We start from the raw sequence: 71,549 nt of genomic DNA, 5'->3' as shown, positions 1-71,549 counted from the left end.
TTAGCTGCTTAGGCCCCTATTAACCTAGACTAGGACGTTATAGTTCTAAGGATAGTCGCTATATAATACGGTAAAGGAGCTGCGCGGAGAATTAATACTAGAGGGTATCCTGTATACCGGCTTACGGGGTAGGTCTAAGTTAGGAGATAAGTACGTCTAGGCTTACTTTAGCTTAAAGGTATATAAGACCTTACCCCTTACTCGGAGTATCGCCTTAACGTTATTAATACGCTATACGTCCCGAACTTACCACCTAAGCCCTTTACCGAAGCTAATAGACCCCGACTAGAAGCGCTTCGAGCGACGGACTTAGGTAATATAATATTTATAGTCCTCGAGATTCTACTCCTCTAGGAAAATAGTAAGTTAGAAGAAGATACCTTCGCGGATTAGCTCGGCGTATACTATAAACGGTATTAGGGCTTACTGCTTACCGATATCAGATACGATAACCCTATTAAAGAGTCGGCGAAAAGGTAGACCCGTTAAGCTAACAGAGCGCTATAAGTCTATAAGCAACGCTATAACCTCGTTAGGAGAGAACCCTCTAAGAATTAAGACCCGCTCCCTAGCTATTAGGCGCTTACTTATAAACGGAATCCTATTTTCTCGCTAATAAAAGGGGTAGGAGGGGATAGTTATCGACTAGCTATTAAGCGATAAGGCGTACTTAATAGTATAGGCACCGTAGAGTCTATATCGATAGTAAAGCGTGTAGGTCGTAATACCTATATATACCTAGCACCTATTAGTATAAGGTATAGATTCCTATATAGTCTTATAAGCTCTTAATATCTCTAGATAAGCTTCGGCGGACCCCTTCTAATAAGTAAGGTTATTAGAGGTAATACTAATAAACCTCTCCTTAACTCCTATAAAGAAGCTTCTATACTTTACTATACTTTCGATACTAGTTATAAGCTTATTATATAGCTAGGAGAATACCTTCTCTAACAGGAAAGCTACACGATATATTAGCGGATTATAGGATATCGTTTAGGGTCCTACTTACTATATATTCCGGGGGGGTATATATCGACGGAGAGGGCTAAGGCTATAACGGCGGTCCGATCTAGGGCTTTTCTACTAGTAGCTCGTATAAATTCGACTACGCCGTCTTATAGGTCTTCCGGTATAAGATTCGCTAACCTAGATAGATAATAGAACTCGATAAGGACGGACGGGCTTTTAGCGTACTACCTTAACACTACTCTGAATAAGGCCTTCTAGTATATAGCCGAGAAATACACGCCTATTCTTTACCGGTCCGCGTAAGTATCGCTAGTAAGTAATAGTAAGTCGTCGTAAAAGAAGGGGGTTAAATCCCGTAAAGTATATAACTCGCTAAGATATAGGTAGTCCTGTATTAGCTTTTATATATCGGCCGCCGTATAGGCCCGGAGAGGGTCGTTTACGGGAAGGTTTATAAGTATCTTAGATATAAGAAGGGAGCGTAAAGCGTTTTAATTCGTATAAGTACCGCCCTCTTTAACGAGGAAAAGCCGTAAGTAGTATAGGAGCGTCTTAATTATAGCGGCTCGAAGCTAGGTAGCCAGGAAGTCTATAATAGGATAAATACCGCTAAGGTCTATAATAAAAAGTAAGATAATAGCGCTAAATGGAGTTAGGAGCTTATAGTATAGGCTAAAAGTAATTTAGGTAGTATACTATACCGTATACCTAAGTTTATGGACGGCCCTGTTACTAGGTCTTAGCCCGGCGCGGATATATAACGGCTCGCTAACCCGGTAAAGCTTATAGTCTATTAAAAATACTTCTATCTTCGGGATAGGCCGAAGGGCGATCCCGTCCGCTTTATCTAGAAGGTAGGAGACGGAGAGTTTCTCGGAGAGATATTTTCTCTTCGTATTACCTCCGATAGCGATCACGACCTAGACCTTACTATCTCCTAGGGCGTCTAACGCTTAATAGGGAGTAAGGTATTCTATAAGATAGGGACCGCCTATTCTAGGAGCGCCCGATACTAAGCTTAGCTAGGCTACTAGCGAAGGTATTACGAGTAACGAGAGAGGGCTAGGCGCTTATCGGCCTAGGAATAAGGAATAGGACTAGGACCGGGATATATAAGATAACCGAGCCAGCTCTCTTTAGACTTTAAATATAAATAAACTTATAGCTCTATAAAAGATAAAAGGACGTCCTTTTTCTTTTTATTCCTTTATTTTCCTTTCTCTTTATTCTTTTATTTAAAAAAGAGAGTAAGACTTTCTTCTTTTACTAGTTTACTTTATTTTAATTCTCGCCTCCGACTCGCCCGTTATAGGCGCCGGGGCGCCGCGTAGGCGCGAATACCTAGACCTTTATAATCGCTTTTAATTTTAAGTAGCCGGCCCCCTCCCCCCCCTTTTTTTTAAGCCGTATACCTATAACTTAAGAACGTCGTATTTAAGTCTTCTAAGACTTTTAGCTATAATTAGTATTACGGAAGAAATAGATAGATTATAGCGTCCTTATAGAATCGGTATATTATTACTATTATACAGGTACCCTTACCTTTACTTAGATTTTCCCCGCTTAGCGACCGCTGGCACTCCGGTAAGATTATAGACCCGAAATATATAAAATCTCTAGCCGAATACTTTAGACGGTTCGGCTATAACCCGAATATCTAGGACTACTAGATTAATACGGCTATTACTTAAGAGACCCTTAGTGCTATTATAGCGTCTCTGCCTACGTCCCTATAAAAGCTTCAAGAGATACCCTAGTATTACCTAGGTAGCCCGAGCCTAGAATAGTTCGCGTAAGCGGAAGCGACCCGGTTCTCCTATAAGATACTATAGTCAGACGGAGAGATATATCAGAACGCCCTAAAAGCCTAGGACGATAAGGACAGTACCGCTCTCTAGCGGAGCTAGGAGGCTTATGTCCGGAATAGTTCTAAGCGGAAATACTTCGCCGCGCTTCTCTAGTAAAGGGAAGTTATTAAGGCGTTAGTTAAATTAGTCTTATTCGCCGGGCTTTAGCCCGGGCTACGACTCGGAAACTAGCTAAAAATTAACGTGGTATACTATAACGAATTAGTTATTATATACCTAATAAGGATATATTAAGTATAGGATAAGATTATTAATAGCCGGGATTAGCTCCGCCGCCTAATAAATATAAAGACTATCTGGCTAGTCTAAAGTCTAGCGCTATCCGTTAGCGAGGAGGACTATAATAGTATCCGCGAGGCTATATATCTTAGATTTCTATTTACCTATATATATAATATAGCGATATAAGATATACTCGAAACGAATCTACTAAAAGTACAGGGCCTAATCCCTAGCTTTAAAACGTTTTATAACGCTATAAACTATATTTCTATTAGAGCGAATATCCTTAAAATATAGTTATAGCCGTCCTTATTAGGCGGCCGAAACGAGATAGCCGATTTAGCCGGTATAGGCGTATTAGGCGAGCTAGTTAATAAGGGACTAGCTATAAGGCTACCTAGATTATTCGACGAAGTAGGCGCTAATCGGATAACTCTTTATAAGGCTTTTTATAATATCTAGGATAGCTTATAGGCGCCCGTCCTTAAGTAGGAGGAAAGCGTTTTCGTATAACTAGCTAAGGCCCTATCGCCCTAGGTAGCCTTCTTAGCACTATTTATAACCTCTTTAAGGTACTTCCCGCGGCTCTTTACTAATACTCTATTTTAAGATATCCGGGATAAGGCTATAACCGTATATATCGATAACGCGTATATATAAAGGCTTTATTAGCGTGTTAGGATATACGGCTTTTAGAATAAGAAGATTGACTAGAAGCTAGGAGAACCGTACCGCGAAGTCGTAGATAAAATAGCTATAGGCCGTTTATTCTTCCTCCCTCTCCTTACCTAACAGGGCGGGAAACCGTCTATATAGTCCTTTATTAAGCTATAAAAGTATACTTTCTTACTAATACTAGTATAAGTCGAAGATAAGTTAGCAGGCTTAGGCTTACCGGAGCCTGTCTTTATCTTAAAAGATCTTATCCGTGCCTTTTTCGGTAAGGTTAGTTTTAAAGTCGATAATAGGATACTACTCTTTCGAATTAACGCTATAGCCGATAAATCCCTTACCGGCGCCGGTAATAGTATTATTTTTACCGAAAAGGAAGACGTTATTATAGAAACCCCGCCTATAGGGGTAATATCCTTCTCTATATCTATAATATCTTAGCTAAAGAGGGCACTTACGCGGAAAGTGATACGGAAGATAGAACGAAGCGCCGTAACCGTGGAGAGAGAGAGCTAAAGGCTAGATATATCCGGGAACGAATACGAGATAAGAGGTAGGAACGAGAACTAAGGCGAGAACGTGAACCGAGGCTGGAATAAGAACCGAGGCGGGAATAAGAACCGAGGCGGGAATAAGAACCGAGGCGGGAATAAGAACCGAGGCGGGAATAAGAACCGAGGCGGGAATAAGAACCGAGGCGAGAACGAGAGCTAAGGCGAGAATAAGAGCTAAGGAAAGAATAAGAAATAAGGCAGGTAAACGCTTATACGGTACCGTCGCCGCCTATTCGCTAGGAGAACTCTGACTATAATAAGCCCTCGCCGGAGGGTTCTCCTCGGTCTATCACTAGCGTATTTAGCTTCAAATACAGGGCGATAAGAGAGGAAGAACCGGCGCTCGAACCCGTAGCCTTTTTAAACGTAACTACCCTATAGATAGGTAGCGGAAATACTTTATAGAAATATCTAAGACTATTATTAAATAACGACGAATATATCCGGCCTACGCGGCGAATTTTTAGCTTACTAGAAAAAAAACGATATCGGATCACTAATAACGAGTATCTAAAAGAAACTATTCGGCTAAGGAATCGATAGCCCCTAAACTTAATATAGCTTAATTCCTATTCTTCGAATACTAAGAGACGCCTTATACTCCTTCTTAGCTAATAAACCGAAACTATATAGTCCTCGCCTACCTTAAATATAGCCTAACCGATACCTAATATCACGGTATCTCTAAGTATATCTAATAAGCTTCCACGGGCTAATAGCCCTTCTAGGAAATATCCCCGGCCGAATTCGGAAGAAGTAGAGGAAATCCGACTAGGTAATAACTAAGCTAGGCCGGTTATAAAACGGCCTTATCTTAGAGAATTCGAAAGTATACCTCTAATACTAGATTATCTTTCTATATATTTATTCTCTACTATATCTATTATATAGGAGCCTATATCTAATACTCCTTAGTCGCTATAATAGGAACGCTCCGAGTAAAGCACTAAAAGAAGAGTAGTATACCGTTATCTCTATATAAGGGATAACTAAAAGACGGCTCGCGTATAATAGCAGGGACTATGTATATTTCGTCTCCCTTTAAGTATTAGCTATAAAGTAAAATATTAATATTAATATTAGTTATCCTAATCTGTAATTTATAGCTCTAAGCAGTTATTTTAATCTATAATATATGACTTTAATTCGGAAACTTCTTTTCATTTTTTTAAAAAAAGAAAATCTTAATTAGGTTATTCTATCTTAATAATAAACGCCTTTTAGTATTTTACTTTCCTATAAAGTAGCTAGAGCTCCTAAGTAATAAGAACTAAATAAACCGAACTATCTTTATAGTCTATCTTATACGAATAGAAACACTAGGATACTTAACTTAGAGATATAATAAAGTTTACTAGCTAGGACTCTAAGGAATACCTCTAAAGTAATACCCCCGGGCTACTAGACCTATAGTAAGCCGGGAGTTACCTAGACGGCTATAAGCAGGAATCCTTCCTAACTATAAGTTAGTTATCCGATCTAGCTATACGTAAGAAGTTTAAACTCGATATCCTCTATACTCCTACCGAAAAGTTTAACCTAGTAGGTTAAAAGATCGATATACTATATAAGGTATAGAAGGCTCTCTTAGCTATAAAACGCAGTCTTAATAGCATAGCCGGCGAAGACGCTCTAAGCCTAGTATATATAAAAGCTTATCTATCTATAACTTACTTAGTAGGGCGACGGGTAGAGGTTAGGCTATATTAGCTAGGCGGCATCGCGACGTCTTCTAAAGGCGGGGAAAAGCGGTGCTAAGGTTCTAGTAATAGCGGACCCTATTATAAGAAGTCGGGAGGCGAACCTAAACTCTATACTACGAAGTCTTCTAAAGGCGGGCAGAAACGGCGCTAAGGTTCTAGCGACGACGAATCTTATAAGAAGAAGCGACGAAACGAACCTAAATCCTTAACGAGCGATACGCCCGAAATTAGCTAGGGGGATAAACCCGAGCTAGATAATCTCGTCCGGCGGTTTAAGGCATTACGTCCCGGCCGTCAGGCATACAAACAGAATCGTCACCCCTAAGAGCATAGCGCCGAAAATGGAGATTAAGAAGATGAAGGAGAAGGTGTAAAACCAGATGAAAAAAAGGGCGAAAAAGGAAATAAAGAAAACGCTAACGAAGATATAGACGAAGAAGACGAGTATCTAGATAGATACCCCCTTAAAGAAAGCTGCCGGTAACTTATATAAGAAGATAAAGTAACGTAAGGGCCGAGAACCAGTGTCTTTAGGAAGTATAAATATAACGCAGGTAATAGCTTAGAATAGCGTACTAAATGTAAACCTACGAAAGATAAGAGAAGGAGAGGAAGAAAGTAAGGGAAGCCCTAAGAAGAAGTAATTCAGAAAGAATAAAGGCATAATTCTAACTAAGCGTAAGTGGAAGCGTGAAGCGGAGGAAAAGAGCGAATAAGCCCTAATATAAATAAAGAAGCTAAAGTATAGGGACAATTTAGACTATAAGGCTAGAAGGAGATACTATACCGTATTATCTATCTAGCTAGCGGGAACTAATATCGGCAGTATATATAAAGTAGTGGATAGAGGTTCTACGATCTTAACTTTTTATATTCCTACTCTTTATTTAACTTTTTATAACTAGTAATAATATTAACGTATCTCTTTGCTTTATAACTTAACGATATTTAAAGTAGTGCTTTATACTTCCTAATACTCTATTCTATAGCTTAGACGGAGTACTAGTTTAAGGTCTTCTAATATAAATTCTAGAGTATACTTACTCCTAATACTTTATACTAAGCTATAATAACTAGTATATTCTATATAGCTTAGGCGATAAACACGGAGGTATATTATAATCCCTCTTTATAGTATTACTATTAGAGAGCTATCGTATCTAAGGGGGCTATTAGGGGGTAATGCTAGCTATTAATAGGTAGGTTACGGTCTAGCCCCTAACTAAGTCCGCCACTTTTAGGGGTAAGCACTCTACTACTATTTATAGTTCTTAGGATAGACGGATATTATTATAGTAGCAGACCTCCTATTAGTCTATTTAGATAACCTTAATATAAGGAAGCGGGGCGTGAGACTAGAACTATTATACTATAGGTTTACTTAAATTTATAAACTCGTGCTTAGTCCCTTATATTCTATATTACGTTCTCTAAGAGAGGGATTCGATAGTTTCCTTATAGAATAATAGGCTTCCTCCCGGATAGAAAGTTAGCTTATCCACTATTTCCCTTTATAGTCGTAGCACTTTATAACTAAAAGGCCTGTATTCGACGAATAGCTCTATTTCCTACTCCTACTATAGATAAACGGTAAACCCACTTAGCCTATTTAGGCGGACTTTAATCTATAGAGTACGCTAATTCGGTTTCTTAATATCTTTTCTGCTTATCCACTTACGGGCAGGGCGATTAGGAGAGAATAAAACCTCCTCGCCGTTAATCTTATATGCTAGCGCCGATACGAGGAGGTATATACTCTCTATTAAGTTACCCCGGTCGCTAGAGGAGCCGGATAGTCTAGAGTCGACTTTATTATAAGGGGAGCCGGATATTCTAGAGACGGCTTCGTTAAGACCAGAGACGGGCGGTGCAAAGTCGGGCGGACGGGCTTATCTACGTCTGCCCGAGGTAGTAGCCGTACGATAGCGTAAGTCAGGGAGGCGTTCTATGATAGGGCGCGGGTAATATAATATCCGAAGGCTAATAGTGCCGAAGTCTACAGCCGCCGGAGGTATCTCTTTATCCACGAGCTCCGCTAACGCCGTATCGTCTAGGGGCTCTAAATCCAATAGAATACTATAAAAGATATAGTCTATTACCGGGATCGCCGGTTCGTTAGCTATATTCGATATATAATAAACTATAAGAAGTTCTTTAGTAGTAGGCGGCTACGTCTAATTATCGTAGTCGTTAAAGGTATCGTTAAAGGTTACGGTCGGCGGCTCGACTACTACCTCTTTACCACCCTATAAAGTGCTTTAGCTTTCTAGGGTTAGTAGAGAAGGAGACCTAATAGGAGCTAACTACGTATTCGCGTCGGATTAGGGGGCGAACGGTATTAGCTAATTAAGATAGAGGCGAGCTAGATAGCCCGCGGGGGGGCCCACTACTATTTAAGGATAAATATTACCTCGAAGTAACTAGCACCTAACCTATAAATTAGCTAAGAAAACTTCGAAACTATATATAAAAGAGTCTAGGTACTAGCAGGATATATAACGTAACGAAGTGCGATTTCTAAGGCGTCTAAGGTTAGAAGCTAGATGATATCGTATCTTACCTCTAAGATTAAGTAAGCGATAAAGAATAGGTAATATATAACTAATAAAGTCTATCGTAGTAACTTAGGTGGCGTAGGGGAGGCCCCGCCTCCGGATCACTTCACCACCAGTGCCCGGGAGGAAGGTATCGTTCGGAGTACTAATTAAACAGGGAATAACGAATAACAGTATCATAGGCATAAGATAAATCAGCCCAGGAGTAAAGGGAACCTAGGGACTAACGAGTAATAGCATTATAACCCGTGCTTCCTGGGTATTCCCTAAACGGGCGACGTCTCCGGCGATATTCCGTATAAGGATATAGGTATTACCTAACACGGCGTAGGGTGTAACCAGCTAAGGATTTCCGTGTTTAATCGGGCTATACCGGGAGTTTAGTTTCGCCGTGACGAATTTATAGGATAAACGGTAAGGCGGATAACTAGTAAGCATTTCCCGCTTTTAATCCGGTCGTACTAGGTATAAATTAGTAGGCCACGAAATAATAACGTGTTATTTTTATGATTTACTAGCTTTAGAATAGATATACGCCCTAATAGCGTATCGTGCGATGCATAACGCAGAATATATAGCTATCGCGATACCGTGTACCCTCCCTTATAAGAAGCTATTCGTTCTCCTCTAGAACGATAATATCACCCATTTAATATTTTAACACCGATAAGCCGAAGAGAGGGCTACCGATCGGCGATCTAACTTCGCTTAAGGTAGTTACCTCGGCGTCTTTAACGATCTCGTAACGGTATCTCGGCCTTAAGACGATTATAAGTATTAAAATCTTTCCGCCTTAACAGGTTAGGCTACCGCCTTAGAGCTAGAGTATCCCCGGGCTATTATAGATAATAGGCTTAGTATAAAATCCCCTATTACCAGCCTGCTAGTATATTAGCTTTAACTTTACTTATCGTTAGTAATAGGTTAGCCTCTAGTAATGAGTTTTACTTACTATTTTCTTATAAACAGTATTATTTAGCGTCTGGACCGCTTAGGGCAGGACCGAAAGTCTTCGTAAGTTATCTTTATTATCCGTGCTTTCTATTTTATCGGTGATATAGATAACCTGCTTAGCTAACTCTTGGATACTACTCACGATATGGGCGGTATCTATAATACGGATAATAAATATCTTTAGGACTCGTGTTAAGTTTTCGAGGGAGATAAAGTGTATAATAAGATATAGAGAAAGCGTTCGGTTTATATAGGTATACCGAATTTTATATAGGCGGTAGTATAAGGCCCGTGGAGTTATTATCTTAGAGCCACCCTTCTATTATAAGGTTATTCTTAATAACGACGGTATGGGTGCTCTTATAACCCCGCGCCAGGTCGACACCCTGCTAGGCCACTTCCGGCAATTGTTCTCCCTTACCGCCCGCCGACTTTTGGCATAACACTTTAGCGGGGAAATAATCTTAGCATAGCGGGTAGGGTATCTTTATAAGGCCTTACGGTTTCTCGTATATCCTAAACAGCCAAGCCCTGCTGTACTAGGAATATTTGCCCTAGTAGGTGGAATCACGTGCGGGGGCCGATAAGTGGTTATATGCAAAGAATAGTCCTCGAGTCCGGGCCGGCCTATACGCTAAGCTAAGTTTGAATAGTCTTAGAATATACCCACGAGTTATTCTACGGAGTAAATAAGCACTTAAATTACTACTAAAGTGTTTACTTAAATCCTATATCAGCCTTCGTCTCTGGATCACCCTCCGATACCACCGTATTAAAGCTAGTTATTTTAATTTTATCTTCCTTAGGTTACTCGGTCGAGTCGTCCGGAGGGTTAACCAGTTCGGTTCTTACTATTAGTCTAATTCCGGTCGACTAGGTTAGAATAGACCTTACTAGAGAGCTTAGAGGAGCTAGCTTCTTATCCGTAATTCCGTCTATATCCGAGATAGCCTGCTTTTATTTAGTACTTATCGGAAGACTAGATATCGAAGGTAACTAGCTTTTTCTATATTTTAGGTTTTCCCGTAAGAATTACTATAGATATACGAAAGTTACCCCGAGCTATATTAATATAGGGTAATCTCTAAGCTAACAGGCCCTCCTCGACTTACGGATTAAAATTACCTCGGATAACCTATTATCGTAGTAGCCTTTATAGCCTCTCCCGTAAGCAGACCTTTAACGCTATAACTTTACTTCTTTATAATATAGTACGCCCGACGTCTAACGATAAGAAAGCGTTACTATCTAAAAGTGCCGCCTACCTAGCTATATAACCCCTCCTTCCGTGACTAATACAAGAACTGCCCCTCTAGCATCCAAAGACATATATCCCGTTCCTTCTAAATACCTATTACGGTCCGATCTAGCGATAGATAAGCCTTAGAGTAATAAAACACCGTAAACTTAAATCTATCGTTTCTCTACCCGTATCCGGTAACCTAGTTATAGCAGATAAGGTAAGCAGTTTATTACCCGAATAATATACTAGTAATTCTAATAAGAAGAACCCTTACGAAGCCGACCCTTAGGTTATAGTCAAATACGATAGGGTTATCGTATAGGAGGCTTACGAAGGTAGTAGGATCGATATTAGGTCTATATATAACGTAGGTAAGAATACGAAAGGCACTAATAAACCTAGCGAAGTCAGAATTCCTGCCGGGGAAATAGTAATTATATATCCTAGGGCTATATAATTCAAGATCCGAAGAGAATAGGATCCTACTTAGATAGCTATTATACTATAGGGAACACTTAAGTATAGAACTCCTAGCCCTTCTAATAACTATCTGTTAATAATTTCAGAATATAATCGCGGCTATCCATAGTTCTAATAATTTACATAATATTGTTATTTACTATATTAAGCCTATATACCTTAAAAAGACTATCGCTAAAAAAGCCTCGTATACTCTTTACACCCCCTTAGTTCTTTCTTTTCCGAATCTCCTCCCTAACAGCCGTAGACACGAATATATCCACTTTATAAGGTAAGCTAGCACTTAGGGGTAGTCGTATAACTCCGAGTCTAGTGCCTAATAGGAGCGTTTCCTGATTTCTAGCGTTAGTACTATAGAGTTTATTAAATAAATCTTTCCGGAAGCAGTGATAAACACAGGCTAAAGCCGCCTATATTACTATAGTATAGCTTTAAAAATCAGTAGCTATAAAGTATCCTAGCTATAACTTAATAATAGCGTCTTTTTTATTAGCTCGTAGATTAGTTAAGTAGTTAGTAGGATATAAGGCGCTATATACTAAATAGGTAACGGGTTAGTATTTAAGGCTATAGTCGACGGCCGTCCTAGGCCGATATTACGATACCTTAAGTCGATCATGGAAGTAATCACTTATATCTGCTTAGCTAGCTATTAACTCTAGAGGATACTCTAGTAAGTGCGAGGCTCTATCCGTATATAAAATATTATTCGTGCCCGACTAATCTGCACCTAGCACGACTTAATTAAAAGCGGGAAGTGTTCACTAGCAGTCTCTCCTGCCGTCTATATTAAGACTAACGTCCTGAATCTCGCGACCGAAATCAGTATAATCTGAAAATTCTATATATTTATCACGGCGAAACTAAATACCCGGTATAGGCCGATCGAATACGGAAATCCTTAGCTAGTTATTCTCTGCACGGTATTAGGTAACGCCTATATCCTTATACGGAATATCGCCGGAGACGTGGCTTATATAAAAAATACCTGGGAAGTACGGGTTATAATACTATTACTCGTTATTCTCTAGGTTTCCTTTACTCCTAGGCTAATCTATCTTATACTTATAATACTATTATTCGTCGTTCTCTATTTAATCGGTACTCCGAATAATACTTTCCTCTCGGGCACCGGTAATAAAGTTATATAGAGGTAGAGCCTCCCCTATTCTACCCGAGCTACTATAATAGACTTTACTAGTTACGTATTATCTTATCTTTTATCGCTTACTTAATCTTAGAGGTAAGACTGCTTTAGCGATTAAAGGAGAAGGACCTAAGAGGATATTTATAGTTATTAGCTTAGATATAATAATATAAGATAAAGCTTCTACCCCTAGGCGCCTTAGCTATTACGCTTCTTAATATTCTTTACGTTCTTTACGTTATTTATACTACTAGCACCCAGCCCTTTAGGCGTATATTTTCGACGTTTTCTTAGCTAATTTAGATATTAGGTATAATTCTCTTTAAGGTAATAGATAATAAGCTTCCTCGAAGCGTACGTCTATCGGAAACTCTAGAAATCCTCTTCGTTATTAAGGAGGTTTACTTCTAACACTTTATAGATTATCGAGTAGCTAGTAACTCTATTAGCCAGAAACGCTATAGTATTATAGCGCTCGAGGTAACTTACCTCTATTAATCTTTAAAGTAGAATATAACGAAAAATAGGATAAAAAGTAATAAAAAAGCTTAAATCTCGGGCGGAGGGCTATAATAAGGGAATAAGTCTATAAACTCGTCGTTTACGTCGGGGTCTTTTAAGCAGTTATCCTTATAAAAGCGGATACTCCTACCCTCTATAATAATATTAGTTTCTAATTAAGACGGAGTGCGAACCACTTACTAAGAAGAAATAGCTTAAATATATAATACCGGAGTCCGCGCCGGAATTAACGCTATATCTCTCCGATAAGCTATCGTACCGCCGAATAGTCTTTAGCGAGGCCCTTAGGCCCTTTGTTATACTTTCCACGATTTACTCTATAGAACTCTTATTAGGTATTATTAACTAAATGTTAGGGATAGCCTAGATATATCGCTACGTAGTATACCGCTAGGAATATAAGAGAAAGGAAACGGTAAGTCCTCTAACGAATACTTTCCGGTACTAGATAGGTGCTAATATTCCGTCTAAAGGTAGTTAAAGTAAGTTATAATTATAGAGTTAGCTCTATAGTATATATTCTAGAGTAACTATTATTATCTAGTCGGATTATCGTTAAGTAGTTAGCCACGCGAAGAATATCGTCTACCGTAGAGAAGTAATATCTTTTACTCTTCTCGCACCACTTAGCCTTTATCTTAGGTAGGCCCTTAAAGAATAATTCCGTTAATTTCCTTTATCGGTTTACTAAGGGATAGTCCGGTAATAAGGTCTACTCGGATAGGAGCTAGATCTTAAAGCGAAGACTTAGAGGCTACGAAGACCGGCTCCGGTATACCTTTACCTCCTCCTTAAGCCGCTAAATACACTAAGGTAGTAGGAGCCTAGTAGCGGTCGTATAAAGGTACCCAGCGTAGGTATAATTATCGCTAATAAATCTATCAATTTATAGGGCTAGTATCGTAAGCTACTAGGAGATTCTCTAGAGATTCCGAATTCTTCCTAAAAGAGTCCTAATCCGCGCTAAACGCGGCTTATATATATATACGCCGAAGTAAGTCTCGAGGCTACGCGTCTTATAATATTTATAAACCTACTATATTACTATTATATTAATAGAGTAGGTTATTATAGGTATTTATTATAGGGCCTAGATATAATCAGTATAAGGGCTACCTCCGGACTAATAGGAGGCCCTATATTAAGGGATTACGGGTCCGGAACTAACTAATTAGACCGGCTATAGGATACTCCTATAAAATAGTGATATAATAATCCACCTACTAAACAGTAATAGTTCTATATATATATATAAATTAAACTATAAGTCGTTATATAATCGTTAATTCCACTACTATTATTAGCGCTATTTATAATAGTATTCGCTTTATTATACGTAATATTCTGTTAGAAGAATACTAAGGCAAGTGGATACTAAGTAGTAAAAAGCATAAAATCGCTATACACGAATTCTATTATCATTTCTTACGTAGGGCTACCACTCTATGTATTTGATCCTTTTTCTCGGGTTCGTAATGCCTTTACCACCCTAGCTAAACGTACTCGGAAACGCCCTACTTCTTCACGACCTCCTAAATCCTTATAGCTTTATACTGGCTGCTTGTCACGCTATCGTATGCTGATGCTATCTAGATTGAATCCACGGAAATCGACGTAAAGATAGAGAACGACTTAGGCTTCTAAATAGAGGGAACGATGCAGAAGCGAGATAAAGCTTAGCGCCACGGAGGGTCGTTAACTCGTTATAATCCCGTCTGAATAGTCGCTTCTGTGTTCGTGACGTGGTCCAGATCACCGTCCTAATCATCCAACGTTAGGAGGCCGCGGAGGAAGACGACGCCTTGGTTACGATAGTAAGAATAAACGCTCTTTGTCTGGTACTGGAGAAGAGCTTTGTAGAGCTCGACGACCCTCTCCTCCAGCTGGCGTAAGACGGCCTGGAACTCGTTACCGGCGGCTATGGTATTGTCGTCCAGGAGATGTTCGGTTAAGGCGTAATACTAGTCCATTCTGGAGATAACGTGGACGATACCACTAAGGTTGGATTTCGCCGCCTGTGCAGGACTCCGGAGAATCTGGGCGTTTATTAGCAGACCAGAACGAGGGCAATGGGAGGACGATTACTTACGTGCAGCCCGAGGCAAACCCCTGCCTATGGAAGTGCAGCTGGTGCGGCTTGCGGGATGCTCTGGAGTACGACGTCGACTATCTTCTTAGCGGACAGGATGAAGTCGGCAACGTTGCTAACGCCGATTATTACCCTGGATGCTCTGGAGATTTTCTCCTGCCCCTTCTGAACCAACCTCCTTATATGCCTTTGTCTGTTAGTGGGATCCTTTAGCTTAGTCGAAAGGTTAGTCATAGATATCGTGGAATAGCGCCATATCTAGGTCTTAGCTTCGTCTAGTTGTAGTGCCCCGGCGGCACGGTCGTTATAACGCCGTTTATAATTCTCGCGTACGATTTACTCTCCCTAGGATCTATGCTAGCAGTAGTAGTAGCAGTAATATCATTATTTAACGACGGTAAATTTCTGAAAGGAGCAAAGGACGCCTAGTACGCCTACCTACTATTGCCATCATGAAATTACAGTGTGCCTACAGTGTGACGCAGCGAATCCGCAACCCAAACGCAAAGTAATAAAACATAATAAAGACCCAAAAGAGCGCACTGTGCTGGTGCAATATAAAGCTCTGCTTCCTTGATGCCGATCGAGATAGGCCCAGGGTTTTATACATGGTGATTTCAGAGAGCTGTGAGGCGTCGTACACCCACCAGCTGTTTTGTTGCTTTGCTGTTGCTTGCTATTGCTTATTATTCGGCGCCCTCGCCAGACCATTTCGCTAGCTCGGCTAGAAAGCCGTCAGTACCTGGGCTGAGTATGAACGATTAAGAGATATTTAGGACACCCCAGGAGCCCTGCGTTGCGCCATATTGATCACCGGGTTGTTGCAGTAAAGAAAGGGTAAGTGAATTCGAGTTGGGCGTATGGATGATAGAGAGTATATTCGGATGCGGAGAGAAAGTCGAGAGAGTATATATCGTCTGCTAAGAGGGCCTAGGGTGTTGTTGGCTGGATTGGTCGAAAGAAGGCTGAATAAGCATACTAGTGTGGAATGGTTGAGGCTGACCGTAGCTTGCAGGCTGCGTGGGATACGTCGCTAAAGGATTAGACGAGTAGGAATGAGTAGAGGTTTAAGCGGAATAGTAAAGGTGCTTATGCCGTAGTGTAGGAAGTTATTATATTAGTGATGGTTAATTTATTAAGCTATATAGATCTAGGCGAGGTTAAGGAAAAGATACTAAGCCCGACTATAATATATATCTTTAATATTCTATTAGAATAGTAGTAAAAGGGGAGGTCTACTATTACCTATTTAACTTAGTAGTAGAAATAGCCGGGTTAAGCAGGATTAAGTGCTAATAAAGTAGTATAAGACTTATTATATATTAGTAGGCAGCCTTAGGCTATTTAATAGGTTAGTAGCTATATATCTATATATCCCCTAAATAGTATTATATCTTATAAGACAGCGACCTATTATAATAATTCCTAGGTATTAAGATAATACGGGATTAGACTATATAGAAGATCTAGCTATTATAATAGGACTATATTGCGAACCTTAAACGGTTCCTATCCCTAGGAGTTAGTAATAATAAGCCGGCTTTACCGATATAGCTAAGTACCTATAATCGCCTAGGTATCTAGCGGACCGGCCTTAGCGTTAAGTAATATTTAAATAATCTTAGAATATACCTATAAGTTATTTATTATACGGAGTAAATAAGGAGTTAAATTACTACTCTCTTAGTATAATTTAATAAATAGCTTACTTAAATCCTATATTAGCCTTTATCTCTAGATTAGCCTCCGGTAGTATTAAATTAAAGCTAGTTATTTTAATTTTATCTTCCTTAAGTTACTTAGTTAAGTCGTCCGGAGGGTTAACCTATTTGGTTCTACTATTAGTCTAATTCTGGTCGACTAGGTTAAAAAGGACCTTACTAAAGAGTTTAAAGGAGCTAGCTTCTTATCCGTATTTCCGTTTATATTTAAAATAGCCTACTCTCATATTAGATAAGCGTTTTCCAATTCATCTAGTATTTACCGGAAGACTAAAAGGGTTATTACTACCTTTACCGCTACTTACGGTATCCGGAGCTAGATTCTCCGGGGGACCAAAGAAAGAACCCTGGTCGGGGTAATTATAGGCTCTAGTACGACCGGCAGGATCTAAAGCCGGATTAGCTATCTCCGAAGGAACGTTATCTAAGCCTCCTATTAGATTAGCCTAGTCGGCTCTCTTATTAGCCTAGTCTTAGTTAGCTAGCTTAAACAGGACTTACCGGGGAACTAATTTTAGAATTAGCCGTAAGAGGTTAAGGGTTACCTGCTATACCTAAACCTAAATCAGGGATCTTAGTGCTTAAGGGTTATTTAGGCTATCCGCTAGCCCGGTTATAGTAGTTCGGTATTAAGCTAGGTATTTTAAATTATAATATCTATAGTTATTATAATAGCGGTACCTATAGCGTCGGCTTAGAATATACCTTTAATACTCCCTAAATAATTAGATCCTATACTTTTAAGTGTGTTAATAGTGGCTATAGACCCCGAACTAGTTTATTCTAGTAGTAGTAATACCGGTAATAGGTGAATTCTTAATAGAAAATAGGGTATTCTTATACCCACTAACTATTAGGTTTAGGTACGCACTACTTAGATAAGTAACGAGGTTATCTAAACGCTCTAGAATAAAGTTCTATTCTATGGATACTCTGCTTTAGTCCCTAATATTCCTCTACTATTAATAGTTTAAAATATACCTTCCCCGGTATTCTCCTTACTAATTATACAGAATACGCGGGTACTTTCACGTTACTAATATACCTAGGGCGAAGCTATTAACTACTAGACGCTATAGGTTAGGTAGCTACTTAGCCGGCACCGAAACTACCTAGCTAGGCGTATATATAGGCATAGATCGTAACCTAATATATATATACGTGCCTTTATTATTAGGCGATCTCCGTAAACTAATATATATAATAAATATCTTAATATAATAGTTTACTTTTACCTCTATAATAGGATTATTAATATAAAAAGCCACGGAGTAGTTTAAAGGGGTAAACCGGAGGAATCTAATCGCCTTCTTAAATAAGAACTCTATTATTCGTATACGTAGAGAGTCCCTAATATAGTATACTTATCTAGTTATAGGTATAGGCGATCCACTTACTACTAGGTATACTAAGACGCTATAACCGTCTAAATATCTATAAAATGATATTTATAGTTATTAGAATAACTAGGGTTAAATATAACCGATAAGTTATCTTTACCCCTATACCCTATATAAGTAATATATATAAATAACACTTAGGGACCCACTACTAGCTATTAAGAATCTATAAACCTATATATAGAATACGCCTCGCCCTATAATTATACTTAATTAGGCTAGAGAGCCCTAAACTTCCCGAGGAGGGCTAGGATTTTCTTAACCGTGATTTTATTTAGGTATATTTCCTATAATTCCCCGTTTCTCCCGTCCGTGATTTTCCCGCTTCTCCTATCCGTGATTTCTCCGCTTCTCGTGTCTACGATATCCTATATCCCTTATTCACTAAGTTTTACGCGGGTTTTTATCATACCTGTAATTCCGCTCTTCGGTTTCTAGTATTTCCTACGCTAGCTCCTTAATACTTACGAATTCCCCGCCATGGACTAACTTGACCATTTCACAATAAGGCCTTAACTCAAATATGGAGCTCCGAGATTTCCGATAAGGATATTAACCGTTTTGTTACCGCGGTTGAGAACCTTCGATATCACCATAGCCTCTCCCCGCGATAAGCGAAGGGCTCTTGCAGGCGCAGGGATTTGATGTCGCTATTGACCCTACGTTAGACGTTGCTTGTTATCGCAGGTAGTGTTCCCGATCTGTGATGGTTGTCCCAGGTCCCTGCACCAGTCTCACTAGGAGGCGGTTAGAAGCCAGGGTGAACGTCTCGTGTCCACCTGGTTCTCGGTCCAGGGCAGCAGTGTATATACTTCTAAGATTCCCAGGTCGGTGAACCTGCACTTCCTGCAGGTTGCCATGGTCGCCTTATCTGCCTCGAATTCCCACGCACTCTGCCACTGATGCAGGACAGTATTAGTGGCGCCCGAGTGGCCTAGGCGGCTGCTGTATTCGCCGGTTCTTTACTTATCTAATTCGTGTACGCCTCGGTGAAGATCCTTAAAGCGATATCCTGGAGGATACTACCTGTTCCGGTTCAGCTCATCTGCTCCCTTTCTTAGCTTGTCATTGGTATCATCCTTACGTCCCTCTTTGGCCTGGCGAGGACGGGTTGTCTTGCGTATACGATAGAATTCTTTCTTGCCTAGGAACGCTTCTCCCTTATATCCGCCAAGGCTTTTCAGGTATTTTAGGAACCTGGTTATCCTTGGATATGACTAACGTGCTTTAGATCACCTTATTAGTATATCCACTTTATAGTAAACTTACCGACGACTAATAGGGGTACTCGTTTACTTTACTATCGGAATTATAATTTATAGTTATTATATATTCGTAGGAATTTAGACACTAATACACTACGGGTTTCTATTTATTTATTAGATTACGCTAGTCACTCTCTATTTCGTTTAGGTTATCTTTATTATTATTAAGCTATACCGCGGCCGAAAGAGGATTCCTTTATCGATTACCTCCGGCTTTCGACTTATTCTCTGGGTAGCGTTTAACCTCCCCGTACTCGTATTACCGATCGTGGGCGCTATACGCGGATAGTAAAGCCTAGTTCTTATTTAGTTTTTGCTTTGTGTTGCTGTTAGCCTCGAGCCTGTATCGTGGAAGTGGTTGAGGGGGCGGCTATGTGAGAAGCATTCTCTCGACAGCGAACTTAAGGTGTGACTGGGCGAGTAGCTATTTCTTTGGGATCTCCAGGTTCGTAGGAGAATATTGTATATTCGTTTCCTAACATATAATTCCCTTCTGTCACGGCGCCTTACAGGTCTTATAGGACAGCTAGCACGTTTTCATCGACAGCTAGAGAAGCAGTCCAGTACGCTCTTCCTCTTTATTATTACAGGCTTAAACTCTTTAACGTGCATATTTCCGCAAGAAGTCATAAGAGCCTCGAATAGTCAATCAGTATCCACTTCCGAGATGAGCGTCCCAACTGCAGCAATCATAGACCAGCTACCATTCGAGATTCTCACAGAGATTGTTGTTACACTAGTATTTGGTTGGTCTTCTCCGCCCTTCGCAGATCCAAGCACAGACCTCGTATTCTGTACTTAGCAATGCCAAGGGTCGCCCAGAAGGCTTCCGCAAGCTGGCAATTCGAACTCCATGCTTCTGCACTGCTATGGTTATCTTCCCTTTCAAAGTCGAGCAAGGCCGAATTTACGAGGTTCAACTTAGAAATCATGGAGTTTTTATCTTTAAGGCACGATAGTCCGGAGATATATACTATCGCAGTTACTTAGTAGGATACCCTCTTTCTAAGTGGTTAACGAGACTAGCTATTTTATAGGATATTATCCTTGAATATAAAGACGGCGCCTGGGTTGGTATTTTAAGCCCCCAGGCTATTCAGTTAGAGCTTGATGGGTAATATAAGAGCCTGAAGAAAGGAAGTTTTGAGATGATTGAGATAGGTTTCGCTAAATGTAGGTAATAGTTTAAGGCAAGGAGTGGCTAGTGTGGTGTTTAAGGGCGTATCGGGTGGAGGTCGATTTCTTTATTAGTGTAACTCAATCTTATTAAACCAAAGTTACGAAATAATAAAGCAAACCTCGTCTCTTTCTATTTCAACGTGTTTCCGAATCATAAGGCATCAGCCGCCTCGTATTTCTAAGCTACCTTATCCACCTGATTTCTAAGATAGAACAGATTATTATCTGTAATATACTATTAAAAAGAAGGTATAGCAGCGACGAGATATAATAAATAGAAGTAGCGAGATAGATAACGGCTTTACTTATACCACGCCTACTTTAGCCGAGCCAGAGACGTCTAGCTAGATAAAGGTTAGAAATCGCTAGGCTGGATAAAAAGTTAGGATATACGCTAAATTACCTTATTAATAACCTCGCGAATAGCCCTAGAAGGTCGATTAGAGGATTAATTCTCCTACCGATATAGGTGATTAGTATATCTACCGTAGCGATAATAGTAAGTTAATTATCGAGATCTCGTAACCCTTCGACCGTAATTCTTAGTGCGTAAGAATTCGTAATAATAAATAAGATAAGGAGTAAGAGCCGGGACTAGGTGATAGTAGGCTATAAACCGTATATAATAGGCGTGTGTTAGAATCTTATAATACGATATCTGAAGAAAACGCTTCGACTAGGCGGATACCCTCCGCACGGCTAGTATATTATCGCACCCACGGGCGGTAAAGGGTTATTAGGCAGGTAATTATACGCTTATATCTTCGGCTAAGGGGTCTAAGATCTCGAGTAAAGATAAAGGCTTTAAACCGCTTAACATCGATTTAGGCCCTGTAGTTACTTCTTCTTTTATAGCTATTTATAACTGCTCCTCCCTTCTCTAGGCCTTAATATACTTTGTTAAATCACGACCCTTAACCAGGTATATTGTTCGCCACGCTACCTCCGTATAAAGGTACACGCTATATCTTTTTATAATATTAAAGAGCTCCTGGCTTTTTCCCTAAGCACTTATTTCACTATCGGGATCTGGATAATATCGGTTATAAGTGTAAATATAATAAAGATAGAATCCGGGTTTATTAAAGAAACTACTACGAATAACGCTACTACTCCAGCTTACTATGCTAGTTTAATAAAACCGACCTACTACCGCCGATTTATAAGTATCGACTCTAGTTAGATAAGAGGTTATACTACCTCCGGGTCTAGAAGATATCGCACCGTCTTCTAGTTAGTAGGAACTTTTACCGCCCCTAACTTAATTCAGGGTTCCTATACTAGATACATTAATAACGTTTTTCGCTCCTTCTCTATAAACAAAGTCAGTTAAGCTCACGATATCTATAGTGCTATATAATAAACCTTTTATTATCAGCGACCTATTTAATATTGGTAATCTCTTAATTTAACGCCTTAAAACTTAACTAGTATATACTAAATACTAATACAGTGCTTACGACACCTACTAGAGTAGCTAATCCGCTAGTTTATATCTTGATAGTGTCTAGACTATCCTAGAATATAGTGTTATTATATAATACGCATTATATATTACGAGTTTAGGTAGGTAAATAGACTCTAGGATAGACTCCACTTAGATAGATATACTACTAAGATAATATATTTATTTAGAGGTAATAAAAAGTATAGTGCGTCCTAAACTCCTATTAGCTTAAATACTCCTACCTTACTACTATAAGGCTTATACCCCGCCTTTTAGCTTTATCCCTGCTTATACACGTATATATACCTGATTCTCTTACCTTTAGAGCTCTACTAATATTTACGCTATTTCTCTAATCACGCTATAGGCCACCATAAGCCTAGTTAAACTTAGCCTTAGGAAAAGCTTATTCGATGATATATAAAGCGCTAAACTAAACCATAATATAGGGGAAAAGTACGAAAGTATAATAAGGGGAAAGCATAACGGGGGGAAAGGATAATAAAGGTAGGGGTGCTTAGCTAACGGAGTCGGTATATTAGGAGTCTCCACTTTCCGCTATATTCTAGGGTATCCTAAGCTTACTCAGCAAAGTGGCGATTAGATTAGTCCACCCTTAATTAAGGGATATATTATATATTATTCCAGCACTACGTTCAAGGTAAGGAGGGAAGGTCCAGAATACAAGTTTAACAAAGAGGGCAACCTAATAACCTGCAAAGAGTAGGCCAACCAAAAGAATAGAGACTAGGGTGCTATGCGGGTGCTCCTTAACGACAAGGGTAGCTAGCGCCTTAGTGCAGATATACTATTATATCCCATCCGGCGCTATACATAATTCCATGCTCTATGCTGCCGATTATAGGCACCTGGATCAGAATCGGGATGCCTAGTACTGGCCCTGATCCTAAGATAACCCCTATATTGCAGATCGCACTTTGCCACTAGCTAGCAAAAGAGCCTGATATGAATCGGCGTAAGATAGTCGATTTTATTAGTAATATTTTTGAGAGGAAGTATCTATTACTAGTATCACTCGGGCCTTAGGTAAGCGTGATATGACTGAAGGTAATAGGTCGTGTGGCCGAAAATCAGAAGGCCGAGCTACGGCACTTCTATCAGAATAGTCTTAAGAGACTAGGGTGCTGGTCGTAATATGTAAGGTTTATCAACGAGTCTGGTATCGATAAACCCTGTATGTTTCGACGAAAGGGGTGGGCTCTAAAGGTGATACACCGGTATAGAAGGCGAGATTTCACCGCGATAATAGACTATAAATCCTTACGGCATATACATAAAAGGGCGTAAAGCAATTATACTGCTTTAACGGAATAGTAGATAAGGCTATATTTAAAGACTTTATTAGCTAATTACTACGTCACTACAGCAAATAGCCAGAACCCGAGACGGTTTTTATTATAGATAATATTACTTTTCACTACTCCGATAGAGTCCGGTAAATATATCGAGATACTAGTATAAAGTCGGACTTCCTAGCCCTATACACTCTAAGGACTAATTCTATCGCAGAGTTCGTTAGGGAAATTAAGACTTATGCTAAATCATAGCGTAAAAGCCATAGGAGTCTGATTCAGAGGGACTTTAAGAGTTATGTTAAGTCGTGTATTAAGGCCGTGGGCAGCCGATAGCGTAGTGCGGAGGGTTATTCCGAAACGCGGGGATTTACGTTAAGCAACCTCCGGAAAGGTGGCGATATATTGATAAAGAACGAATTATGCTTTAAGCTAACCTCTGTATATATTTAGGACCGAAAATAGCGTTACTCCGTAACCCGGGTACGGATAGGGGTATATACCCGGCTTCTTTAGCACCTAAGACGACGATAGGTCGTCACACCATTTCCTACGCTTTGATACGGCCGATTCTGCAATCCGCGAGTGGGCGGATTCGTCCGAGGGCACCAGATTCTACGAGTGGACCGTTTCTGCATTCAAGAAAAGGCGGGATTGAATGAAATTTGTTTTAAGGCGCTGGCTTTGCTTAGCTTCGAGAAGCTTCTCTATCATAGCCTCGACGAGATTTCTAGCAACTACCGATATGATTTTCAACAGTATTTAGGCGGTGGAACGACCGAAAACAGGCGAACCGTATGCGAACAAATAGTCATTTCGATCGGTCGCGTCGTTCGCCAAGGGTGCCATCCCAAGATCCGTGATTTCCTTGATACTGTTACCAAGGAGGGTTCGTTTTGTGAGTTAGATCCTCCTAAGCCTACCTTTATTTCATTCCAAATGTTTCTGGATAATTACTGGACGCGCAGGTTGTGTTGGGAGCTGGATCATGTAGATGCCTGGAAGAGTACATGTGACGAATGGGGGCACAATGATGTATATTAGAGCGGTGGGGATGAAGGGATGATGGGCGGGTTTTGGTTTGATGATAAAGTGTGACGCTCTGGTTTTTCTTCGCCTATTTGTTTTGTCTGTCTATGCGCCAGTATATATGTATTGCCTTCAGAATACTATTGTGATGCCTTTCTGGCACGACTGTCATCACTTGAGGATGCTGACTGACTTAAAAGATTCTGTGAACTCCCTAATTACCCAAGACGACAGAACCTTTAAACGCTCCAGTGCGCCGGCTTGGTACAATGCCATAATATATTCTGGTTTAGAGCTGAATAGAGTGTTAGAATTCGATATCATGATTATGTCGACTCTAGATAGCTCGAATCAATAAACGCTCTATTCTTGTATTATAGGTTAAAGTCGAAACTCTCTACTAAGGATAGGGCCGTCCATTATTAAAGGTAAGTAAAATAAAGGCTATAAAGCGGGAGGTACGCCACTATAGAACGCACGATAACCCTAAGATAGATAGAGTTACAGGGTATGCCCAGGGGAGAAGTGGTAAGTAGAATTATTAATATCCTAAGCACGCTTCATGTATTACCTTTAGGTATATACCGGATTTCCGTTAAATCCAAGTAGCTCCCCGATAGGGGAAGGCGCTAAGGCAGCCTACTAGTAACGATATCCTATAGCTAACCGTAGTATACCTAATCCTAGTAATAACGCAGCGCCTAAAGCCTAGGATATTATTAGTTATATTATAATTTAAGGTAAGGGAACGCTAACGAACGCTAGGATATATAAAGAAGCCGGCCACCGGGTTAGTCCGCTTAGAAGCCGTATTCACCATAATAATCACCCAACTATAGTCACGGCCTTAGGTTATCTAAGGCTCCACTGCGCTTACTAGTTAACCCGCGCCAGCATAGCCTTATATCGGGCGGTATAGGGCCCTGGAAACTCTCTTTCCTAGTCCTCGACTTACGGCGTAGCTTAGCACCGAATTAATAAGCGTATAAGGATACACGGTACGCCTACCAGGCTCCCCCTTTATAGAGTAAGGCTCGATATTTAGCTTTCCCTAAGGACTCTCTCCTCTCTTCTTATTTAGTGGATATTTAATATGCTGCCTTATATATATGGCTAGATAATTCCCGAGCTCTCCTTCGGATCTTTAACCTCTCTTTAACTCTTCTTCTAACTTCTTAAAATCTAAGTGGTAATAGTACGTGGAAAAATCGTTAATATACTAGGTATTAATCCGTCGGGTCTAAGCTAATATATATACCGCTAGGCGATAAGCGGTAATAACTTAACCAGGTCTTCTTAACCCGATATAGAATATACGGCGGATAATACTATCTACGCGCTAGTAGACTAAGACCCTAAAAATTCGGTAGATCCTCTATAAGACGCAGAACTAGAAGAAGGAGAAAAAGGAGGAGGAGAAGAAGATAAAATAGTAGATATAATCACGGCCGCCGTGGCTAATAGCGGTAGTATTCTTTAGGTAGATAAAAATAACCCGGATACTAAGTACTAAGTAGGATATTAGATTAGGCGGGGTGCGCTTAGTATAATCTATAAGGCTACTAGATTATCGGATAGTAAAAAAGTAGCCGTAAAGTTTATAAGTAACCCTTTATCTACTATAACGCTACTTTTATAGAATATCTGCTAATAAAGGCCTAGGAGCGGTATAATTCTCGCCTCATATTTCTACGTCTAGAGGCTTAAGCTTATAAGGCCCTTAATATAGGTAAGAGTCCTTTAGTCGAAGCTATATTAATAATTAGACTTATTAATACCTATAATAGATAGATTACCCGAATTTATTTACTTTAGCGGCTATATCTGCTTTAGAATTCTTATTATAAAATTACTCGGACTATTACTAAAGACTTTATTTAGCCTTTACTGATAAAGATTCTCCCTAGAGACGGTTATATAGGTGGGGATATAGATAGTAGGTAGATACTTAGGATATTATAAGACGGTAGCTAATAGGTCTAGGTATCGAAACTCGAAGAGATATATAAAAGGTACTAGATTTATCGAGATATAAAACCAGGTAATATTCTACTCCGGTAGCCTAATAAGATAACTATTATCGATTTTACTATAGCGAAAAAATATAAGGAGGTTAACTCTAGAAAATACGATCTAAAGGTTAGGATACTGGATTATATAAGCACTAACGTATACTTAGGATATAAGTTATCATGACGAGATAACCTGGAAAGCCTTTAGTATATACTCCTCCACTTTATTAGAGGGAACCTACCTTAGGAGAATATCGGAGCGAAAACCAAAGAGGAGATATATAACAAAATATACAGACATAAACAGGCAGCGAATATCGACGATCTATATAAGCGCCAACCTAGATTCTGTTAGGGCCTCCGGTATATCCGCGGCTTACGCTTCGTAGAAGATCCTAATTATAACACCCTCCGAGAGCAGCTCTCACAGTGCTTAGAGGGTAATAGAGAGCGTTAGGACGGCAGGTACGACTGGAACCAGCCAGCGCTGGCTGCAACCCCGCTGGTGCCTTTCCGGACCATTGACACAGCTGTTGCGACTGAGCAGTTGACCTCCGCGTATGTACCTTCATTGACAAGAAGCTCTACAAGAACAGAGATTCTAGAAAACATCCTCAAGGCGTCCAAGGCCTGGCTTAACCGCCCCTTTTTTACGGCGGAAGACACACCGGCCGAGAGTGGTCCTGTCTTCTATAACTCAGAAGTCCAGACCACTCTTATTGACGTCTGGAAGCTTGTAAATGTCGTTGGCTGGAGCTAACGCGCCGCAGGCACTCCCTCCCGTCAAGACGTTGATCCGCTTACGAAAGATCTGAAACACATGCAATGGCTCTCCCGTCAAGTCTCATGGGAAGTCCTTCTCAAAGGGAGCAGTAAGAAGAGGAATGAGTTGATGGAATGCTTCAGAAAGTTCATAGAGTGGGTTGAAAGCGAGCTGAAGAGCCATAATATACCCGGAGATCAGCCGGTGACAGGATAACCTCAGTCTCTTAAACGTACTTTGACAGCACTTTCTCCTGGGGACCACACGCTAGTCAAGCGCCGATTGGGCGAAAACCCGAGAGATAAGGGAAGCGACGACTAGCTTGTTGATTACTTCTGGGACTATCCTCGGAACCTTTTTCTTCTTCTAGAGGCAATACTCAAGAGCATACTAGAGGAAGCTATACTGATAGGGAACACGAATACTTGTCCTTGAGTCCGAATCGTGACGAGATGGTCTGGGGAATATACTCGCAACACCGACTTCGATGTTTTAGATTCCATTAACATAGATACAATCAGCTCCTAAGCCAACCTTCTTGACGTTTATTGCCCTGAATTCGTCAAGTAACCGAATGTGTTAGATTTGTTGAAGTAGGAGGATGATGCGAAACCGATACCCATAAAGAGTTATGCCCGAATATACTCTTGTCAGGCAACGAGGAGTATTTTGTGCTTCTCCAAACCTGACTCTAATGATATGAGGCAAATTCGCAAACCTCAGAACTTTTAAATCTTTGCTTGCAACAGGCAATATGCTTCACGATTCCTTTATTCGTAACCCGGAAGGTGACCTCTAGCCAGCACTTATTCCCGAAGTCTATCGCGTACATTTCGGTCTAACTGTCGAATAACTTTTATCTCCAGTGTATTTTCGCAATATCGTGGAAATCTATATGCCTCAGTTGATTAATGGCTTCAACTATTCCGATGGTACGCATTCTATCTAATGAGCAAACTCGACGAAACTGATCTAACGTATTCATAGCCGCTTAACGTAAAACCACTCCTCGAGTCCACTGACTTCTCCGGCGCTAAGACAAGTCCATATTTTGTGGAAGGGAGGGGACAGAACGTGTACTGGCAGAACTGCTGGGCTAAGGTGTATGGCAAGGGCCATTCCGAGTCGAGAGAACAGTACCCTCGAGGCGGGCAGCTCGGTTATGTCTGCCGTGTGAGTTTAGGACTGGAGCGAGGGCCAAACCCTCCACTCTCCCTCCCGGACGGCGTATCGCTGCGCTATATCGCCGTGCTCCTTGTCATCGCGCTAACCAGGTTCTAGAGTCGACGGGCCTAGGCAAACGCGCTGCGAGGCAAGCTTACGCTTTAAGGACCCTAACTTTCTGCCCGTCCGTTACTTATTCGAAGCCTATCCCTGTTCCGGCCATAGTATCGCTAGGTTTATAGTGCCGCCGGGAGTGCCTAACAGCAATACGTATATTATATAGTAGGATCCGGATTATTCGTGCTAATATACGCTAGGAACGCACGCTAACCTTTATATAGGTATTACGAAGGTATAACGCTAATATATTCTTACGCTATAATTACTAACGGCTAGGTTGATTCCTTTATACCCTATAAGATAGAAGACGATAGTAGCTATATCTCGGAGTCGGTTTGGAATAACACCTCCTAGTCATAGTAACTCGCTTATCCTCTATCTTCCTCTCCACTATACTAACCGTGGTTACGGACGCCTTAACGAGCTTCGGGGAGCCTAGCCCGCCACCTTCCCTACCGGGCGGTCTAACCCCTTCGACACCCCCTGTCTCCGCCGGTATCCATAACACCCTCTAGTATAGGGTTATACGAGTTACTACCTCTAATAGGCTCCGGGGCTCCCCTACCCGAGACGTTAAGAGAACCGACCGGGTCAGGCGATCCACTCTCTAGCTCCCTCTTTTATATTAGCACGGCGCCTAAGGTATCGGCCTCCCTAGTATCGAGCGCGCTCGTCTTTACCCTTATAGTCTTCCAGATAATAACGGCTAGCTATACTAAAGATTAAGGCGGCTATCGGAGGTGAAAATAGGTTATTAGTCCGGAGTTATAAATCTAGGGTAGGTAGCAGAGCGTATAACCGGTAGTATAGAGTAGCTAGATATTATCTCCCGTACTAGTTTAAATTCTATCTCCTACTTCTATTAGCCTCTTTATTACTGCCTATTTAAACCTCCCTCGCCGCGTACTCTTAACGATATCTGTTTTAAGTAGGCTATTTTAGATATCTATATATATTTTATGCTTTTCCCTCCCTCTGCCTAGAATATCGATCTACTAGGTCCTAGCAGGCCTAGAGCTCGCACCTATATTGCACCCCTATATACCCTCCCTTCGCCCTCCCTATAATATATTTTATCCCTGTTAGGTTTAGCCTCCCCGACTACGGCTTACCCGGGAGGATAAGGTTAAGCCCGGCGATAGCTATACTGCCCTGGCCATCTTAAGCGATTCGGATCGCGACGTATAGCTCGCTATCCTAGAAGAGCTTCGGCGCCTTAATACGTGGGCTGCGCGGCTAGAATCGAGCTTTAGTCCCGAGATCGACGTAAACGCGGATATAGCCAGAAGCATGGTTAGTATGCCCTTCGCCCCGCGGCAACCCCCTAGAAGCCAAAGACTCACTTTCCCTAGTGCCTAGCCGCGCCCTGCTACCTGGGCGGGCATCACTCTAGCTCGGCTATCCCCCGTTTTAGTCTAGTAATGCCGAAGTCACTAGACATAAGCCTCTTAAGCCACGAGGGCCTTAGCTAGCTAGTCGATTAAGGACTTTATAGGATACAGAGAATAGGGAATTTTCAGGGCACGAGTTCTTATTCTATTAGGCTTCCTGAATATAATCTATTAGAACCTCTATCGCTTACTACTTTCCCTCGCGTATTCGGTAATACTACGAGTAAGCTAGTAATAATATATATAAGATATAAAGCTATAATATATAGTATAATGAATTTATAATTTCTAATACTAAGTATAACGCTCTAATAAAGTCTGTTAGGGACGGTTAGTAGTTAGCGTAGTAGAGTAATTCTTCGTTACCCTATCGTAGGAGCTAGGTATACCCCGATACTAGCTATACGGGAAAGGACGGTACACGGGTAAGGCTTATAGCCTTAAGCTAATCCACACGTCTAACCTTAAGCTTAACAAGTGTCCGTGTTCCTCTATACAAGGCAATTATCGAAAATATACACCGGCTTAGAAGGCTAGACAATAATATAGTATCCCGTTAATACGCGTTACTAATAACTATATCGCCCTTCTATAATTATACTAGTAGTTCTATTCTTAGCGTTATACTATTACTAGTAGCTATACTATTATAATAGATATAACTAGTAGCTCTAGCCTCGTATTTCTATATTACTAATAGCTAGCCTTCGTGTATAGTATATTACTAGTAATTCTACTCTTAGGCTACTAGTATTATCGTATCGTGGTATCTAATTACTAGTAACCGCTCTTCGAATATTCCCGATTCTAATAGCTAGATAAATATTTATTTAAGTTACTCGTAAGCCCGTATAAATAAGAGTTAGATATAGAGAATTTATATTACCTAGCTACGAAAGGCTACCCTCACGACTTAACAGGTATGCTAACTATCTAATCCATTTAATCGTCGTCTAGAATCTCCTACCGTAGCCGCTCTCTAAGCGAGGTCGCCGCGCGGGAGACCGTGATAGCGGAGGCGACCTATATCCCTGCTAGCTCGAACGACACCGTCAGCGACGGTCACGACCACGGCGGTCTCCGGATTAGTACGTGCCGCTGAGCACGAGGGAATCCTTATTAAGCCTAGGGTATAATTAGCAGAATAGCGTAACAGGATATAGGTCTCTTATAATCTTATAACTAAATACGCTAAGGCTAATACTAGCGTTAGCTTACTTAGGGCTATAATGGTCTTTAATAATTCGTGGATTCTTAGTAACTAGGTCTTAATTTTTTTAACTATATACGAGGATTCCCTATATCTCCTAAAATGTATTTTCTATATATAGCTCTTTTATATACTAGAGCTGCTACGTTTAAAATTAATATAAATCCCGTAATATAAATAAAAACCGAATCTTCGACTATAAATAATACGCAGAATCTAAACCGACCGCGTAGCCGCCGCGAAGAATCTAAGTCCTAACTTCCGAGTTCTACTTAAAATCTATTAAAAGCGTCCACCCACTTTCCTAAGTAGGATAGGCGGAGAAGGCGATAGCTATAAGAGACGTCTCACTTAATAGTACGTGAATATAGAGGCACGTAGACTAAGGCCTACTCCCCTACTTAGCGTCCTTTACTATTATTATAACCCTTAGCGTTCTATAATACCGGGTCGCGCTTAGCACGTGCCTATAATTAAACACCTTTTCCCGGAACCCTATATATTCGTCTTAGATAATTAATATATTTCTGCGAGCCTATATTAGCTAAACCTTTATGAAGCACCCGATACGACGTAAATTATAAGAGAACGGGAAGGCTTATAGTCGAGAAGCAGGAAATTAAATTCCGGTGGCTTAGCTATCCCTAAAAACCCGGCCGTATAACGACGGCCGTTAATAATATCTTAACCCGGTATATATTAGTGCCGTAGTATATAAACCTGGGCCCGGGATATCACGCCACGAACCACATCCTATCAATAGGCAGGAGCGAGTCAGATAATCTCCGAGAAACCTTAGTATATATTTTATTTAGCGAATATTAGGAATAGGAATAGAGGAAAGCGATCACGAATACACCGATTACTTATATAATAAAGGGATCTATCGTAGGAGAGTTTCTGGGTACGGGGATATCCCTAGTAGTAGCGAGGCGATACGCTATCCGAATAGAGAGCTTAGTACTCCGTTATATAGCTTAAATCTAGAATTAATATATTCTTTAGACCCTTTAACTTACTAGTAATAGCCCTTCTATATAGTTTAGCGCTATCCCCCGGCTAGCTACCCGAAAGTCTATAAACGCCGCTTACCTACGAAAAATAGAGCAGGAATAGTAAGCATGTGCGTTATACCAAAACAGGCCTAAGGGCCTTCACGTATAGGCTAGACGCTATAGCGTCCTACCTATCACTAAACGCGTCGCACGTAAGTAACGTAGGGGGCTCGACGTCTATTCGCGGAGGGCTTATCTTTCTTAAGATAAACTTAGAACCACGCCCGGGACCTTATCCTATATAATAGAAACCTAATCCCCTGACCAGGAACGAAATTTTGTCTTTTACAAACCGTATCCGATAAGCTCCTTATCCTCGTAGTTTATATACCTATTAGAAACCTACACCACTTAGACGTAACCGATCGCCACCTATTCTTAAATGGCTGTTAACCTTAAGGTCTTTAAGAAGGCCCCTCGCAAAGTTAATACTCGCTCGAAGGGCCTTATAAAGAAGGCCATAGCCCTTAGCGGCCATAGAGCGGCTGTTATAATAGAATTCAGGTATAGGGGTCGCGTAGTTAAATTCAGCACCGACTCTCGTCATAACGCTACCTATGGACCAAAACACTTTATTTCCGTGGCTGAATAAGAGTCTCGCACTAAGCCGACCCCAGAGTCTCGCTCTACCTCCCCCGAGCCGACGAACTTACGATAGGCTCCACTTTCCTCTTTCATAGCCACCCGAGTCTCGCACGACTTCCCCAGTGCCGACGACTACGATAAATTTTAATCTTAATAGCAGATATCCGTCTCGACGGCCTACGCCCAGACCGGAAACTCTTATTATCAACGGACCTATCTAAGACACTTAATTTAGGGATAGAGAGTTAGTTATTTTAGGTGTGGGGAGGTGGTGTGGGCGTGCACTGTAGTTTATCATAATATATAGCAGTTAGTGCTAGCGGGTTTTAATCGGAATCATCAATCTTTTTTTTTTTTTTTCGGGAACTTCCGAGTATATGATTTCCATGGTTCTGCAGACGTGTATTGGGTGTAGATCTTCACGACCTGGCTGTCGAATACGTGAGGGGAGAGACCCCACTACGCTAATTAGGACTCCGATAATGGAGGTGTCTCTTGCTCTTTGATAGATCTCGATTTGATTAATTGATTAATTGATTGATTGATTAACCTTTTCTCGCAAGATGAGATACCCCTGGTTCGTCCTTAATAGTCTAGGCAGTTACATTAACAATGCTGCATATTACAAGGCCATAAGGGCGCCATACCTCTTAGTTCTGTTGATATTTTAAGGCGGAGAGCTCTGCCTGCGCGGCCCGGATCTGTTCTTGAAGTTCGTTATATAGGGTAGAGGATGTCCGTTGACTGTCGAAGTACTCCTTACGCTAATACTCGGCTTCTTATTATGTATCGTCTAGTAGGCGATGGTATTCCGCTAGCGTAATAGGACGTTGCTCGTCGTAAACCTTACAAAGGCAGGCTATCGACCTCGCTAAGTGTATTCCTCGCGATGGCTTAGTAGTGGTGTAAAAACGTTGAGATATAGCTAACGTGATATCTATCCTAAAGAAACGACGCTGAAAATTTGAAGCGGTGATTTGAAGCGGACTACTCCCCCGGGCGATAAGCGATATTACGCTTTAAGTAGACTGCGGTGGAGAGCTAATGTAGGCTTTGATTAGCTATTGAAGGATCTGAGGTCGCTGTTTGTCTTCGGTTCGTTCGGCGAAAAGGGTAGGCCAGATTTTGCTTATAATTCTCGAGGATAGATACGTATGCATAAAACTATGTAAACCAGGATCGCAATTATATATGGAAAACGGTTATACCTAATAGGGAATTCTCACAATAAGGCTGATTTTAGCGCCTATAAACACGTCACCGCCGACGTAGACGGGGATGGAAAGAGTTAAGCTAGTCTCGGAGGCCGGTATTGTCGAAGGTGATGCTAGAAGCTCTGGACCGAATCGGAGACTGTAGCCGCTAATGCACGCGGGATATCACCGGGTCATATCGCCGTACGAGGCACTCAGATCCGACGAGTCGATGTTCGGGGCCCGGGTCCGTGACTCCACTTCCGCCCGACGCTGTAAACGCTAACGCCTGACCACTTCCCCTCGAGTCCTGCGTATGACTAGAACTTTAAAGATGTAACCCTCCAAAACTTCTTTTATGGTATGTCGTATCAAGATACTCCCTAAGGACTAACTACTATAGGTTTATAATATACCAACCTTACTAACAACATGCACTGTCACGGTAAGTGTGCTGGGTTCCCGAGGAGCCAATGATAGATAGTGTACTATGGGGTTCCCGAACACAGGCGCACTAAGGGCCGCTAGTAGAGGGGCAGTAATAGACTGCGCTCATAGAATAGACGTCTCGCGTCCTCCTATAGCAGGCTCTGTTCCTAAGGTGGATATTGGTAGAAATCAGTTGCAGTCAGCGCCAATTCTGAAGAATTAGCATAAGGGTATATCAATCGTAACAGTGCCGAGCTCCGAGCACTTATGACACAAAAGATTCTTAATCCCTTCGTCCAACCGTTTCTCGCTAGTCTGAGTTCTACCCTGATAGCTAATATGTCCTGTTCTCTTTACTCCTTGCTCCCACTTCCAGTCTCACTGACGCCTCCACTTCAACCCACACTGTAGTTACTTAACCGACCGCGTAGCCGCCGCGAAGAATCCAAGTCCTAACAGTTCCATTCAAAATCCATGGAAAGCGTCCCACCGTCTCACTTAATGACACCTGAGCATGGAGGCGCTGGCCGAAGCGTACTCTCCCACTTAGCGAGCTTTACCGTTACTAGCGCCCTTAGCATACCATAATGCCGGGTCGCGCCAAGCACGGTACCTATGATTAGCCTATATAGTCGTCCGAGATATTTAATATACTTCTGCGAGCCTGCATCAGCCAAACCTTTACGAAGCAGCCGATGCGACGTAAATCATGGGAAGGCTCATGGTCGAAAAACGGGGAATCGAATTTCGGTCCCTTAGCTGTCCCCAAAACCCGGCAGTATGGCGACGACCGTTGGTGATATCTTAGCCTGGCATGCATTAGTGGTGTAGCATACCTGGGCCCGGGATGTCATGCCACAAACCACGTCCGATTAATAGGGAATGTCACGAGCAAGGCCCGTCTACCCTCCCCCAGCCGGAACTCGTAGTAGGCCCCACTTTCCTCTTTCATAGCCATCCAAGAGTCACAGAATTGATGACGCGTTCTCGCCTATCCAAGCCATTTGTCCCCGATGCCGATCGCGAGTGCTCTTGTTGCTATTACGGGTCGGGCGGTACAATGGTCAAAATAAAGACGTTCTCTGCGAGGAAGCGATCGCCGCCGATGGTCACTTGTGCAGAGTCGCTAATCGTGTAGTTGCGCCCGATAGCAACATCATTCCTGATAGAGATATCGTATCTTCGTAGTTGCAGAAAAGGGATGCTCGCACCGCGTGGTTAGAACCTAGACGACTCGGCCGCTGGTAGGAGGGCCGGAGTTATATAATTAGGGGAATCAATCCGGCTAGCATATCCGCCGTGATGTTCGTGTCGTTAAAGCGCCTGCATGCATGCGCGCATTCGTCCTGATCCCAAACTAGCTGCTTATCCCAGGCGTAGTAGTTGTTTCCGGCCAGCATCTCCTCCTTCTATGTCTTCCTAACGGCACGAAACGCGGAATACTGCGGTCTGCGAAACGCTTTGACATTAGATGCCAGGCATCGGCAGTGGATGGCCACTTGTAACCGTCCTTTCAAGAAGAGATAGCTGCTGTTCGTACTCTCTAAGAGCCTTTAGGTCCGCTCGCTCTGCCTAAGGCGCCGCGGGCATAAGCGGCTTTAGCCTCAACTCTGATGTCATCAAGGAGTCTCCTGTGATAGACCACCTCGGCTTAAATGGGACGGGCCAGGAAGCCCATAGTGGACATACTACCTCCGCTCATTGCCTTAATCCTAGTAGTTATGGACCTCTTTTATACTGTTATGGTCAGGGTTATTTTGGTCGGAACCCCGAAACGTGAAAACATGAAAACGGAGAACTGAATTCAAACGTGAAGATAGTTAGTATTCACTGGCGCTTAAGCCCCACTTAAAAGAAGCACGGCGTAACCGTTTAATAAAGTGCGGGTATATCGCGCTTAAGATATTATAACTGATCGCTCTCTAGATATTCGCTAATTAATCGGACTATAATCCAGTAAGATACCTTGTTATTTCCAGCACGAATTACGCCGAACCTAGGCTAAGGATAATTCTCCTTATCTGCTAACACTATATCTGTCTGAATCGCATCCTATATCAACATTGCTACTATACTAACCTATGCTCTAGTTATTAGCCGCGACCATAGGGCGGCTATAATAAGGCTGCTCTGGCTCTGGGTGGTTATAAGCGTCTACCTATCTATCGTATCGGCCGCGTTACTTTATTGGCTTAGTGTTAGGCCGGGTACTGGAATAAGACCTGCGTAATGCACGATTAGTATAGCGATCCTCCTCGTTAAAGCACTAAGAGACAGGTGCACGGCTAGAACCCGAGAGCTAGTACTTAGTAATACTTCAACTATATAATTAAGCCGCTGACATTTAGCAGGGCCTTCCGCAAGATGGGGCTGCCGATAGCTTCTCTGTGCCAGGCAAGGACCACGATAATCCATGGAGTTAGAGGGCAGTTGGCTTAGCTGAGCTCCCGAAGCTAGCGAGACACGGCCGCGATGGTCGTCAAACCGCATACAGGCTAGATAGGCAACAAAGGTTACCTCTGGCAAGTTATGATATAAAATGGTACTATGCATGACGGCAGGACGAGCCGATGGTGTCTGGTCCATACCAACTCGTTATGTCAAAAGGGTCAACCAGGCACGAGAAGTTCAGCTACCACCCAAACTTCCTGTACCCCGTCCGAAATGTCATTAGATAGAAAGACCCCCTCCCTTTCGCTATTGCGCTGCGAGAAGTACCGCAGTGGGAAGCCAAGGAGGTTGCCTAGTATACTTATACGCTATTCGACTCCTAAGTATACCTCCTCCAGCTCAAAGCCTTTCTTTATCATAAAGGTCGAAAGCATAGCCAAGCTATTGCGCTTGCTCATCTGATTTCAATTCAGCCAAATATCTATTTTATTATCCCATTTCAATACTTTTTTTATCTTCCGCGGGTATATACTCTGAAACTAATAGAGAGATCGAAAATACTATTAACAAAGACGTGCTACTGATTTACTACACCCGTACCGAGGTAGAAAGGGCTGTCGGGCATATCATAGCAAGGGGTCCGAGTTCAGGTGCTACGCCCACGCAATGCCTACATAGGGTTAGTGCACGTCCCCGGCGCGTGTTAGCACAGGGTGGTCCGGATCCCTCCTACTATGTGATATGCGCATCGCCGCTGGGTAGCTCCCCCGGAATAATAAAGCTGGCGACGCTGGGGCTGGAGCAGGGCCGGGCTTTGAACGAGTAACGGACGGGCATTGAGTTAGGGTTCTCGAAGCGTAAGATTCCTTCGCAGCGTATTTATCTGGGCCTGTACAGTTCTATAACCTATTAACGCGACGATAAGGAAAACACGTCGACACGGCACGCTATCTACTATCTAGGGCACAGGGAATCGCCCAGGTATATAGATACTATAGCACGATCGATAGAACGTTAATAAGAAAGATTTATAAGAGAAGATTTAAGATCTAAGACTTAAAATCAAAAACGGAGCAAATTTAATTATATAACCTAGCGCTTCTATAACCTAATAAGCGCTCGCTAAGGCTTAACTTTACAGGCACTGTACTAATATAGCTAGACGAAATATAGCGCCAGGAAAAGGCTAACGTGAGCATAACGTTATTATAAGAAGACTCTTTAATCACGAATAAGCCTATAGTCTCTATACTCTAGCACTTCTATACACGTAAGCGTTATCGTAACTAGGCTATTCGACTATTCGTAATAGCGGCGCCCTTAACCCCTAACAGTACTATAACCGCTAGCGCCGTACCCGCTATAACCACGGGCACCTATAATAAGCTTACTCTATACGTTGACTAGAGCGCTTTTAAGGCTATAGGCCCGGACTTTCTTAAAACGAATAATAACTAGGCTATATACCAGGTAGCGTTCTATCCCGCCCCGCCTAAGGCCAGTCTTCCCGAGCTCGACTTTAATTTACCGATAGCTCCCGTCACCCCTTTAGCCAGCAGAGTAAGCACCGAGCACGCGCACCAAGAGATTATACGGTAAGCCAGCAGCGGACCCAGGGTTAACCTCAAAGTGGCAGTATACCCTATGTGTGCTAACGAAAGCTAGGCGCCTTAAGACTATATCCTCGCGGCTGTCTCGGATAGAGGCCGCCATCGATAAGACGGCCATGTCGCTCGAAGACCTTAGGGAGCTAATGAATGGCGTCCGGATAAACGTGGTCGGCTGTACGGAGGCGCTATAGGAGACCGTCACGAAGCTTAGGCGATGTATAGGCTTATTCATAAGTCAGATCGTGGAGTATTTTTTTGGTGATGCGACGTTGGCTGACGTCGAGATGCTGGGCTCAGGTAACCAATAAAATCTGCAGGAAGCTCTAAGCAGATGCATATTTTCGATGATTGCCTTGTATAGAGGGCACTCGGTATACTCGAGATTAGATGCATAAATCAGCTTGAGCCTGTAAGCCTTGCCCGTTTGACGTCCTTTTTCACACGGCTGGTGGATTGGCCCCCACCTCTAGTGGCGGCAATGCCAGACATCTTGGTGGTAGAAGCATATGTCGTTGATGGTATTGGTGACGCTCGCGTCTCTATTGTTGCGGAAAGATGAATAAAAAGAAAACGGGAGGTGAGGTCTTACTTGGATGCGGAGAAGGGAGGTCCGGGATCCTCGAACTAATAAAGAACTCGGGGCCAACTCGCTCAGCGGCAGGGTGGGCAGACCGGGGAGACGTTCATATAGCGGCCATACGTAGTGGTCCGACATAACGCCAATAGACAATTTGCCTCCCTGTGTGGTGGGATTTTCTACGGGGATATAGCCAACAAATAGGCGACTAGGAGTGCTGGCTGCTGACAGTCAATGAAGCATACCTGATGTAGACTCTCTATGAGACGCCCTGTGGTTATATGTAGGGAGAGCTATAGATTATCATAGTATAATAACGTAATAAATACGCGGTAATACTAAAGGTTTACTAAGTAGATGATGGCTATATGCGGATATGTTAGGAGATGCTAGGTATAGATAGAGCAAGCCACAGAGGTTGCAAGAAATTGTATTCATAAGATCTGTTAATCTGATAACGAGGAGATCGACAGAGAGAGGAAGAAAGTAATGGAAGCCCTAAGAAGAAGCCATCCAGAAAGGAGAGAGGCGTGATACCAACTAAGCGTAAGTGGAAGCGTGAAGCGGACGAAGAGAGCGAATAAGCCCCGATAAAGAGGCTAAAATTAAAGTATAGGGACGATTTGGACTATAAGGCCAGGAAGGACATACTGTGCCGTGTTATCTTGCCAGCTGGCGGGAACCTATATCGGTAGTAGGCCTCTTACACGGTGTGGTAGATAGAGGTTCTATATTCTTGACTATTCGTATTCCTACTCTATATTCAGCTTTTTATAAGTCTGCTATACAATGATATTAACGTGTCTTTATAACTTAACGATAGTTTAGAGTGATGCTCCCTACTTCCTGATACTCTATTCTATGGCTTAGACTGAGTACTAGGATCTAACGTCTTCCGATATAAGTTCTAGAGTATATTTATTCCTGGCACTCTACACTAACCTATAACGACTCGTATATTATAGGTAATTCAGGCGACGTATATAGAAGTACGTTATGAACCCCCTTTACGATAGTTACTGTTATCGAAGAAGAGCCGTTATATCTAGGCCCCGTCCATAGGAGGGGCCAGCTATTAATAGCTGGGCTACGGTCTAGCCCCTAACTGCGTCCGCCCCGATTTACCTTAAGGGTAAACACTTAGCTGCTGTCTATGGTTCTAAGGATAAATGGATATCATAACTTTAAATATAGCAGCAAACCTCTTATTAGTCTATTTAGATAATCTTAATATAAAGAAGCGGGGCATAAGATAAGAACCGTTATACTATAGGTTTAACTAAATTCGTAAACTCACACTTAGTCCCTTCTATTCTATATTACGTGCTCTAGAATAGCGATTCGATAGTTTCCTTACAGAATAATAGGCTTTCTCCCGGATAAGTAATAAGCTTTTCCACTATTTCCCTTTATAGTCGTAGTATACTATGACTATAACTAAAAGGCCTGCTTTCGACGAATAGCTCTATTCTTTACTCCTACTATAGATAAACGGGAAACCCACTTAGCCTATTAGGGCGGACTATAATCTCTAGAGGACGCTAAATCGGGTTTTTAACGCCTTTTCTGCTTATTTATTTATAGGCACGGCGATTAGGAGAGAATAGAACCTTCTCTTTATTAATCTTATATACTAACGCCGATACGAGCAGGTATATACTCTCTGCTAAGTCGGCCCGGTCGCTAGGGGAGCCGGACCGTCTAGAGTCGGCTTTATCGTGCGGGGGCCCGGATATTCTAAAGAAGGCTTTATTCTGAGGAGAGCCGGGCATTCCAGATATAGCTTTGCTAAGGCCAGAGACGGGCGGTGTAAAGTCGGGCGGACGCGCTCGTCTGCCTCTGCCCGAGGCAGTAATCGCACGAGGGCGTAAGTCAGGGAGGCGTTCCATGACAGGGCGTGGGCAACGTGAAGTCCGAGGGCTGACTCCTCCGGAGCTTCCAGCCATTAGAGGCATCTCTTTATCCACGAGCTCCGCTAACGCCGTAGTATCCAGGAGCTCTAAATCGAATAGGAGCTTACTCCAGGCATAGTCCATCGCCGGGATCACTGGTTCGCCAGCCGCATCCGGTGCATAGTAGACCGCCGGGGGTTCTTCAGCGCCAGACGGCTGCGTCTAGTTGTCGTAGTCGTTGGAGGCATCGAGGAAGGTTGGGGCTTCGAGCTTTGCCTTATTATCACCCCACAAAGTGCTTTCTAGGATTGGTGGAGAAGGAGACCTGATAGGGGCTAGCTGTGTATTTGCGTTGAACCAGGGGGCGAACGGCATCGGCACCAATTTGTGGTTGGGTGAGAGGTGAGCCAGATAACGCGCAGGGATGCCCACTGGCATTTGATGATGAAAGAGACCCGAACCACTGAAGCATTCCAGGTCGTCCAACTGAGGCGTCAGGCTGTCCATGTTTGCAAGTGTCCTCCTCGGGGCCGAGCTCTGTATCTATCACGTGTCGCTTGTTGGCAGAGGATGGCGTGGTGGCAGGAGGGAGGAGGGAAAGGGAGAAAGGGGATATAGGATAAAGGAGAGATCAAGAGAGACCACGGAAGCAGGTCAACGAAGGGTCAGCGTGCCTCTTTTATAGACGATCAAGAACCGCCTATCACGTTAGCGGTCTCCTCCTCGCCCTTCTCTCCCTTTCTCTCTCCCCCTTCCCCCCCCCCCCCCCGGGGGGGCCTTTATCTGTCTAGTCCCACCCCCGGTAGTAGAGACATGCGGAAGCAGTATCCGTGTTAAGGCCTCAGCCTGACTAACGTTATTCTAGGCCGGAGAACTAATTCGTGGTACTCTGGCGCCGGACGGTTAGTGGAGGGCCGTGGCTTAGGATAGCCATGATAACGCTTTCGCTCACCCCTGAGTACAGAACTGGGCGCCTATTAGATATCACGAGCGGAAAGTATCCCGACCTTTCCCTTTAGAAGCAGGGGAAGGGCCGTGACTCACGGGAAAAGTAGGCACTACGCCCTTTTACGCTTCTTAGCCTTCGAGGAGATATTATAGTCGGGCTAGCTAGGTTACCTGTATAACCCCTGCTTAATCGTACTAGATTCTTAGGATTACCTTTAAAAGGCCGTACTAACCGGGTTATCCGACCCCCTAAGATATTATAGCGCTATAAGCTTAGGGGAGATAACTAGTTAAGAGCTAGGGGTAAAGAGTACTAGGCAGGTCTTATTAAGTAGAAGTTAGTAGTAGCCCGGCCGTCCACGGGTTAACTATAATATAGCTCTATTAGATAATACGCGTGTATAGGTATCCCGGCCCCCTCCTTTTTCTATTTTTTAATCTTATAGGAGCTATACTCCTACGTAGCCGACTCGTATTAGCTAGGTTTATAACTACTATCAGGGTAGTTAATAGCGGCGGAGGCATAAGAAGGGCTTGTCCCTTAATATAAATACGTTGCGCCTTTCTCTAACTATCCCCTTTCCTTAGTGAACTAATATAGCCGCTTTCTTCCTCTCTCTGACACGTCAAGCAATAAAGGCAAACATGGATCAAACGTCTACGATGAAATGCAGACCCGCTGTCCCAGGAGACCTGGAGCCGGCAATAGTCTGTTAGGCCATAGGAGACAACGGCTGCCGCCCCGTGGCCAAGATTCCAGCCGTATCCCCTCAAGGATATAAAAGCACTCGGCTACAAGATTCTCCAGCCAAAAGCGAAATGCGCGACTCCAACATGATGGAAATCTCCGCCCTAGTCTCCCCCCAGCCCGTCCGGCTCGGGTCCGCCACTAAGCGGACGAAGTATTTCCACCATGGGCTTCCTGGCCCGTCCCACATGCGCCTGGATGGTTCAGCCCGGGAGACTCCTTGGAAGAAACTAGACAGAGTACAAGATGCTTAGCTAACACCAGAGCAGGCTATTTTGGATATAAACGGAAATGCGGACTCCTCTGGTTCGAAAGGGCATCTAGCCAGAACTTCCTCTACTCCCGCTTCGTCGTTACGTCCTCGTATACGCTCGGCTCCAAATTCTACGGTAAGGTCCCTTCTAACCCAGTTAACCGGAATTAGACTAATAGCAGAACTAAACAGGTTAACCCTCCAGACGACTCGACTAAGGACCCTAAGGAAGATAGAAATATAATAGCCAGCTTTAATACGGTGGTACTGGAGGCTGATCCAGAGACGAAGGCTAATATAGGATTCAAGTAAGCCATATATTAAATTATACTAAGAGAGCAGTAATTCAACTCCTTATTTACTCCGTATAATAAGTGACTTATAGGTATATTCTAAGACTGTTAAACTTTGCTCGGCGCTTAGGCTAGTCCGCCGGATACCCGGGCGACCGCAGGAGCCGTTGCCCAGGGACTTCCGGACCCGCCGACCATTCTTTGTATGTAACCGATAACTTATCGGCCCCCGCGCACGTCAGATCTAGGCGAGGTTGAGGAAGAGATACCGAGCCCGATTGTAACAGATGTCTTTGATGTTCCGTCGGAATGGTAGTGGAAGGGGAGGTCTGCTATTGCCCGTTTAACTAACTGGTAGAAACGGCCGGGTCAGGCAGGATTGGGTGCTAACGAAGTAGTACGAGACTTATTATATGTTAGTAGGCAGCCTTGGGCCGTTTGACAGGTTGGTAGCTGTATACCCATGCGTCCCCTAAGCAGCACTATAGCTTGCAGGGCGACGACCCGCTGCAGTGGTTCCTAGGTATCGAGATAATATAGGATCGGACCGCACGGAAGATCTGGCTATCACAACGGGACTATATCGCGAAGCTCGAACGGTTCCTACCCCCGGGAGTCAGTAATAGCAAGCCGGCTTCGCTAATACGGCCGGGCACCTATAGTCGCCCGGGTATCTAGCGGACCGGCCTAAGCGCCGAGCAAAGTTTAATAGTCTTAGAATATACCCACGAGTCACTTATTATACGGAGTAAATAAGGAGTTGAATTACTGCTCTCTTAGTATAATTTAATATATGGCTCACTTGAATCCCATGTCAGCCTTCGTCTCTGTATCAGCCTCCGGTACCACCGTATCAAAGCTAGTCATTATATTTCTGTCTTCCTTGGGTTGCTCGGTCGAGTCGTCCGGAGGGTTGACCTGTTTACTGCGACTACTTATTATCTTGATATTCGCAATGTGTGAGTGGATCCAGGTATGTTTTTTCTTCGTTCTCCCTTTCCGCTAACATGCTTTGGAATCACCTGCTGAAGCCTGTTTGCATAGAGAGAATTTAATTGCGGCCACTTCCGCTAGATTGTATCTCAATGGTGTCCAGACTATGTCAGGACACATCTTCAGTATACGTTACATATTGGGAGTTCAGGTAGGTGAATGGACTCTGGGACAGAACCCCCTTGGATAGATCAGCACTAACGCAAATATTTGTGTAGAGGTGATAAACAGTGCAGTGCGTCCATGTGTCGCGTTTGGTCGCTATTAAAAGCTAACCCGGATCAGGACGGCGTATAAGATTATGACGAATAAGGGAAGTAACGAAACGCGCTACCATGTTGTCATAAACTGCTGGCCTTAATCCGCGCTAAACCATTTTTAATAGCGTTCGATCGAACGCTACTTATGTTGTACACAGTATAACGTACCATTCTGGAGAACCAACAGTTATGTGATTGGTATTGGGAAACATTGTGGTGGCCTATCCTCTGTCACTGGGTCGGCATTCTATTTGGGCGTCTAAGGGACCCTAGCAGTGGGGAACATATGCCCCATCGTTGACTGGGGTCCGTGCGCGAGAATTCTGCCGGAGACCAAAGTGGGGCCTGCGTGTACCCCGATACTTCAATAGCTTACGAGGTATAAACGAGGTATAATGCTGGACCTTGTCCACGGACGCGGCTCCAGTTATTGTCACACTTGAATGTGAAGATTCGACGGTTTTTCATGGCCGGAATTTGCTTTTCCACCCCTACCTTAGATCCATGTAGATCATCCCTTTGCAACTAATGACGAAGCCACTGACGAGGCAGCCACGCAAAATGCAGTTCTGGCAGCTGGGCTGCCGGGATATTTGTATCTCTTTGCTGCATCTTTCCAGCATAACACTGGAGCCGAGCTTTCCAATTGCTTATCAATAGTGTCTTATTCCCCATCCAGCATCGGCAGGGGGCACGCAGACTCAATTTCTGACTGACTAGCCATCCGCGATCGAGCGATGTCTTAGCGGCCATGCGTCCGGAAGACATAGGTCTAATTTGTAATATGGTGCATCTGGTGAAAGGATTGGCGAGCCAGTTTAGTTGCCTTGTCTGCCCTTCCTCTGCAAGCGATTTTTCTTTAGTTTCCTCCTCTACCACCTATTAAACTAGCCTCTATCCCTTTGCCGCGTGGCGGCATTCTTATGCAGGATAAAAATAGGGTCTGTGAAGGAGTAACCGGCTGCCACATACTCGGCCGTGGTCACTCTTACAGTTAACTAGTGGCTAAGCATAAGAGGTATATTATAAGATGCCTATGCCGGGCTAAGCTATATATCGTGACGTGTCATCACTCAAACTCTAACCTATATGATAGATCTCCCTCCACGGACTTGGCTGCCTTGTCTGCAACCTAGAGATGTCGATGATGTTAACGATGTAAGTTTATGGAAATGCTCGTTTCCTAGAGCTGTATCTCACGATTAGCAGCAGAACCTTCCCACGCCGGAACCTCTTATGCAGGAAGGGCCCTGGTGGAAAATTGCTTAATAGCCTAAGTCGGGAGTCAGTCAGACACCAGGCGAAACCGCTAGCATAGTTCTTCCGCTAGCGATAACATACCTGTAATAGGATAGATATGCCTGAGTGGCGAAAAGGGCCGACCGGTGCGAGGACGCTTTATAACGCCTATGGCCTATAATACGCTAAATTAGAACGTAAGCGGTAACTCGAGGCGAGGTAAATACGACCGTGATATTTAAAGCATTCGACTACCCATAGCACTATTTCACCACCTAAGCGATTGCCGAGGCAGATAAATGTCCAACGAGTCACCACTGGTCTCACAATAATAACGGTCCGCGCGCCCGTAAAAGGTAGAGTCCAGAGCGTTCAAATTGTCACAGGTCTCGTTACTCGTAAAAGGATGGCCCCTTAAATGCAAATAGTGCAGCCTGACTGTTCCTGCATGTGGTTGCCTTGTCTGCCTTCTGTAGTAACTCGAGCTATACTCGGACGGGCAAGGACGACGGGATACAGGGAGCCGCTGGCTTTAAACCCGCAGTAGGCGACCTGAAAACCCACAATATAAAAAACAATAGAATATAATATATCAATGGCTTGACCTAGTCCGACTGAGCGATCCATCTTGGTAGGTTACCCGGAGGGCGAATATGAGTGAGGTGAGGTGAGGCAGACGCGGTAAGGTAATCAAGGTGTGTACTTGGGTCAGAGAGACGTCCTTCAGGAGCAAACCTAGCGTGTAGAACGCCCACGGCCTTGGGTTATCTGAGGCTCCACTGCGCTTACCAGTTTACCCGTGCTAGCATAGCCTTATATTAGGCGGTATAGGGCCCTGGAAACTCTTTTTCCTAGTCCCCGACTTAGGGCGTAGCTTAGCACCGAATTAATAAGCGTATAAGAATACACGGTACGTCTACCGGGCTCCCCCTTTATAGAGTAAGGCTCGATATTCAGCTTTCCCTAAGGACTCTCTCGTCTCTTCTTATTTAGTGAATATTTAATATACTACCTTATATATATAGCTAGATAATTCCTAAGCTCTCCTTCGGATCTTTAACCTCTCTTTAACTCTTCTTCTAACTTCTTAAAATCTAGGTGGTAATAGTACGTGGAAAAATCGTTGATATACTAGGTATTAATCCGTCGGGTCTAAGCTAATATATATACCGCTAGGTGATAAGCGGTAATAACTTAACCAGGTCTTCTTAACCCGATATAGAATATATAGCGGATAATACTATCTACGTGCTAGTAGACTAAGACCCTAAAAATTCGGTAGATTCTCTATAAGACGCAGAACTAGAAGAAGGAGAAAAAGGAGGAGGAGAAGAAGATAAAATAGTAGATATAATCACGGCCGCCGTGGCTAATAGCGGTAGTATTCTTTAGGTAGATAAAAATAACCCGGATACTAAGTACTAAGTAGAATATTAGATTAGGCGAGGTGCGTTCGGTATAGTCTATAAGGCTATTAGATTATCGGATAATAAAAAAGTGGCCGTAAAGTTTATAAGTAACCCTCCGTCTACTATAACGTTACTTTCGTAGAATATCTGCTAATAAAGGCCTAGGAGCGGTATAATTCTCGCCTCGTATTTCTACGTCTAGAGGCTTAAGCTTATAAGGCCCTTAATATAGGTAAGAGTCCTTTAGTCGAAGCTATATTAATAATTAGACTCGTTAATAGCCATAATAAATAGATTACCCGAATTTATCTACTTCGGCGGCTATATCTGCTTTAGAATTCTTATTATAGAATTACTCGGACTATCGCTAAAGACTTTATTTAGCCTTTATAGACGAAGATTCTCCTTAAAGACGGTTATATAAGTAAGGATATAGATAGTAAGTGGATACTTAGGATATTATAAGACGGCAGCTAATAGGTCTAGATATCGAAACTCGAAAAGATATATAAGATGTACTAGATTTATCAAGATATAAAACCACGTAATATTCTACTCCGGTAGCCTAATAAGATAACTATTATCGATTTTACTATAACGAAAAAATATAAGGAAGTTAACTCTAGAAAATACGATCTAAGAGTTAGGATACTAGATTATATAAGTACTAATACGTATTTAGGATATAAGTTATTACGATAAGACGACCTAGAAAGCCTTTGGTATATACTCCTCCACTTCGTTAGAGGGAACCTATCTTAGGAGAATATCGGAGCGAAAACCAAAAAGGAGATATATAATAAAATATATAGATATAAACAGGCAGCGAATATCGACAATCTATATAAGCGCGGACCTGGATTCTGTTAGGGCCTCCGGTATATCCCCGGCTTACGCTTCGCATAAGATCCTAATTATAACACGCTCTGAGAGCAGCTCTTATAGTGCTTAGAGGGTAACGGAGAGCGTTAGGACGGCAGGTACGACTGGAACTAGGTGTGATATACGCTCCATGGCATCTGATGCGGTGGCAGCATTGCATGCTTATGTATACCTGCCTTGGGTTTTCATGCAGGCAGGCAGAGGATCAGCCTACTTCCTATCACGGGGTTTTATGGTGAATATCACCAGCACAATTGGGAGCCTTATACCGAGGGATTACGCCCTCCACACTAGCCAGCATCAGTGTTCTCTTTGTTGAATTAGAATTCTTTTCCTTTCTAGCCTTAATTCGAATTTTATCTACCTAATAGACTATGCCGGTGTGTTAGAAGCTTGCAGTACGATGTCTGAAAAAAACGCTTTGACCAGGCGGATACTCTCTGCACGGCCAGCATATCATCGCACCCATCGGCGTTAACGGGGTAAATGCGGCATCTCTTAGGGATTCGATCGTACTAGTCAGGGGTAAAACAATATGCATATAAAGGTCTTCGGGTATATGTATCTTAGTACTCGGAGACGAGGGCCATGGGATATTCCCGTTCCCTCGCATTTATGCACTTGGACGCCAGTTGCGTGGGTGACCGTAATCTCGCTATCCACTATCCACGCCGTGTAGCCAGGCTCGGTGGAACTTATAAAGCCGAGACACGTTCTGGGCGGAATAACCGCTTCTGCCTTAAAGTCGTTACGTAAAGGAATCTCCCGTAAGGTGGCGTTACACAGTAACGTATATATAGCGACTAGGAGAGTAACGGGTTTAAGGATAAAATCCTAATCCCGTGGGGCTTTATGTAAGACGGGCACGGCTAGGATATAAAGCCGCCCCTATCGGCAGGATAATACGCTCCCGGACGTAGTGCTAATATACCCTAATCCCCGTTACGTTAAGTTCGTAGGGCCGGACAACATTGCGCGCTGTCAAGTAAAGATGCCGCCGCCGGGATCGACCAGCGTATACCCGTCCTAGATTAGCTGTGTTTCCTGTTTCTCTTAGGGCAATAAGGAGGGGGGAACTTACAGAATCTATCCAGACTATCGTAGTAGCTATAAGAGATAGGAAACGCGGTCGGGATTATTTATATACGGCCTAGGTTAAGGACAAGCAAAGGAAACGAACTAGACCGGCGATACCGGAAACTTAAATTAAGTAACCGTAAGTCCTTCGTGTTATTGTTCCACTGCCTCTAAGCCCCGACTGCTTCCATCATCCACTCTAAGTTATTCTAATTAACCCGAATTATTTTCCAGATATCGTCGTTAGGAGCGAGGTACGAAGGCTGAGAAATAATTAATAAATAACTATGTAGTGGGCTATCTCTAAAGGACGTCGTCGGCCGTTAAGAGACAAAACATAGTAGTGCTAATAGCGATGACTCTGTTTATGTTATAATCAGGCGAAGACGTTTATCCGATAAAAGATAGTTTTCTAGTAACTCAACCTTACGTCCTATGGACGTATGTAATACTCCTCCCGACCCAATAGGAGCCTGTTTTAGATAGACCCACTCAGGTAGTGGATTTCCCACCACCTGAGTGGGTCCATCGACTGCAAGGTTCTCCAGGTAGATATTCTCCCATTGTAGTAATCCTAGGTTTCGCAGATACAATCGAGGCTACGGATACTAACAACGCCTCGAACACGTAATCATGTGGCACCTCCTCTCCGTAGAGACTCCTTTGGATATGCATCGACATGGGGATCGGCGTCGCTTCGAACTCTGTGCCCGAGGAACTAGGGTCGTTCTATTGCTAACGATTTCAAGTGTCACGGCTCGGATGATTCTAGGCTCCAGTATTACCACAAATGCGTGGTATACAGGCGCGACGTGCAGTAGGATATGCACCATAAACCCGATGGTGACGCCCTGTGCCATAGATGTGTGGTGAAGAGGATTAGCTTGGGACGGTACTTTCTCGAACCGAAGAGTCCCCGTATTGTTCAAGAAAACGGTGCGCCCCGTATGGGAAAACGGGACGCCTGGTGTTGTCCGGGTAAATGTCGGGTTACTGGTTCTGTTTCAAGGCTGATGTGGGTGGCTTAGGCTCAAGGCACGCACGATGCCAAATATAAATTCCCGCAGAGCAAAAAGCTAACTAACTCTCCGAATCAATAATCCGCACTACATAATACACCGACTATGACGGTCGCTCCGTTCGCGCTAGATGTAGCGATTGCTTCTCTGTGCGAAGAGGGGCTTTTATGAACGACCCTGTCGTTGGGGATCGTATCGGGCACATGGAAGCCAGGGGCTTCCCCTACTTCACTAAGTTCGGCTTGGAACTTTGCAAACAGTTTGCTCTGGACACAGTAAGTCAAAGCTAAAGAATCTGCGATGCCTTTCTGATGTTCCTTAGCGTGTCTGATTAATTCTAGAAGCCTTGCTAGGAAAATGCACGCTTGGTCACTGGCTACGTTACGAAGAGTTTCCAGGCTATATCGATTATTTCCGAAGAGGCGGGCTGAGAGCAGGACAGAGGGTTTTGCTGCTTCATCTCTGGGCTAAGGATTCACGAGCGAAGCATTACCCCGGCTCTCACTGCTATAGCTTGGGGACTATAAGAGGAAGACATTCTTTGCACGAGATTTCGCTATCAGAGATCGGCCTGAAGCCCACTGAGATGGAATTTGTGGAAGGTGGTATGTAAGTAAGGTTTATTTACGGCCCTTCCTGTTATAATCTAACCCATCAAAAGCGTGATCGCAGATGCCCGCATCGGATTCGAAATTACACAGCGATACGCCATAACCTTTTTTGGGTGGTAAGGAGGCGCATATGCTAAGGGCGCCCTTAAGCTAGAGACAGTAGCCAACGGAGCAGCCGCTGGCATGCCCGCGTTGGCGACTCCTTCAACCTTAGCTGGGCTGGGCCTGGGGAAGAAAGCTGCCTTGAATACGTACCACCTCCTGGGCCCAGCCGGAAGTCATCCGCACAAACCCCTCCCCCATTGGCTACGATGTTTCAATCAACGCGCAGAACACAAGCCCATAAACACAAACAACCCAAAGATATCCTCCGTAGCCCTGACCAGGGCACCCAGAAACAGTTCTACCAGTCAGGTAGTCCCTCCGCCCGCGCGCGGCAGTTCTCCCACGCGGTCCCGAAGCTACCGAACCAGTACCACCCAGTCCGACACAATCTTCTCTCGAATTGAACCAAGCAAGGCAGAGGCGGCGGCGGCGGCCCTCTTCGTTCCACTCGTGGAATCCCTCCCGAGGCGAACATAGGCACGCGAGGGCAGGCAGCTCGAGCTCTCTCGAATCAGAGCAACAAGGATACAAGGAAAGAACAGATACAGAGACTCGGGAAACAAGGAAAACAACGTAGGCTACGGAGACATACAGGAACAAGACGTGCAAAAACGGGAGGGCTGAAAAACGGGGCAGAGACGTAGTCGTATAATCAAGCTCTTCCCTTGGCCCAAAGCTGACCGCGCAGCCCCCGCGGGCACAGCTTTCCAAACTAACCAATAAGACCAAAAGCCTCGTTTGGATATCCTTCGTCTTCTTCTGATCAGGCAAACGTGAAGCAGTCCGTCGCACCTAGGATGGGCTTGGGGGGGGGAGGGGACTTTTTCACGGCCCCGGTATATCGTCTAAAATCATCGTGACCGCAGCCCCCGTTAGGAACTAAAGACGCCGCCCCGACTTCCACGCAGGACTTCTGCTTCCAAAAACACATAGATTTGTCTGATTAGGCGAAGAAGAAGGCAGGGAAAAGGAAAAATAAAAAGAACGGGTTAAGGAACCTGGTATCAGAAACGCGGGCATAACAGGAATAATAAGGAAACAAAACAGTGAAGACACAGACTCGGCCCCACGGGCCCAAGAGCTCAACGGCTTGAAAATAATACAAAATAACGACGGGCGGAACCGTAGATGTAACGGTCTTTTCCACGGTTTCTTCGCCGTCCTGACTCTTCCACTGCCCTGCACCTCTTCCTACACGTTATTAACTTATTATATGGGTTCGGCTTGGTTCGTATCGTCTTGTCTTTCGCGGAAATTGGAATCAATCGGTAAGAAGGAGGGCGGCTGTCGGGCAGAGCCAAAACTTATTCCCTGTTCTTTTCTCGCCTATTTCCCGGGCCGGCGGTGCCCCTAGTCCTTCTTTTTCGGCTTCCTCTTGCACAGGCTGTATGATGTATCCGTACCGTGTACGCCATGGTATGGCCTGCCCCAGGTAAGGCCTTGACTCTAAGAACGCGTCGAGCCGTTCCTCACCAATCTTCCGAGCCAGAGCCAGAGCCTCAGGTACTAGGCGCCCGCGGCCCGGGGCCACTAGCACGAGGAGCGTGGCACGCCGGCGACGCCGCACGTGTGTATACACCCCGTTTATTTTTCAGAAATTCAGGCTCTCAGCCTTGTTTTTTAGCTCTCCCATTTTTGGCTTTTGCACGTGCTCCTGTACGCGGCACGCCTATTCGGCCTCTATTGCTTTTCCTCGCTTCCTACAAAAAACACCACTACCAGCGAGATCGAAACTTTTGAAAACCGAAGCAAGCAACGGCTCCAAAACACGTCCCGAAAGGTCAATTGGATAGCCTGTTGCCCGTCGTGCCGCCCAAAGCGACGCTGGCACCATGGCAACCCCATGGCCCCAGGAACAAGCCTGGCCAACGCCATTCCGAGAGCACGCCACGAAGCTGAGCGGATACCTGCAGACGGCACTGAAGTCTATCGAAAACGCAAACGGACAGCCCATCGACTCTCAAAACGTCAAAATAGCCGTCTTTGGGACCCTGTTACTCATCGCCAAGATACAGAACATCCCTGACCTCGAGAACATCCGCGACGCGATCGCAAGCCTGCACACCGAGACCAAAACCGCCAACGAAAAGGCAACCCGAGCCACGAACAACCTCCGAGAAGAACTGAACAGATCTATAGCGCACAACACCACCGAGATCAAGGGGAACACCGATGCAGTGAAGGCAGCCAACAATACTGCCAAGGAGGCGCTGGAGGCCAACAAGATAACCCTTAAGCTGGTAACGGACGCGAAAGCACTGGGACCGATTAATCCGGGCAATATCGCGCATACGTATGCTAGTGTGGTCGCTAGAGGAGGACTAGTAGCTAGCATCCATAACCCACAGAACCAGAGAACGTCACACGTGCAGACTCAGCGCGAGATTATCGTGAATATTAGGGACCCAGTCACAATTGCCAACCTGCGAGCTATGAGCCCACGCAGCCTTAAAGCCCACGTAGACCGCGCCATTGAACAAAGCAGCAACGAGAACATTGACAAGCTAAAGACAGTATCTACTAACCAACTTAAAAGCGGCGACCTTAGCATCAAGACAGCCATAACAGTAGACATGGAAGCACTCCGTTGGTTCGCCGAGGACTGGGAACACCGTATCGGCAACAAAGCCACCGTCCGGATCCCAACCTACGGCGTACTAGTACACGGCATACGAACAAAGTCTGTGGATATGGATAACTTCACATAGCTACGCGATGAGATCACCCAGGACAATAAACCCTTCATTCCCGGCGCGGAAATCAAATACATCGGCTGGCTGACCCGATCATCGCCCATAAAGTCGGCATTATCGGTCATTATGGAATTCTCAAAGGCAGAGGATGCTAATAAGGCCATCGAAGAGGGAATTATCTGGCAAGGCGAGGTATTCCAATGCGAACGATACGATAGACAGAGCCGTCTGAGGCAATGCTTCAGATGTCAAGGATATGGCCAAATAGGAACCCAGTGCACGGCACCTATTGTATGCGGCTACTGCGCGCAAGGATATGCGACCCGCGAGTGCCCTACTAAGAACGACCCGACCGCACCCCGGAAATGCGCACCATGCGGCGGAGACCATGCGGCATGGCACAGCCAGTGCCCGGTCCGGCAACGAGAACTGGCCAAAGTCAAAGAGGCCTACAAATCTCGACCAAGGTACCACCCGGAGACCATCTCATTTCTACCACCAATCACCATGGAGAGCCGACCTAGAACGACGTCAAGGATAGGACGACTAGTCCTGGACCCAGGCCAGCCCCAGGGAGCGCGGCCAGACCGCAGCCGGTCACCGACGAAGAAGATACAGAAGAGGCCGAACCCAACGAACAGTCAATCAAACGAAGAAAACGCAGGAGACACAATCAGGGTCGCCGGCGACGACATAAGACCGAAACGGATCATTGTACGGTCCCGACGGGCCCTCGAGGCCCTTAACGCAAACATACAGCCAGCACAAGACGGCAACAGAATGGAAATCGTCGACGACAGCGAATGATCACGCAAAACATGCTCATAATACTACAGTACAACGTCAGAAAATCTAAAGACACGGTGATGGCCACGCTGCTCCGCGACCCCAGGATCGATAACTACGACATACTAGCTATCCAGGAACCGTGGAAGAACCCGTTCAACGACACGACGCATCACCCAGTAAAGGACCGATTCCACCTTTGCTATCCCACTAACGGTATCGCACGTCCTGCTGCGGTGCCGCCGATTCCGATAACTCCGACGCCAGGAACTAGGATCCATCCCAGGACGAAACGACCTCCGGGCCCTGCTAAACAAGCGCACAGCAGCCGCGAAAGCCATCAGATTCATAGAACAAACCGGGATCCTTGGGCAATTCAGGATCGAGTTCCAACCCAGACAAAGCTGAGCACTGGGGGGAGACTGTAGGTACACAGACCCGGCACAGGGGGCATCGCGCCCTGAAGGAGCCTACGACACGGATGCATTAGTAGGAACCGCGATCTACACGAGGCGACCACCAAATGTAGATAGAGGTTGAAGAGCAAAAGTGGGAAATTTGGGGACAGCTGGTCGGATGCTTTGGCATTCGGCGAAGTGGGGCGCTTCGGATTAAACGTCGGAGCGCGTCGGCTGTTGGCCAAACCCCGCTTCCGGGCATAGCTGCTGACTAAAAGCGGCCAAAACCGAGGGGCCTAATAGGGCCACGGGGCCCCGTGGCTGTAATTTTGCACGGGGCCCCGTGCCGATTATGTAAGTCTGACTCGGCCACTACCGAAGTAGCACCCTTACAACCCCTTCCCTTATAGATCCAAATAATATAGATCCCCTGATTGCTTACTAGAGCCTTTTCAAACTGGCTAATTTGGAAAGGCACTGGCAAGCAGCTCTCGTATGTTTCTTTTGGAGGTTATGAGTTCAATTCCCAGTTATCTAGCTGAATAAAAAGCCTGCTGTTCGCTATCAATCTCAATCGCCGCACTCCAGATCTCGTTGACGCCTCGTCTACTTGAAAAGGGACTACCCCCCATCTCTAATTCTACCCGAGCCTCAATACGGTCATCTTCTGATTTCCTCCAATCCAGATAGGCCATCATCTCCTCCTTGGTCCAGTCTATGATGCCTGTGGATGCAGTACAGCGCTTGCCCATCTGCTTATAGTCTAAGCACCACTCGTAGCTTGCTTTATCGTATCGTAAAGGCAGACCTGATGCCTTCCGATACTGCTGGTTAGTCTTGAGACTGCCACGAGGCTGCACCTTGTACTAAGCATCTCTTGCGGCAACATAGCTCTGATAGATAGCTTGCGGGTCATCGTATCTCAGTGTTGGCGTTGCTGTTGCTGCAGGCGTTGCTGTTGCTGCAGGCGTTGCTGTTGCTGCAGGCGTTGCTGTTGCTGATGACTGCAACAGCTCCTCATATCGCAGAGGGCATGCCTCGAGTAGGAAATTCAAGTCAAGTCAAGTCAAGTCCTCGCTTCCTACCTACCGTAACCTACGTGACACGTCTCGGCACAAGGAGGGGCCGCTGCCTTCGCTGCCTCTGCGTTGCTTATGTGAAGGAAGACTGCGTGGACGGTGGGACTGTATTGAACCGCGTGGGGAGTCGGGGCTGCTGACAGCTGCTGTGCCAAGCAGCCAAAGAACTGCCGCGCGTGGTCACGCCGGTATGACAGAAACTCGGAAGAGCTGTGACTGCTGGTCAACCGTCAGGGCAATAAAGGATACCTCTAAGTTCTTAAGGCTGATGGGCTTGTGTTCCGCGTTGGTCGTTTAATCTGTTATTCTAGATCTTTCCATCTACTATAATCATCATGTTGAATTCTTGATCAAGTCTTAGCAATCCTAGGGACCTAGTCACCTAGAGCCAGTACGTCTATAGATACTCTTACTTATGAATGTATAAAAGAGGCCATAAATTGTAGAGACTATAGGGTAGGTAGTAGTCACGACTCACTATATAGGCACCATATGTTCTAAACGTAGGTATAGCCAAGCGCCAAAGACTTTGAGTAATTGCTGGCCGTCCTCTTACCATAGCCCTCGAGGCTCGGCCCCTCGCCACGTCTTAAGTCTATGAAATCTATAGCCTCCGACCTGGACCTTGATTCAGAACTTCGCCCCTCGTGTAGTTCCAACTCCTTAGTCAGGGGCTTTAGGTTCTGTGCCCCCTTAGTTTAGGACCGAAGACTATCCAAATGTTTCAAGTTGTTGTTATGCCCTTTCCATCGGCTTCATCTGGTCGAATGGTAACGCTGTAATGCATTGCGTACAAGGCATCGTTTGCAGCCACGAGTTGTCGAAGAACTTGTACGCTGAAACATTTGGTGGTTGTGGTCGTTGCGCGCGAAGTGACAATATGTCTTGAGCTTCACGACGGAGTGGCGGCATGTAAAGAGGAACTCCTCCCAGTTGCACATTGTGATTCTCGATAGCTGCTAGTAACATCATAATACCACGAATAGAACTACTAGTAAGATCATATGGGGGCGACATACTTATTAGTAACACGTATTGACGGGATGCTATGTTATTCTCCAGCCTTCCGAGCCGGTGTATGTTTTCGATGATTGCCTTGCATGCAAGCCTTGCCCGTCTACTATCCTTCCCGCACGGCTAGTATAAGGCACTAGTGATAGAAGCATATTTTTGTTGGTGGTATTGGCTCTTGTCTATGATATTGCGGAAAGCAGCTAAGTGTCGAGCGGAAAGGAAGGTCTTGCTTCGACTCGGGGGCGTATAACCAGGGGTCCCCGTAGTGATAAAGAACGGGGGGTCGACTCGCCGGGATATACGTTAGGCAGACTGGAGAGACGCTTAGGACACGGCTATGTATATAATCCTATAAAGCACTAACGGCTATTTCGCTATCTATAGCGATAAACTTTCCTCCTATAATAAGGTAATAATAACTACTAACCGTCCCTAACGGATATTTACTTATTAAGGCACTAACGAATACGCGAGGCAAAGTAGTAAGCGATAGAGGCTCTAATAGATTATATTCACGAAGCCTACTAGAATAAGGACCCGTGCCCTGAAAATTCCCTATTCTCTGTATCCTATAAAGTCTTTAATTAACTGGCTGGCTAAGGCCCTCGTGGCTTAAGAGGCTTATATCTAGTGACTTTAGCATTGCTGGGCTCGAAGGGGGGATAGCCGAGCTGGAGTGATGCCCGCCTAGGTGGCAGGGCGCGGCTGGGCACTAGGGAAAGTGAGTCTTTGGCATCTAGGGTGGCCGCGGGGCAAAGGGCATACTAACCGTGCTTCTAGCTATATCCGCGTTCACGTTATCGATCTCGGGACTAAAACGCGATTCTAGCCGTGCAGCCTATACGTTAAGGCGCCGAAGCTCTTCCAGGATAGCGAGCTACACATCACGATCGGAATCGCTCGAGAAGGCTAGGGCGGCGTAGCTATCGCCTGGCTCGACCTTATCCTCCCGGGCAAGCCGTAGTCGGGGAGGCCGAACCTAATAAGGATAAAACGTGCTATAGCACAGGGGGCGAAGGGAGGGTAAATAGGAGTACGATATAGGTATAAGGTCTAGGCCTGCTAGGACCTAGTAGATTGATATTTTAGGCGGAGGGAGGGAAAAGTACGAAATATATATAGACGTCTAGAGCGGCCTACTCAAAACAGATCTTATTAGGAGTGCGCGGCGAGGGGAGGCTTAAATAGGCAGCGATAAAGAGGTTAATAGAATAGGGAGGTAGAATTTAAACTAGCACGGGAGATATATCTAGCTACTCTATACTACTAATTTTACGCTTTACTACCTACCCTGGATTTATAACCCCGGACTAATAACTTATTTCCCTCTCCGATAGCCGCCTTAATCCTCGGTATAGCTAGCCGTAACCGTCTAAAAGACCGTGAGGATAGAGATAAGCGCGCTTAATACTAGGGAGGCCGATACCTTAGGCGCTATGCTAGTATAAAAGAGCGAGCTAGAGAGGAGATCGCCTAACCTAGTCGGTTCCCTTAACCCCGGAGCCTGTTAGAGGTAGTAACTCGTACGACCCTATACTAGAGGTGTTACGGACGCCGGCGGAGACGGGGGAGTCGAAGGGGTGAGACCGCCCGGTAGGGAAAGCGGCGGGCTAGGCTCCCCGAAGCTTATCAGGGTATCGGCGGAGAGGGAGGTAAAGGATAAGCGAGTCACGGTAACTAAGGTAATACTATTCCGAACGGAAGTGGATATAAACGTTATAACTCGCGTACTAACCTAACTATAAACGCCGCCGCCTATAGCCGCTAGCTTCTTATCGCCGTCTACCTATTATAGTGTTTAAGCTTAATATAACGGCGCGTAACGCTCCTCCTAATAAGCTAGGTAATCCGTTAGCGACTATATACTATCTCTTAAAATAGCCGTATTATATATATATAGTTATAATGCTTTTTATTTTACCTGTACCCTTACGCGTATAGCCTTATATTCTAACCTAACTTATATTAAATTATCTCCAGACTACTCTATCTAGGCACGAAGTCAGGAAGGACTAAACCTAAAGACAGAAGACGCCGAGCCAGGGGATATACTCACTATCCTAGTCCTACTAGGAGGCCACGAATCGTCCGTTATAGAAGTATAGCTGTAAAACCGGCCGTCTTTCTTAATAGCTAGGTAGACCCTAGCGCGGAAGTCCTTATAGAACTTCTGGACGTACTTTACAGCCGTATTTCGGCGCTTATGGAACTTTGACATTAGTCTCTTGCGCTCCTTTGGCGAAATAACAGGCCTTCGGAGCAACGCTGCGATCTTATCACCCCCGCTGGCTCCGTCGGAGCCCTCTGTGTGGCACGGCGCGTGGGCACTCAATGCCCGGGCCCGTCGACCCCGATAGATGGGGTGACCAAATCGAAGCAACTATGTGGTATCAGTGTGAGCAGAACCGCCCGTAGAATCGTCACATGGCACCTCACATCTTGCTAACCAATTGACTGGTCTACGAGCCAACGAGAGGGACGCCATCATCAAGTCATGGCTAGGACACTTTACAGCTGCCGATTTTCAAGGCTATGCCACGGCAACATGGGCGGCTTTAGCCTGTGTTCATCACTGCTTCGGGAAAGATTTATTTGATGGACTCTGCAGCACCTACGCCAGAAATCAGGAAACGCTCCCATCAGGCACTGGACTCGTAGTCATACGACTACCCCTGAGTGCCAGCTTGCCTTGCAAAGTGGACATGTTCGTGTCTGCGGCCGTTAGGGAGGAGATTCGGAAAAGAAAGAACTAAGGGGGTGTAAAGAGTATACGGGGCTTTTTCAGCGACAGTCTTTTTAAGGCATGTGGGCTTGATACAGCAAATGATGATGTTGTGCAAATTGTCAGTCCATGGATGGCCCCGATTACATTCTAAAGTTGTTGACGGATGGTTATCAGAAGGGCTGGGAGTTCTTTACCCAAGTGCTCCCCATAGTGTAACAGCTATCCAAGTAGGATCCTATTCTCTTCGGATCTTGAATTGTACGGCCCTAGGATGTATAATTGCTATTTCCCCGGCAGGAATTCTGGCTTCGCCAGGTTCCTCAGTGCCTTTCGCATTCTTGCCCATGTTGTATATAGACCCGATGTCGATCCTACCACCTTTATAAGCCTCCCATGCGATAACCCTATCGTATTCGACTGCAACCTGAGGGTCGGCTTCGCAAGGGTTCTTGTTTCTCGTCAGAATCACTGATGGGTTGTTCGGGTAATAAACTGCTGACCTTGTCTGCCATAACTAGGTTGCTGGATGCGGGTAGAGAAACGATGGATTTGAGTTTATGGTGTTTCTTTGCTCTAAGGCTTGTCTATCGCCAGATCGGACCGTAGTGGGCGTTTGGAAGGAACGGGACGTGTGTCTTTGGATGCTGGAGGGGTGGTTCTCGCGTCAGTCAGTCACGGAAGGAGGGGTCGCATAGCCAGGTGGGGAGTGCGGCACTTCATATACAGCGCTCCCACTCACTTTGGGCAGCAACGCTTTCTTGTCGTCAGGCGTCGGGCGTGCTATATTACAAAGAAGTAGAGTCATAGCGTTAAAGGTCTGCTTACGGGAGAGGCTGTGAAGGCTGCCACGACGACAGGTCGTCCGAGGCAAATTTCAATCCGTAAGTCGAGGAGGGCCCGTCGGCGCAGAGATTACCCCACATCAATATGGCTTGGGCCATTATTGGCACGGCGAAATGTTTGCTGACCCAGATGTCACGGCCTAGTGGCTTGACTCTCCAGAATTCTTTATGATTGGCTGGGGTTGATCCCTGTTGGTTTGTTTAGGGTATAGGGTAAGTCTAAATAGCACCCAAGCTGGGCTATCGAGCACCCAAAAGATGGGTCATGATCCACCACGCACCATTACTCGAATATGCCACTGTAAACACATTATTTTTCTAAGGGAGGTACAAACACAATGACTTTGGTGGCACAAGTCAATTGAATCACGTGGCCCCCTTAACCTAGCTTCACCTTCACAAGCAACCATGGATCAACAAGGAGTCTTGTGAACTCGTCGTGAAGGATTACACTCACGCTCCACATCTGGATCACCACAGGATCCCTAAATACAAGCGGGAGCCGAAATCTGGTTCGAGGCATACCACCGCACCCGGAATGCGAACCCGCTAACGGCGGCCCAAGCGAAATCTTTATCAGCGATAATACTGCACCGAAGGAAATCATCGCGGCAGGCGAACCCGACACGACCGACGCGTTAAATCCGCCACTACGACCGCGACTTCGACAAGACCCACGACCAACGACTAAGGCCCTCGAGTTACAGTAAGCAAGTAATAGCGATACGGCGAAGAGAGGAAAGGTAACGATAGTAGCCGTGCTCACCTAACTCCTGAGGGAGCTAGAGGAGATAAAGAAACGGGAAGCTAAAAGGGAAGAGGAGCTAATAGCGATAAAGAACCGGGAAGCTAAAAGGGAGGAGTAAATAAAGACTATGAAAAGACGAGAGTAGAAGAGGGAAGAAGAAGTGGAGAGCCTAAAGAAGACGGTATAGCTACTCCGAAGCATAATGCGGGGACTCTAGGCCGACCTTAAGAGGGCCTAAGCAGAGATAGAGGCTTTAAAATAGGAGGTATATAAGACGTAGCGGATAATAGAAAAAATATACGCCGGAGTAATAATAAGCGGAGTATAGCTAAAAACGCTAACCGGATTAAATAGTACCTAATAGATAACCTTTATTAGATAACTCCCGGCGGTAAAGCTAAACCTTAATAAGTTAAGCCTTAAGGGCTAGAGTCCGGGCTAGATATAAGCGAAAATCGATAAGGCGCTTAGGAAGTATAAGGGAATAAAGGGTATTAATCTATACGGGATAACTAAGCTCCCGGGAATAACCCTACGTATTAGAGCGACCCTTCCCGGGAAAGAAGCGGAAAAGAAAATTCGTGGATATAAGGAATAGCTTAGGGATCTCCCTAGGGTAAGAATAAGGGGAGAATAGTGGTTCCTAGTAAAGATAAACAGAGTTAATCGTCTAGCCTTATTTAACGACTCTATATCCGTAATAATAAAAAACTATATTACTAAGGATATTAGCACGGAGAATAATCTTACTATTAGGAAAATTAGTTAGCTAAGTAAAGGTATAGGAAAACTCTATAAATTAGCGGTTATATTCTTTACGATAAGATAAGAGGCGGAAAGGATTCTTTAGAGGGGCGCTATTAATATAAAAGGGGAGATAGCCTTTACCGTAATCTTCGAAAGATAACCTAGACTAGCAGGATACTTTATATATAGCGTAGTAGACTATAGAATAGCCTAATACCCGTAAAGGTTAACGAATATAGGAGAGCGAGGACTAATAGAACCTAAGCTATAAATCTTAGAATATTATAAACTAATATATAGAAGGTATTATAGACTTATATAGCGCTAATAAACGATAAAGGGCTATAGGATTTTTCCGTTATACTAGTCTCGGAACCGAATTAAAGATAAAAGAGAGATAGGAGGGTTATTATCTCCCTTATCTTATATAGATACTAGAGTTAATTCCTCCCCTAGAATATCTAAGGCGAGGGTTTACCTATTAGGGCGATAATATAAATCTAAAAAGGAATAAATATAAAGCCTATCTAGATAAGATTACTAGATATAATAGCGGTACTAATAAGGGAAGATTAGAGAAATATTCTTATCTTCTCGGTATACGTCCTATATAAGTCGGATATACGGGATAACGAACTCGCTAAGGTTATCGACGATATCGTGGAGACGGCTAGGCAGACTAGGGCAGAAATAAGGGAGGAGATAAAGCTAATCGTTATAGGAGACTTTAATCGCCACGACTCCTTATAGGGAGGGGATAAAGTCGGAGACTCTCGAAGGGAAGGTAAAGGAGAGCTAATAGTAGGAATAATAAAGGAGCTAGGCTTATATAGCCTACTACCTAGGGGTATAACTATATAGGAGATAGGATAACTAGTATTTAATAATCGACCTAATACTAGTAAGCGAACGGCTAGCGGTAAAGAAGATAAAGTATAACATATAGGATTATAAGTACGGGTCTGACTATTAAGCTATCTAAATACACTTTAATACTATAATTATAGTAGTAGAACCGGAGTAAAGGCTGCTTTTTAAGGATATAAACTAGGAGGGAATCCGTAGGGATATAAGGGACCGACTAGAAGAGTTACCGCCGGCTATTTAGATCGAAGTATTCTATAATAAACTTATAGATATCGTATAGGAAGCGACTACACGATATACTCTAAGGGTAAAGCCCTTACCCTACGCTAAGAGGTAATAGACTCTTAAACTAACTAACCTCCGGAAAGACTATATATACTAGCGAAACCTAGCAAGAGCTACACGGAGAGTAAGAGCTAGTATGTATAAACTTAAGAATAAAGCTAGGTAAGCGAAGAAGATCTTCTTTAATATAACCCGTTAATAAAAGCGCTAATACTAAAGAGACTTCCTAGATAACTGAGTAAATATATAGTAAGTAGCGAAATATCTTGACCTAATAACTATAATAGGGATTATAAGGATTCTAGAAATTATAAAGAACGACGGGATAACTATAAGCGATAATAGGAAGATAGCGTAAGTTATACTTACTAACCTCTTCCTACTAGTGCCGGACACGGAACCTATAGTATTAAACCGGGAAATACCTATATAGTTTAATACCGAACTAATTACTATAAAGGATATATATAAAGCGATATTCGTAATAAACCTATATAAGGTACCGGGAGAGGATAGTATACTAGTAATAGTATACTAGGAGCTATAGCTAGTATTATAGGAAGAACTCCTCTAACTCTTTACTAGTTTACTTAACTAAGTATACCTTCCCTTAGCGTAGAGAATAATAAAGATCGTGCTATTAAGAAAGGAGGGTAAAGCGAAAGACTTCCGAAAGGTAATATTATACCGGCTAATCTTATTATTATCGACCCTAGGTAAGATTATAGAGGCTATTATCGCGGAAAGAATGTCCTACTTTATAGAGACACTATAGCTACTCTCTAAATACTACTACGGTGCTAGGAAATATAGGTCGACGGTGTAAGCGCTACTCGAGGTAGTATAGAATATCTTCGAGACCTAGCGGGATAAGAAGGTGCTTACCCTAATAACTTTCGATATAAAGGGCGCGTATAACGGGGTAGTAAAAGAGGTCCTCCTAGAACGGCTAAGGCAGAGACGGATACCCGAACTATAGGTTAAGTGGATAAATGCTTTCTGCTTAGACAGGGAAGCTATAATTCTTATTAACGGAGAGCTATTAGACCGAGTCCAGCTATATTAAGTAGGACTCCCCTAAGGATCACCGCTATCACTAATTCTATTTCTTTTCTTTAACGCTAACCTACTAAAAAGAAAGATAAGAGTAAAGGAGGGATTGATAGCCTTTATTAATAACTACACGGTACGGGCGATTAACGCGATAACCGAGGAGAATATAATAAACCTCTAAAACTATATTATCCTAAGGGTAGAATAATAGAAACACGAAAGTAAGGCTATACTCGAAGCCGAAAAGACTAAGCTTATATACTTTACGAGGAAAGAGATTATAAACCCTAGGTAGCTAACGATTACAGAATAAATAGTAGAATTAGTAAAAGCAGTTAAGCTACTCGGAGTTATTCTTGATAGGAAGCTTAACTAGAAATAGTATATAGCTAAGGTATTAGCGAAGGGCTATACGGTAGCGCTCGCTTTATTAAGATTAAAAGGCCTTTATCTAAACACGGCTAAATAACTATACCTAGCTATAGTAGCACCTATAATAGACTACGTATTACTAAGATAGTCCTTAGCGGTAAAGAAGGGGAGCCTAATATAACTTAACTCGGCGTAAGCGATTAGAGTAAGAGCTATAGTCGGCGCTTTTAAGATAATAGCGAGAGTGGTGGTAAAGGTCGAAGCGGATATCCTACCTACTCTAATTAGACTAATTAAATAATTATAATAGTTCTGGGTTAACGTATATACCCTACCACGGAAACACCTATTCTAGGTATTAAGGAAGCGGATCGTAATAGGTAATAAAAGATTCCCGTTACCGCTTTAAATCACGGTATAGAAATTCGAAGCTCTTAACCTCGAACGGATCTATATAATCGAACCGTTTAGCGCGTTACCGTGGAAAGAGACAGTAACTATAATTATCGAAGATAGAGAAAAAGCCGAAGCCTAAGCGCGTATATAAACCGAAGGCGGGAATATCGCCCTATATACGGACGGATCGATATAAGAGGGATATACGGGAGTCAGAGTAGTACTCGCTAACAGGAAATAGCTACTTAGCGTAATAATAGGAAAGATAAAGGTAAGAACAGCCGCCTATAAAGTTAAACTAATAGCTATCGGATAAACCACGAGTCTTATCCAGGAATAGACGAAGAATAAAGACCTAATAGTAAAGTATAGACTTACGATCTACTCCGATTATTAGACTATACTTAAGGCGATAGCGCGACTATAGTAGTAAGATAACTAGGGTATTATAACCTTAATCTATAAAGGAATATAAGAGATATAGGAAAGGGGCTACTAAGTAAGGCTAGTATAGGTACTAGGATATAGTATAGTAATAGGTAATAAAGCCGCCTATAAAGCCGTATTAGAGGCGATAATACCGGGATTCTAATAGACTATTAATAGGTTAGAATCAACTAGATTAGACTATAGGATAAACCGCTAGGAAGTAGACTAGCTATAAAGAGAGCTATTTATAGGTAAGAAGACTAAGGAGTATACTAAAAAGCTAGATAGCGCTTTACCCCGGGGATATATAAGGGGACTCTACGGAAGGCTAAACCGAGATAAAGCGGGGATACTTATATAGCTCTATATAGGGAAATATAGACTAAACGTATACCTTACTATTATTAGAGCGGTATTATCGGAGGAGTATGATTATAGAGAAGGCTAGAAGGAAACGGTATAATACTTTTTAGTAGAATACCCGAAATAGATAATATAGAGGCGAAAGTTATAATAGGTAGCTAGAATAAGATAAGCGGATATATCCTTTCTGCTAGGAGGATAGTCTAGTAAGACCTTAGTAAACGGAGAGCTAGTTAATAGAGTATAGGAGAAGTGGAAGCCCGACCTAAAGGGAGTAAACGCGGTAATCGCCTTCGCCAAAGAAATAGGCCGTTTAGTCTCGTAGAAGGAATAGGAAAGCAGGAGAGAGGAGGACAAGGAAGACTAACCCAGTCTGCTAACCTAGCAGACCGCTAACTCAGCGGTCCTGCATACCCTATAGCCCCGGCGCCGCTATAAGGACCTACGGGTGCTCGAAGAAGGACCTTCGTGGTGGGAAACAGACTAATAAGAGACTAGGGATAGAGAAGGTGGAAAGGGGGGCAGAAAGAAGAGAAATAGGTGAGATAACTAATCATATCGGACAACGTACGGAGTATATAGCATAGATGCCTGATAGCCTGAAACGGCCGACACGGGCGGAAAATCTAATCACTCAATCAATTAATCTTTTAATAGTATAGTTCTCAGACGACCCTAACACGCAGACGAGGATTCCATTGTCTGTTAGTCGAAGTCAATCGGTTATTAATATTGGATTAAAACCTAACTGAACCAGCCTATATTAGGGATAGGCAAAATGTGGCAGCCTTAGATCGAGCACCCTAAACGGGAGGGAAAGCGTTGTATATTGGTTACACGTGTACTAAGGGGAGAAGTCTGCTCTAAGGCTATTTACAATATTAAGGGGTATCAGACAAAAGCCGAGAAAGATGGCTAATACACGGAAAAGAGCCTTTGGTTCAGGCTCTCGAAGAACGAAGCGAAACTCTTCCCAAGCCGAAGTAGGAGGACGGCCCGAGCCAAAGGGAGCAGGAAGGCGGGCAACCATTATAACAGATATTGGCGAGCTAGAGTGGAGATAATATCCTAACGGTAGGCATAACCCGAGCTTAAGGGAAGCGGGAGGTTACCAGTGGACAGGTAAGATCTATGGCAATGGGTCCATGAACGTTTAAGACGGCTTCGTCGGAAATCACTGATTCCCCATGGCAGCGTCGAGCCAATCTGGCAGCTATTCTAGCTGACGTGGCAGTGATTGGCGTCGCATTAAGTCCTCTACTATCAGGGTGGGAATGTGAATTGATTTCTCTTCGAAAACTTCTCATCTTGGAATGGTAATAAGGGCAATTACGTCCGTTATGCACAGGAATTTGTGTGCAGGTGCCACGGAGGCCGGTTTCTGATTGCTCGAAATTCCGGCCACGTGTAGAATAGTGGTCCGTGCATACTCTGCTCCGACGTACCTCGTATAAGATATCAAAGTCCCTCGCGACAACCAAACTTGTCATTATGCGAACATGTCCGTATTTTTACTTTCTCCTTTTCCTACCTTACCTTACTCCGGAAAACTTTTGATTGCCCCTTTCCTTTGACCAATAGCAAAAATACCGCAAATATCTGGCGGCACGCAGTAAACTAACTATGCCCCCTTTGCCCTGGTATTGGATATTCCTTCCGAGCTATGCCTGCTGGACCGTTCCGAGGACCGTTTCGGGGACCGTTCTGGGGCTCCCTGAAACTGGAAAAAGGGGTGGTGTTCGGTAAGATAAAGTGTGAAACTGGTAATAATATATCTGATATGATACCTACCCGGGCCGGGAGGGCCGGGAGGGTTGCTGGCGAGAGCCTAATAACTAGTCAGACTGTCACAGTCTTAGAACTTAAGGTCTACAGAGATACGTCTCTACCTACCAGGGGATTATAGTATCTTGTATCTAGATCTTTATCCTAGCGGAGCGATTAGCACGAAGGGAGTGTAACGACCGAAGTAGTTAATCGCGTCGCCGACTCATAATGAAACACGACTAGCTTTGCGTCGCTCTTTCGACGTTATCCCTACCTTAGGCACGTCTAGTCAATATGGGTTCTGTGGCGTGTGGCTTGTTTTCCACCTATTAAGTGAATTCTACGTATTCCCTTGCATAGCGTATGGATCAAAGAGAGAATTATGAAAGCCGGAAGCGCCGAAGACACCCGCCACCACCTCCACCTTCCACCCCTGCCTGGGATCAAAACGATTAAGCCTTCTAAGATGAAAAGATTGCTGAGATGAAACGATATTGTCGGTCGGCTTGTTCACTTGACGGGGTCGTGGTCGGCGTCGTAGACAACGCGGAGGGCGAGGACAGGGTCGATCACAGCTAACTTTAGTAGGAGGCAACTCGGTTAAATCGTGGTTATAGATAAACTGATATTGAAGACCGGGGCTAAGCTGAGGGTAGGTGTGGGTCGTAGTGGGGCCTAAAGTTGAGCTGAGGGTAGGTGTGGAGCTAACACTATGAAGTCTGATTGGTGGACTGGAGAAACGTTTCTCCGGTACAGGGTCCTGACTTCGTGCACGAAGTCGCGTTATGTCTGGATAGATAATTACACCACGTGACTTAGGCTTATGTATATAATATTAGATAATCAAAAAGAGATTCGGAGACGTGTTTCTAGAAAGACCTTTATTTAGTGTAGACTGCCGATAAAACAGGGAGGAAATCGTGTCAAAGACATTTACCTAAGGTACTAACGAAACGATTACTATATCAGGTACTTCGTATCAAGGAGCAAATATCACGTGATACCCCACGCTAACCCTCAGCTCAACTTTTTATCAGCCACGCCCCACACCTACCCTCAGCTTAGCCCAGGTCTTTAATATCAGTTTATATATTGTAGATGCGATTGGGCGTCGTTGGTGCTGGAAGGTTCAGTGGTCATATAACCTAGTCAGGGGCTAGTCACACCCAACTGTATATTAGGACATCTCCTAGATAGTCCCATCGTGGACTGGAGCATCGAACACACACCCCCCTTTTAACGCGTCTTTTGAAGCCTTGACTGTGATCTTCTTGTTACGACGGCTTCCGGCCCTCTATAGTATAACGGACGATAGGGGGCTGGCGTCGGGGTTTTAGTTTAAAATAAGAAGAGGATGTTAACTAAAGAGCAGTAACTATCGTTCGTAGTGTCTGGTCGTAGTTACGTCGTAAAGACTAGGCGTCTTCTTTATAAGGTAGAGTCGAGCGTAGACTAACGGTCTAGGTGAAGACTTAGATTAATCGATATCTTATTCTCTAATAGAAGCAAGACCTGGGATATGCTGGTATATATATCTACGGGATCACGGGCGTCCTGGTAATCTCCTGGTTCGGGATCACGCCGGATCACTTCTCGGACTAAGTAACCCCTGGTGATCCTAGTGATCCTCCTATGCTAATAGGTTCCCTATACGGGTGTATACTATACCGGTTATCTATCACGTGACCCGGTATATAATATCGTCCTGAGTTATCTTCTGGTTACGCTCTAGTGCGCTAACCGCCCTAGTATATTATAACTAGTATATCCTTAGTGTATATTAGGTCTACTAGCCGTAATATTACCTTTCCCCTTCTAAGCGCTATCCTAGTAGTCGTATAAATAGGTTACCTACCCCGGGTTTATAACCCCCTAGGTTTTCTTCTTTTCTCTTATAGCTAACTATTATATCCGGTCGTATATAGAAGTCGTAGCTTTCTTATAAGACGTAGTATCGAATTAAGTTATCGCGTACTATTAAGCTTTCTAGAGTAAAAGTTATACCTTATTCCTTTTACGAGTCGAAAGGCTTCCGGTGCTTTATAATTAAGAGTATCTCTTAATATAGGGAATATATTTATCGTAGTCGCTTATACGATAGTTTAGGTATCCCTTTATCTTCTTATAGGTGTTTTCCTATTCTCCGCGAGCCGTTTCTTCTTACTAATCGCTCTCCTTAGTAACACGTATTAATAAGGAAATAGAGCGTCTTAAAACGGAGGAGGAGGTGACCGAGGCTTCTCTTTTATCTGCTTATCGCGCGTTGGAGAAGGTATAGAAGGAAGCTTCTGAGTCTTTAGCCTGTCTAGCCCGAATCCGTCGTTAGAGGGAGTCTCTTCGTTCTAAGGGTATGACCATAGTGGCCCGTGGCCTTAAGTCCCTTGATGCTTTGGAGGCGGCGGATCGCGAGGAGTCCGAAGCGGTGGTCGATACGCGGGTGGCGGGTGCGGTTAATGTGATTAACTAGAATCAGGTAATAGCGCAGGGTATAGGTGAATTCTCGGATGTTAATTTTATGCAGACCGCGGCGTCTGGTTCTGGGTCCTGATAGTATTCTGTCGGTACTGCTTTAGGAGTTGCTTATAATTAATCAGGTTATCTTTTAGTTCCTATATATTATCGCTATAATCGTAGTTTTTCTATTTTATAAAATATTCGGTGCTGTCTAACGTCTCTCGGTAGTCGAGGATTCGTTCTGCTTTATACACGTCGCTAGTATCGGCCACGATTATATCTTATATTATTTTTACGTTTTTCGGTGCTAGTTCAAGTAGTAAAATATAGAAATTATTATATATCCTTATTATCGGAGGTAGTGATAGAATATAGTTCGTATCTGACTTTTTCTCTAGGATTTTAAATAGTCCTAATTTTTTAAAATCCAATTTATCGCTTAGTCGTTATGTTCTGATATTTTTACGGATAAGGTAGACGCGGCCCCCCCTTAAAAGGGTTAGTCCCTTAATCCTCGATTGATTTGCGTACCTACTTATTCGTGTTCTGACTATCTCTAGGTCGGTTCGTAGTTCTTCGTGTAGTTTTTTCATGCTTTCAACTGTTTTTATCGCTCTTAGTGCGTCTAGTCCTTCTAAAGGTTTTCTAAATACTATCAGTGTATATCCGTAATTTGCTTCGAATAGTGTTTTCTTTATTAACTTATTTAACGAGCTATTATATATAAACTATATAAGTGGCAGGTATTATACCTAATTATCTTATTCGTACCCTATATAGCATCGTAGGTACTATTCTAGGACTTAGTTTATGATTTCGGTTTATCCGTCCGTTATAGGGTAAAACGCTATCGAATACTTATATTTTATTCCTAGCTAGCTTATAACTGCTTTCTAGAAGTTACTAGTAAAGAGCTTATCTCTGTCCGTGATGATTTCGTTTAGTGCGCCGTGATCCCTAATTAGGCGGTCGATAAAGATACTTCCTAGTTCTTCTGCTATAGTGTTTTTAATATATAGAATATAAAGAGTGTATTTCGTGAATCGGTCGACGATTATAAATACGCTATCGTAGGCGGTTCCTGTTACTGGATCTTTAGATACTGGAAATCCTGTCACGAAGTCTATTATAATCGATTTCTATAGTCCGTCTGTTACTGGTAGTGGCTTTAGTAGTCCGTAAGGTTTATATCGGCTGCTCTTTGCTTTTTAGTAAATATCGTAGTTACGAACGAAGTCCCTGACTCGTTCTTTGGTTCCTGTGTAGCCGTATTATTAGCGTAATCGGTGGTATATTTTATAAATTCCTTGATATCTATGTATCGGCGAGGCGTGTGCTTCTTGAAATATAGTATCGGTTATCCGATTAATACTATTTACCTCTTTATGCTTTAGAGTAAGAGCTTTTCCTTCCTATTAGAGTATAGCTTACGGTTTAGGTGATTCGTTAGGTATCCCTAATCAGCTAAGTGCATTTACGCGACTATTTTCGCTCCCTTTTATATACTAAATATAGAAATCAAACTCGGCTAGGAATTCTGCCTATCGGATCTATCGTTTATTAAGAACCTTAGTAGTGGTGAATTACGCGAGGTTCTTATAATCCGTGTAGACCTATACCGGGTGTCTTATCCCTAATAGATACGGTCTCTATTCTTTAAAGGCTTCGATAATAGCTATTAGCTTTTTATCGTGGATCTAATAGTTACGTTCTAGTCCACTGAGTTTCTTGGATATAAAGGCTATAGGGTGTAGTCTTCCTTCTGCGTCGCGCTGTCCGAGTTATGCTCCTAGAGCCTAGTCGGATACGTCTATTTCGAGTTCGTATTCTTTATCGGGGTCTAGTATTACTAAGATAGGTTCGCTAGTAACCCTTCCTTTAAGAGCTTGGAATACTTCTTCTATTCTTTCGTTCTATTCGAAGTTAAGTCCCTTTTTGGTTACTTTAGTTAAGGGGATAGTAATCTT

General features: G+C 43.7%; 9 protein-coding genes across 9 annotated transcripts; 4 read left to right on the top strand and 5 right to left on the bottom strand.

The window, feature by feature from the left end:
- Window positions 1–14,625: 14,625 nt before the first annotated feature.
- SODALDRAFT_398552 (hypothetical protein) lies at window positions 14,626–15,432 on the bottom strand (the record flags this gene model as incomplete). Its single annotated transcript, XM_028615308.1, has 5 exons — window positions 14,626–14,853; window positions 14,982–15,005; window positions 15,051–15,174; window positions 15,315–15,333; window positions 15,420–15,432. 5 exons carry the CDS (start codon window positions 15,430–15,432, stop codon window positions 14,653–14,655), a joined length of 381 nt encoding a protein of 126 aa, XP_028466893.1. The 3' UTR covers window positions 14,626–14,652.
- A 4,602-nt stretch (window positions 15,433–20,034) lies between these two features.
- SODALDRAFT_358948 (hypothetical protein) lies at window positions 20,035–27,162 on the top strand (the record flags this gene model as incomplete). Its single annotated transcript, XM_028614135.1, has 7 exons — window positions 20,035–20,113; window positions 20,190–20,281; window positions 23,893–23,927; window positions 23,999–24,204; window positions 26,833–26,905; window positions 26,939–27,083; window positions 27,118–27,162. 7 exons carry the CDS (start codon window positions 20,035–20,037, stop codon window positions 27,160–27,162), a joined length of 675 nt encoding a protein of 224 aa, XP_028466892.1.
- Window positions 27,163–28,021: 859 nt separating this feature from the next.
- On the top strand, window positions 28,022–28,391 carry SODALDRAFT_358947 (hypothetical protein; the record flags this gene model as incomplete). The annotated part of the gene is made up of 2 exons (XM_028614134.1): window positions 28,022–28,042; window positions 28,125–28,391. 2 exons carry the CDS (start codon window positions 28,022–28,024, stop codon window positions 28,389–28,391), a joined length of 288 nt encoding a protein of 95 aa, XP_028466891.1.
- Window positions 28,392–40,354: 11,963 nt separating this feature from the next.
- SODALDRAFT_151960 (hypothetical protein) lies at window positions 40,355–41,019 on the bottom strand. Its single transcript, XM_028606869.1, has one exon. It carries the CDS (start codon window positions 40,869–40,871, stop codon window positions 40,410–40,412), a length of 462 nt encoding a protein of 153 aa, XP_028466890.1. The 5' UTR covers window positions 40,872–41,019; the 3' UTR covers window positions 40,355–40,409.
- A 1,314-nt stretch (window positions 41,020–42,333) lies between these two features.
- On the bottom strand, window positions 42,334–44,434 carry SODALDRAFT_358943 (hypothetical protein; the record flags this gene model as incomplete). The annotated part of the gene is made up of 6 exons (XM_028614133.1): window positions 42,334–42,368; window positions 42,472–42,653; window positions 43,772–43,887; window positions 43,992–44,039; window positions 44,099–44,159; window positions 44,391–44,434. 6 exons carry the CDS (start codon window positions 44,432–44,434, stop codon window positions 42,334–42,336), a joined length of 486 nt encoding a protein of 161 aa, XP_028466889.1.
- Window positions 44,435–49,953: 5,519 nt separating this feature from the next.
- On the top strand, window positions 49,954–51,041 carry SODALDRAFT_378205 (hypothetical protein; the record flags this gene model as incomplete). Its single annotated transcript, XM_028614963.1, has 4 exons — window positions 49,954–49,967; window positions 50,006–50,123; window positions 50,399–50,453; window positions 50,614–51,041. The coding sequence occupies 4 exons, from the start codon at window positions 49,954–49,956 to the stop codon at window positions 51,039–51,041; spliced, it is 615 nt and encodes a 204-aa protein (XP_028466888.1).
- Window positions 51,042–54,081: 3,040 nt separating this feature from the next.
- SODALDRAFT_332514 (hypothetical protein) lies at window positions 54,082–54,568 on the top strand. The gene has a single exon (XM_028611738.1). The coding sequence runs from the start codon at window positions 54,124–54,126 to the stop codon at window positions 54,469–54,471; it is 348 nt and encodes a 115-aa protein (XP_028466887.1). The 5' UTR covers window positions 54,082–54,123; the 3' UTR covers window positions 54,472–54,568.
- A 795-nt stretch (window positions 54,569–55,363) lies between these two features.
- SODALDRAFT_358937 (hypothetical protein) lies at window positions 55,364–56,461 on the bottom strand (the record flags this gene model as incomplete). Its single annotated transcript, XM_028614132.1, has 3 exons — window positions 55,364–55,478; window positions 55,548–55,739; window positions 56,364–56,461. 3 exons carry the CDS (start codon window positions 56,459–56,461, stop codon window positions 55,364–55,366), a joined length of 405 nt encoding a protein of 134 aa, XP_028466886.1.
- Window positions 56,462–66,145: 9,684 nt separating this feature from the next.
- SODALDRAFT_151766 (hypothetical protein) lies at window positions 66,146–66,442 on the bottom strand. Its single transcript, XM_028606868.1, has one exon. The coding sequence runs from the start codon at window positions 66,389–66,391 to the stop codon at window positions 66,206–66,208; it is 186 nt and encodes a 61-aa protein (XP_028466885.1). The 5' UTR covers window positions 66,392–66,442; the 3' UTR covers window positions 66,146–66,205.
- Between the last annotated feature and the right edge of the window lie 5,107 nt (window positions 66,443–71,549).

This window comes from Sodiomyces alkalinus, assembly GCF_003711515.1.
Source record: "Sodiomyces alkalinus F11 unplaced genomic scaffold SODALscaffold_4, whole genome shotgun sequence".
NCBI lineage: Eukaryota > Fungi > Ascomycota > Sordariomycetes > Glomerellales > Plectosphaerellaceae > Sodiomyces > Sodiomyces alkalinus.
This window is presented reverse-complemented; position numbering and strand designations above follow the sequence as displayed.

Coding starts and splice junctions, on each gene's coding strand:
- SODALDRAFT_151960 (XM_028606869.1), bottom strand. CDS start 40,871: ATGGACTATGCCTGGAGTAAGCTCCTATTCGATTTAGAGCTCCTGGAT.
- SODALDRAFT_151766 (XM_028606868.1), bottom strand. CDS start 66,391: ATGGTTGCCCGCCTTCCTGCTCCCTTTGGCTCGGGCCGTCCTCCTACT.
- SODALDRAFT_332514 (XM_028611738.1), top strand. CDS start 54,124: ATGGCCACGCTGCTCCGCGACCCCAGGATCGATAACTACGACATACTA.